Source organism: Mustelus asterias, chromosome 22, assembly GCF_964213995.1.
Source record: "Mustelus asterias chromosome 22, sMusAst1.hap1.1, whole genome shotgun sequence".
NCBI classification, from domain to species: Eukaryota; Metazoa; Chordata; class Chondrichthyes; order Carcharhiniformes; family Triakidae; genus Mustelus; species Mustelus asterias.
Genome location: NC_135822.1, coordinates 54,206,497 through 54,278,052, shown reverse-complemented (window position 1 = coordinate 54,278,052; position 71,556 = coordinate 54,206,497). Strand labels below are relative to the sequence as shown.

At 49.7% G+C, this 71,556-nt stretch overlaps 2 protein-coding genes across 3 annotated transcripts in view; both read left to right on the top strand.

Annotated features, from left to right (window-relative positions):
* Positions 1-9,934, top strand: part of snrnp27 (small nuclear ribonucleoprotein 27 (U4/U6.U5)) — a 55,164-nt gene extending 45,230 nt beyond the window's left edge. For both annotated transcript variants that reach the window (XR_013500562.1, XM_078239310.1), the window contains one exon: positions 9,688-9,934. Coding sequence is in view for 1 of the 2 variants with exons in the window: in XM_078239310.1 (XP_078095436.1) it covers positions 9,688-9,703 (16 nt within the window). In the remaining variant the exon portion in view is untranslated. The remainder of the gene's footprint in view (positions 1-9,687) is intronic.
* A 10,986-nt stretch (positions 9,935-20,920) lies between these two features.
* On the top strand, positions 20,921-63,825 carry mxd1 (MAX dimerization protein 1). The gene is made up of 6 exons (XM_078239220.1): positions 20,921-21,059; positions 22,310-22,403; positions 26,401-26,430; positions 45,464-45,578; positions 48,591-48,750; positions 57,288-63,825. The coding sequence occupies exons 1-6, from the start codon at positions 20,993-20,995 to the stop codon at positions 57,479-57,481; spliced, it is 660 nt and encodes a 219-aa protein (XP_078095346.1). The 5' UTR covers positions 20,921-20,992; the 3' UTR covers positions 57,482-63,825.
* Positions 63,826-71,556: the final 7,731 nt, after the last annotated feature.

Sequence of the window (71,556 nt, the reverse complement as noted above, 5' to 3'; positions counted from 1 at the left end):
GGGGGTGCAGAGGAGATTCACCAGGACGCTGCCTGGGATGGAACATTTAAGTTATGAAGAGAGGTTGTCGATAGGCTTGGGTTGTTTTCATTGGAGCAGAGAAGACTGAGGGGTGACCTGATCGAGGTGTACAAGATTATGAGGGGCATGGACAGGGTGGATAAGGAGCAGCTGTTCCCCTTCGGTGAAGCTTTACAGTTTGTTTATTGGTGTCACAAGTAGGCTTACATTAACACTGCAATGACGTTACTGTGAAAATCCCCCAGTCGCAGCAATCCGGAACATGTTCGGGTTACACTGAGGGAGAATTTAGCACCCAACCAGCACGTCTTTCGGACTGTGGGAGGAAACGCAGACACGGGGAGAATGTGCAGACTCCGCACAGACAGTGACCCAAGCCGGGAATCGAACCCGGGTCCCTGATGCTGTGAGGCTAACCACTGGGCCAACCAAGGGTCAGTCACGAGGGGACATAGCTTCCCATCTTACCAATAAAGAGATCTGGTCACCATGGGGGGAATGGGGCAAAATGTCAATGAGCATGCTTTTGCAGGCATCTCAACATAATTCGCGTGGTACTCTCCCAATCGTCCCACCTCACTTACCTGAACGACCTTGTTCGGGGCAGATGCAAACAGCCAGTAAAACACCTCAGCAGTGATGAGGGTGAGTGAGGAGCTCCGTGCTGTGGGAGAGAGGCATGGAAACGGCTGTGTTGAATTTCAGGGTGGGAGGGGGGGGTAGTGCCTCTCAATGGGGTCCAACCATCGGTCTTAACAGTGACAGCAGGCAGCAATGGTGGGTAGGGGGCGGGGCAGTGGGTTGATGGGGGTGGGAAGCAGCGCCATAGTGGCAGCGCTGCTTACAAAGAACAAAGAAAATTACAGCACAGGAACAGGCCCTTCGGCCCTCCAAGCCTGCGCCGACCATACTGCCCGACTGAACTAAAATCCGCTACCCTTCCAGGGACCATATCCCTCTATTCCCATCCTATTCATATACTTGTCAAGACGCCCCTTAAACATCACTACCGTATCCGCTTCCACTACCTCCCCCGGCAACGAGTTCCAGGCACCCACTACTCTCTGTAAACAATCTGCCTCGTACATCTCCTTTGAACCTTGTCACTCGCACCGTAAACCGATGCCCCCTAGTAATTGACTCTTCCATCCTGGGAAAAAGCTTCTGACTATCCACTCTGTCCATGCCTCTCATAATCCTGTAGACCCTCTTCCCCCGGAGCCTGGGTCTCAGAACTGGCTGGGGTTCTGTTGGGGAGGGGGTGGGGGAGGAGTTGGGGGGGAGGGAAGGAATGTGCTACTGTGGTGATGGGGCAGGTGCGGGGTGACAGGGAGACTCTGCAGATTGCGGGGGGCAATTAGGGGAGAGGGGAGGGACTGGGAGCCAATCATCGGCGACATTGGGGGGAGTGGGATACAGTCATCGGAGACATGGGGGGGAGGGGAGATTGAGAGGGAGAGTGGGCGAGGGTGGGGTGCTGGAGGGTCCATTGGGAGGTGGGGGGAGACTTGGGGAAGGTCTCCGATGTCCGTAGAGGGGAAGGGGAGGCTATGTCCGCAGCGGGGGGAAATGCTGGCAGGAGTGCTGCCATTTCAATGCCTTCTGCGCATATGCCCATATGGGGCCTCTGATCTAAGCTGTCAGCTTTCGTGCAATTTAAGCCCCGCCCCTCCCCTTACTGGCGAGAAACGGATTGAAGGTTTGCTTTTCTTGCACTAACTACATAAGATCGTAGATTTGGGCTCGCACAAAAATCAGATCCGAAATTCTCCCGTTTTCACACTCTTTCTGGACATGGAATTTTTATTGTAAGATCACCTCCGCCCCCCCCCCCCCCCCTCCATCTCTCCCCCTCTCCCCCCCCCCCCCCCCCCCCCCCCCCACCACCCTCTTATAAATCAGTGTTTCCTCTGGTAATCATTATTTGACCACAAAGGGCGGCACGGTAGCACAGTGGTTAGCACTGCTGCTTCACAGCTCCAGGGACCTGGGTTCGATTCCCGGCTTGGGTCACTGCGTGGAGTTTGCACATTCTCCTCGTGTCTGCGTGGGTTTGCTCCGGTTTCCTCCCCCAGTCCAAAGATGTTCGGGTTAGGTTGATTGGCCATGCTAAAAAATTGCCCTTAGTGTCCTGGGATGCGTAGGTTAGAGGGATTAGTGGGTAAATATCTAGGGATATGGGGGTAGGGCCTGGGTGGGATTGTGGTCGGTGCAGACTCGATGGACCGAATGGCCTCTTTCTGTGCTGTAGGGTTTCTAAGATTCTAAGGTTAGAGTACTGTGTGCAGTTCTGGTCGCCACACTATAGGAAGGATGTGATTGCACTGGAGAGGGTGTGGAGGAGATTCACCAGGATGTTGCCTGGGATGGAGCGTTCCAGCTACGAAGAGAGGCTGGTTAGGCTGGGGTTGTTTCCCTTAGAGCAGAGAAGGCTGAGGGGGGACCCAATCGAGGTGTACAAAATTATGAGGGACATAGGGTGGATAGGAAAAGACTTTTAGAACATAGAACATAGAACATTACAGCGCAGAACAGGCCCTTCGGCCCACGATGTTGCACCGACCAGTTAAAAAAAAAAAACTGTGACCCTCCAACCTAAACCAATTTCTTTTCGTCCATGAACCTATCTACGGATCTCTTAAACGCCCCCAAACTAGGCGCATTTACTACTGATGCTGGCAGGGCATTCCAATCCCTCACCACCCTCTGGGTAAAGAACCTACCCCTGACATCGGTTCTATAACTACCCCCCCTCAATTTAAAGCCATGCCCCCTCGTGCTGGATTTCTCCATCAGAGGAAAAAGGCTATCACTATCCACCCTATCTAAACCTCTAATCATCTTATATGTTTCAATAAGATCCCCTCTTAGCCGCCGCCTTTCCAGCGAAAACAATCCCAAATCCCTCAGCCTCTCCTCATAGGATCTCCCCTCCATACCAGGCAACATCCTGGTAAACCTCCTCTGCACCCTCTCCAAAGCCTCCACATCCTTCCTGTAATGTGGGGACCAGAACTGCACACAGTACTCCAAGTGCGGCCGCACCAGAGTTGTGTACAGTTGCAACATAACGCTACGACTCCTAAATTCAATCCCCCTACCAATAAACGCCAAGACACCATATGCCTTCTTAACAACCTTATCTACTTGATTCCCAACTTTCAGGGATCTATGCACACATACACCTAGATCCCTCTGCTCCTCCACACTATTCAAAGTCCTCCCGTTAGCCCTATACTCAACACATCTGTTATTCCTACCAAAGTGAATTACCTCACACTTCTCCGCATTAAACTCCATCCGCCACCTCTCGGCCCAACTTTGCAACCTGTCTAAGTCTTCCTGCAAACTACGACACCCTTCCTCACTGTCTACCACACCACCGACTTTGGTGTCATCAGCAAATTTGCTAATCCACCCAACTATACCCTCATCCAGATCATTAATAAATATTACAAACAGCAGTGGCCCCAAAACAGATCCCTGAGGTACACCACTTGTAACCGCACTCCATGATGAATATTTACTATCAACCACCACCCTCTGTTTCCTATCCGCTAGCCAATTCCTGATCCAATTTCCTAGATCACCCCCAATCCCATACATCTGCATTTTCTGCAGAAGCCTACCATGGTGAACCTTATCAAACGCCTTACTAAAATCCATATATACCACGTCCACTGCCTTGCCCCCATCCACCTCCTTGGTCACTTTCTCAAAAAACTCAATAAGGTTAGTAAGGCACGACCTACCTGCCACAAAACCATGCTGACTATCACCTATCAATTCATTACTCTCCAAATAACTATAAATCCTATCCCTTATAATTTTTTCCAACATCTTGCCGACAACAGAAGTGAGACTCACCGGTCTATAATTCCCGGGGAAGTCTCTGTTCCCCTTCTTAAACAATGGGACAACATTCGCTAACCTCCAATCTTCTGGTACTATACCAGAGGCCAACGACGACCTGAAGATCAGAGCCAGAGGCTCTGCAATCACTTCTCTTGCCTCCCAGAGAATCCTTGGATAAATCCCATCCGGACCAGGGGATTTATCTATTTTCAGACCCTCCAGAATATCCTGCACATCCTCCTTATCAACTGTAATACTGTCTATTCTACTCCCCTGCAACCCAGTGTCCTCCTCAGCTATATTCATGTCCCCTTGCGTGAACACCGAAGAGAAATATTGGTTCAATGCTTCACCAATCTCCTCCGGTTCCACACATAACTTCCCTCTGCCATCTATAACTGGCCCTAAACTTGCCCTAACCAACCTTCTGTTCTTGACATACCTATAGAACGCCTTAGGATTCTCTTTAACCCTATCCGCCAAAGTCTTCTCATGTCCCCTTTTAGCCCTTCTAAGCTCGCTCTTCAACTCCCTCTTAGCCAATCTAAAGCTTTCTAGTGCACTACCCGAGTGCTCACGTCTCATCCGAACATAAGCCTCCTTTTTCTTTTTAACCAACAAAGAAACTTTTTTGGTGCACCACGGTTCCCTAGCCCTACCAATTCCTCCTTGCCTGACAGGGACATACCTATCACAGACTCGCAGTAGCTGCTCCTTGAAAAAACTCCACATGTCGGACGTTCCCAGTCCCTGTAATCTCCTAGTCCAACCTATGTTTCCTAATTCTCTCCTAATAGCCTCATAATTACCCTTCCCCCAGCTAAAACCACTGGCCCGAGGTTCATGCCTATCCCTTTCCATCACTAAGGTGAACGTAACCGAATTGTGGTCACTATCACCAAAATGCACACCAACTTCCAAGTCTAGCACCTGGTCTGGCTCATTTCCCAGCACCAGATCCAATATAGCCTCACCTCTAGTTGGCCTGTCTACATACTGAGTCAAAAAACCTTCCTGCACGCTTTGAACAAAAACTGACCCCTCTAACGAGCTAGAGCTATAACAATTCCAGTCAATATTAGTCAAGTTAAAATCCCCCATAACAATTGCCCTATTACTTTCACTCCTAAGCAGGATTGACTCCGCAATCCTTTCCTCAACCTCTCTAGAACTTTTAGGAGGTCTATAAAAGACTCCCAACAGGGTGACCTCTCCTCTCCTATTTCTAATCTCCGCCCATACTACCTCAACAGATAAGTCCTCATCAAACCTCCTCTCTGACACTGTGATACAATCTCTGACCAATAATGCTACCCCTCCCCCTCTTCTACCTCCTTCCCTACTTCGACTAAAACATTTGAACCCCTTAGTAGAGGAGGCAATAACCAGGGGGCAGAGATTTAAGGTAAGGGGCAGGAGATTAAGAGGGGACTTGAGGAAAAACAGTTTCACCCAGACGGTAGTGGGAGTCTGGAACTCGCTGCCTGAAAGGGGGATAGAGGCGGGAAACCTCACAACATTTAAATGAGCACTTGGAACACTGTAGCACACAGGGCTCTTTTCCAAAGTAACCAAACAAAGTCATGGAATTCTCACCAGCTAATGCAAGCTATAACAAGGACCGTGGAAAGTCACAGGTCATGGTCTGTAATTAGCCAGAACCCAGAGCACCATTTACAGACAAAGATATAATTTCAAATTTGATCACAAGTAATTAACATATACCAATCAAGGTGTAGCGATTACCTCTAGCCACTCACAGTTATTGACTAGGATTACATCATGCATAAGATACAGATATGAAAACCAATCACAATTGCTGCACGCCTGCTTAATTATAATATCCAATCAGCGTGAGGTTTGATTACATTAGTAGGCTACTGTCCAAGCTATCTTTGACACCCCAGCTTGTATCGGAGTTGTGGACCGCAATCACCCTTCCCTTGGCCTGTCCCAGACTGAGCCCTTGACAGGCATTCCATAGCTCTCCTCCTCACATTATCTGAAGGCTGCATTCATCATTTATTCAGGCTTGCTCTTTGTGTCACGAGATTCCTGTCTAAAAACAGGAATTTCTGTAGTTAAGCTGGGTGCATGCTTTCTCTGCTTGAGCCCCTGTGTCAACCCTTTCACTGAGTGTTATTATTAAGGCTAGTATCCCCCTACCCCTCCCTGCGCGCCCCCCCCCCTCACTCAGTGTCCCCATTTTTGAACAATCCCAATGCCTCTCTGTTTCTTAGCTGCTGAGGGAAGGAATTAAGCAAATCATTTTTAAGAACTCCCGGCTTCTATTTTGGCAGTTTCGTAGTATTTCTGGGAAGTTCAATCTCCACATCGATGTCAGCCTCAGATGAGAGGTGGCTCCCCAGCTAGGGGGAATGTTCCACATTAGAAACATAGAAACTAGAATCTGAAGGAGGCCCTTCGAGCCTCCTCCACCATTCATTTTGATCATTGGCTGATCATCAAATTCAATATCCTGATCCCTCCTTTCCCCCCATATCCCTCGATCCCTTTAGCCCCAAGAGCTATATCGAATTAAAAGCAAATTACTGCGGATGCTGGAATCTGAAACCAAAAGAGAAAATGCTGGAAAATCTCAGCAGGTCTGGCAGCATCTGCAAGGAGAGAAAAGAGCTAACGTTTCGAGTCCAGATGACCTTTAGAAAGGAGCTACATATAATTCCTTCTTGAAATCACACAACGCGTGGGTGGCACGGTAGCACAGTGGTTAGCACTGCTGCTTCACAGCTCCAGGGACCTGGGTTCGATTCCTGGCTTGGGTCACTGTCTGTGTGGAGTTTGCACATTCTCCTCGTGTCTGCGTGGGTTTCCTCTGGGTGCTCCGGTTTCCTCCCACAGTCCAAAGATGTGCGGGTTAGGTTGATTGGCCATGCTAAAATTGCCCTTAGTGTCCTGGGATGCATAGGTTAGAGGGATCAGTGGGTAAATATATGGGGGTAGGGCCTGGGTGGGATTGTGGTCGGTGCAGACTCGATGGGCCGAATGGCCTCTTTCTGTGCTGTGGGGATTCTAAGATTCTAAGAACGTTTTGGCCTCAACGACTTTCTGTGGGAGTGAATTCCACACATTCACAACCCTCTGGGTGAAGAAATTTCTCCTCACCTCAGTCCTAAAAGGTTTACTCCATATCCTCAAACTATGACCCCTAGTTCCGGACTCCCCCCACCATCGGGAACATTCTTTCTGAATCTACCCTGTCTAACCCTGTTAGAATTTTATAAGTTTCTATGAGATCCCCTCTCACTCTTCTAAACTCCAGTGAATATAATCCTAACTGACGTGGTAGGGAGGGTTCCTCTGTTGTTCTTGATGGAGGGAGAGACTTGGACTGTGTACAGACGCCACCACAAGGCCCTTGGAGAGGTACCAGTGATGCTGTCTGAGACTGATTCTCCACATTATTGGGGTGGGCATGGTGGCACAGTGGTTAGCACTGCTGCCTCACAGCGCCAGGGACCCGGGTTCGATTCCCGGCCTGGGTCACTGTCCGTATGGAGTTTGCACATTCTCCCCGTGTCTGCGTGGGTTTCCTCCCACAGTTTGAAAAACCTGCTGGTTAGGTGTATTGACCCGAACAGGCGCCGGACTGTGGCGACTCGGGGAATTTCACAGGAACTTCATTGCAGTGTTAATGTAAGCCTTACTTGTGACTAATAAATAAACTTTAAAAACTTTATTTTAGCTAGGAGCACAAGAGTACTAACATCAGAGTCCATGAAGCAGCCAAAAAGCACCAGATCATAAAATGTTGGTTTTCAGGTGCAGCAGGTAATAAAGAAGGCAAATGGAATTTTGCCCTTCATTGCAAGAGGGATGGAGTTTAAAAACAGTGAGGTTATGTTGCAGCTGTATAAGGTGCTGGTGAGGCCACACCTGGAGTACTGTGTACAGTTTTGGTCTCCTTACTTGAGAAAGGATATACTGGCACTGGAGTGGGGTGCAGAGGAGATTCACTCAGTTGATTCTGGAGTTGAGAGGGTTGGCTTATGAGGGGAAACTGAGTAGACTGGGGCTTTTACTCATTGGAATTCAGAAGAATGAGGGAAGATCTTATAGAAACATATAAGATTATGAAGGGAGTAGATAAGATAGAAGCAGGGAAGTTGTTTCCACTGGCGGGTGAAACCAGAACTAGGGGGCATGGCCTTAAAAGTGGTGGGGTGTCTTAACAATACTGTTGGCGTGGAGGGACCAGGACAGGTTGTTGGTGATCTGGACACCTAAAAACCTGACGCTCTCGACCAAAATGTGGCCACCTGGAGATTCCTGAACTGGACAACATTGACCAAAGAGGAAGCAAAGAGGTGCTGGAAATCTGAAATAAATAGGAGGAAATGTTGGAAAATCTCCACAGGCCTGGCAGCGTCTGTGGAGAGAGAAACAGGAGTCAATGTTTCGAGTCCATAGACTCGCCCGTCCGAGCCTGCTCTGCCATTCACAGGTTTTATAGTAACCTCACCCGCTCTGCCTCACCCCCCTTTCACCCCCTTGATCATAGAGAATCTGTCCATCTCTGCCTTAAAGATATTCAAAGGCTCTGCTTCCACTGCCTGAGAGTTCCAGAGACTCAGCACGCTGTGAGAGATAATATTCCACCTCATCTTTATCAGAAATTCAGTAGGTTAAGGGGTGGATCTGATCACCGTTTTCAAGGTGTTTAGGGGAACGAACCTTCACCAAGATGGCGCCCGAAGTGAGGCGACTTCTTGCAAGCTGTGCCCAGCATATCGTCTAATTCTATATTTTACTCTCGTTCTGTGCTCCTAAAACTTTATTCTAACTCTCTTAAACTCTCTCACATTTATAGCTAAAGGAATAGAATATAAAGGTAAGGAAGTATTGTTGCAACTAAACAAGGCATTGGTGAGGCCATACCTGGAGTATTGTCCACAATTTTAATCATTGAACCCCTATAGTGCAGGTGGAGGCCATTCGGCCCATCGAGCCTGCACAGACAACAATCCCATCCAGGCCCTATCTCCATAACCCCACACATTTACCTAGCAAGCCCCCCTGACACTCAGGGGCAATTTAGCGTGGCCAATGCACCTAACCTGCACATCTTTGGACTGTGGGAGGAAACCGGAGCACCCGGAGGAAACCCACGCAGACACGGGGGAAGAACGTGCAAACTCCACACAGACAGTGACCCAAGCCGGGAATCGAACCTGGGTCCCTGGCGCTGTGAGGCAGCAGTGCTAACCATTGTGCCACCGTGCCGCCCATATTTTGGTCCCCTTAATTGAGGAGAGATGTAATGGCATTGGAGGCAGTTCAGAGGAGGTTCACTAGATTGGTTGCAGAGATGAGGGGTTTGTCGTATGAAGAGAGATTGAACAGTTTAGGCCGATACTCTCTGGAATTTAGAAGAATGAGGGGAGGTCAAATTGAGGTTTACAAGATGATAAAAGGTGTGGATAAAGTAGACGTGGAGCGGATGCTTCCTCTTGTGGGGCATTCTGGGAGGAGAGGTCATAGTCTTAGGATAAGGGGCAGCAAATTTAAAACAGAGTTGAGGAGAAACTACTTCTCCCAAAGGGTTGTGAATCTGTGGAATTCGCTACCCCAAAGTGCGGTGCATGCTGGGACAGTGAGTAAATTTAAGGAGTTAGACAGATTTTTAATTGGTAATGGGTTGTGGGGTTATGGGGAGAAGGCAGGAAAATGGGGATGAGGAGCATATCAGCCATGATCGAATGCCAGAGCGAACTCGATGGCCCAAATGGCCTAATTCTGCTCCTATATCTTATGAACTTATAAACAATGCTTTAATTCGATCTCTTGCAGATTTGACGATTCTTAGGACCTTGGAGCTTCCCTGCTGCCATCAGACTTTTGAATGGACCTACCTCGCGCTAAGTTGATCTTTCTCTACACCCGAGCTATGACTGTAACACTACATTCTGCACCCTCTCCTTTCCTTCTCCCCTATGTACTCTATGAATGGTACGTTTTGTCTGTACAGCGCGCAAGAAACAATACTTTTCACTGTATCCTGATACATGTGACAATAATAAATCAAATCAAATCAAAATATATTAAGTTGAACTTTCTCTACACCCTAGCTATGACTGTAACACTACATTCTGCACTCTCTCCTTTCCTTCTCTATGAACCGTATGCTTTGTCTGTATAGTGCGCAAGAAACAATACTTTTCACTGTATCCCAGTACATGTGACAATAATAAATAGGATAGTGATGGAAAAGGATGAGTGGTGTCCCAAGGGTAAGGTGTTGGATTGGGGGAAGGCTAACTTTAGTGGGACTGTTTATTGGGAGGCGCTGTTTGAGGATAAATCCACATCTGGCATATGGGAGTCTTTTAAGGAACAGTTGTTAGGGCTGCAGGACAGGCATGTGCCTGTAAAAAAGAAGGATAGGAAGGGTAGGATTCGAGAACCGTGGATAACCAGGGAAATTGAGGGATTGGTCAAAAAGAAAAGAGAGACGTACGTTAGGTCCAGGCAGCTAAAAACGGAGGGAGCTCTGGAGGAATACAAAGAAAGTAGGAAAGAACTCAAACGAGGAATTAGAAGGGCAAAAAGGGGTCACGAAATGTCCTTGGCAGACAGGATTAAGGAGAATCCCAAGGCATTTTATTCATACGTTTGGAACAAAAGGGTTGTCAGGGGAAAAAATCGGACCTCTCGGGGACAAAAGTGGGGAATTATGCTTAGAGCCCAAAGAAGTAGGGGGGATCCTAAATGAATACTTTGCGTCGGTATTCACAAAGGAGAGGGATGTGTTGACTGGGAGTGTCTCGGAGGGGAGTGTTGACCCGTTAGAGAAAATCTCCATTACAAGGGAGGAAGTGTTAGGTTTTTTAGGGAATATAAAGACTGACAAATCCCCAAGGCCTGACGGAATCTATCCAAGGCTGCTCAGGGAGACGAGAGATGAAATCGCTGGGCCTCTGACGCAAATCTTTGTCTCGTCACTGGACACAGGTGAAGTCCCAGAGGATTGGAGGATAGCTAATGTGGTCCCGTTATTTAAGAAGGGTAGGAAGGATAACCCGGGAAATTATAGGCCGGTGAGCTTGACGTCCATGGTAGGGAAGTTGTTGGAGAGGATTCTTAGAGATAGGATGTATGCGCATTTAGAAAGGAATAAACTCATTAACGATAATCAGCATGGTTTTGTGAGAGGGAGGTCATGCCTCACCAACCTGGTGGAGTTTTTTGAAGAAGTGACTAGAATGGTTGATGAGGGAAGGGCCGTGGATGTCGTCTATATGGACTTTAGTAAAGCGTTTGACAAAGTCCCTCATGGTAGGTTGGTGAAAAAGGTTGGATCTCATGGGATAAAGGGGGAGGTGGCTAGATGGGTGGAGAACTGGCTTGGTCACAGAAGACAGAGGGTGGTAGTGGAAGGGTCTTTTTCCGGCTGGATGCCTGTGACTAGTGGTGTTCCCCAGGGCTCTGTATTGGGACCTCAGCTGTTTGTGATTTATATAAACGATCTGGAAGAAGGTGTAACTAGGGTGATCAGTAAGTTTGCGGACGACACGAAAATGGCTGGACTTAGAGATAGTGAGGAGCATTGTCAGAGGCTACAGAAGGATATAGATAGGCTGGAAATTTGGGCAAAGAAATGGCAGATGAAGTTCAATCCAGATAAATGCGAAGTGATGCATTTTGATAGAACTAATGTAGGGGGGAGCTATACGATAAATGGCAGAACCATAAAGGGTGTAGATACGTAGAGGGACCTGGGTGTGCAAGTCCACAGATCCTTGAAGGTGACGTCACAGGTGGAGAAGGTAGTGAAGAAGGCATATGGCATGATTGCCTTTATAGGACGGGGCATAGAGTATAAAAGTTGGGGTCTGATGTTGCAGTTGTATAGAACGTTGGTTCGGCCGCATTTGGAATACTGCGTCCAGTTCTGGTCGCCACACTACCAGAAGGACGTGGAGGCTTTAGAGAGAGTGCAGAGGAGGTTTACCAGGATGTTGCCTGGTATGGAAGGGCTTAGTTATGAGGAGAGATTGGGTAAACTGGGGTTGTTCCCACTGGAAAGACGGAGGATGAGGGGTGACCTAATAGAGGTGTATAAAATTATGAAAGGCATAGATAGGGTGAACGGTGGGAAGATTTTTCCCAGGTCGGTGGTGACGTTCACGAGGGGTCATAGGTTCAAGGTGAAGGGGGGGAGGTTTAACACGGATATCAGAAGGACGTATTTTACACAGAGGGTGGTGGGGGCCTGGAATGCGCTGCCGGGCAAGGTGGTGGAGGCGAACACACTGGGAACGTTTAAGACTTATCTAGACAGCCATATGAACGGAGTGGGAATGGAGGGATACAAAAGAATGGTCTCGTTTGGACCAGGGAGCGGCACGGGCTTGGAGGGCCAAAGGGCCTGTTCCTGTGCTGTATTGTTCTTTGTTCTTTGTTAAATCATATCAAATCAAAAAATGGGGTAACATAGAAACTAGAAGCAGGAGGAGGCCATTCGGCCCTTCGAGCCTGCTCCACCATTCATTTTGACCATGGCTGATCATCAAATACAATATCCTGATCCCCCCTTCCCCCCATATCCCTCGATCCCTTTCGCCCCAAGAGCAAAATCTAATTTCTTCTTGAAACCACACAACGTTTTGGCCTCAACTACTTTCTGTGGGAGTGAATTCCACACATTCACCACCCTCTGGGTGAAGAAATTTCTCCTCACCTCAGTCCTAAAAGGTTTACCCCTTATCCTCAAACTATGACCCCTAGTTCTGGACTCCCCCACCATCGGGAACATTCTTTCTGAATCTATCCTGTCTAACCTTGTTAGAATTTTATAAGTTTCTATGAGATCCTCTCTCACTCTTCTAAACTCCAGTGAATATAATCCTAACCGACTTAGTCTCTCCTCATTTGACAGACCTGCCAACCCAGGAATCAGCCTGGTAAACCTTCGCTGTACTCCCTCTATAGCAAGGACATCCTTCCTCAGAAAGGATCCCAAAACTGCACACAATACTCCAGGTGTGGCCTTACCAACACCCTACGCAATTGCAGCAAAACATCCCTATTCCTATACTGACCCGACCAGAAACTCAACTGGACTCACCAAATAAACAGAGTGGCTACAAGAGCAGGTCAGAGGCTAGGAATCCTACAGCGAGTAACTCACCTCCTGACTCCCCCAAAGCCTGTCCACCATCTACAAGGCACAAGTCAGGAGTGTGATGGAATACTCTCCACTTGCCTGGATGGGTGCGGCTCCAACAACACTCAAGAAGCTCGACACCATCCAGGACAAAGCAGCCCCGCTTGGTTGGCACCCCATCCACAAACACTCACTCCCTCCACCACCGACGCTCAGTAGCAGCAGTGTGTACCATCTACACGGGTGGCACGGTAGCACAGTGGTTAGCACTGCTGCTTCACAGTTCCAGCGACCTGGGTTCGATTCCCGGCTTGGGTCACTGTCTGTGCAGCGTTTGCACATTCTACTCGCGTCTGCGTGGGTTTCTTCCCATAGTCCAAAGATGTGCGGGTTAGGTTGATTGGCTGTGATAAAATTGCCCCTTAATATCCTGAGATATGTAGGTTAGAGGGATTAGCGGGTAAATATGTAGGGATATGGGGGTAGGGCCTGGGTGGGATTGTGGTCGGTGCAGACTCGATGGGCTGAATGGCCTCTTTCTGCACTGTAGGGTTTCTATGATTCTATGATACAGGATGCACTGCAGCAACTCACCAAAGATCCTTTGACAGCACCTTCCAAACCAACGACCACTTCCATCTAGAAGGACAAGGGCAGCAGATACATGGGGAACACCCCCACCTGCAAGTTCCCCTCCGAGCCACTCACCATCCCGACTTGGAAATATATCGGCTGTTCCTTCACTGTCGCTGGGTCAAAATCCTGGAATTCCCTCCCTAACGGCATTGTGGGTCAACCCACAGCACGTGGACTGCAGCGATTCAAGATGGCGGCTCACCACCACCTTCTCAAGGGGCAACTAGGGATGGGCAATGAATGCAGTCCCACAAATGAATTTAAAAAACTCAAATCCTCTCGCTATGAAGGCCAACATACCATTTGCCTTCTTTACTGCCTGCTGTACCTGCGCGCTTACTTTCAGCGACTGATGCACGAGGACTCCAAGGTCTCGCTGAGTATCCACCTCTCTCAATTTACACCCATTCAAATAATAATCTGTCTTCCTATTATTGCTACTGAAGTGGATAACCTCACATTTAGCTCGGTAGCTTGGTAGAAGTTATTTCCAATGGTTGGGGAGTCTGGGACAAGGGGGCGATTCTCTCAAAAGTGCTGAATTGATGGGAAAACTGTTCTGAATCCCGGTTGTTCTGAAGGTCAACTTCTCACCTGAATCTCCGCACTCTGTGCACTGCAGAGCTCCCAGTCGTGAATCTCATTAAAAACCCAGGGGGTGTGGGGCCTATTCGCGTCGGAGTCTGACAGTTCTGGAACTCTGCGCATGCGCAGTGGCCCCACTGTGTCAGACTTCCCGTTTGCTGCCAGCCTGATCGCTGGCCAGCCTGGGACCCCCCCCCAGTGCTGCCCCTCCAGCCCCCCTCCCACTCCTCGTGGACTGATCGCGGCCCCCCACAGCAATTCCCGGGCCAGCCCTGACCCCACTGCCTGGAGTGCCCCAATGTTCAACCTACCCCCCCAAGCAGTGGCGATCCCCCCCACCCCTATCACCCCGGTAGACCCACCCCCCCCGGAGGCAGACCCCCCCTCCCCAGCAGACTACCCCCCCCTCCCTCCAAGCCCGCCCCAATCACTACCCTCCCCCTAGCTCAGACCGATCCTGTCTGCAGAGTGGCAGCGGGACCCCCCCCCACCCTCACCAATCGCACCTGGGCCCTGCCCACAATAGGCCCCATCCCCTTGGCACTGCCCGATGCCAAGTGGGCAGTGCCAAGCTGCCCTCAGGGCATGGGCATTTTGTCACAGGCTGGCACTGCCAGGGTGCCCATGCCCGGGGGCACCACCCCCTCTGCTGCCCGACCCCCTGGGGGGCTCCAATTGCCCTCCCTTCATTCCGGCAGGGTCTCCCGCTAGTTCCCCGAACGTGGGGAGCTAGCCTGAACCCTGCCGGAATGAAGTACTCCTGGCGGGATGGGAGATTCGAGCGGGACCTGAAAGTTCCCGATAATTAGCAAATCTACAAATTTAAAATAGATTTTAAAAAGATTTAAATCACGTACCTGCCTTCCCGCCGGTTTCCAGCGTGGTCTGACCGGCGACTGTCCTCCAGCTCTGGGAGATGTACACATGCGTTCCTGGGACATGCGTAAATCCCTGTTCAAGGCCGGAGACGCTCGTCTCCTGGCCAGACCCGGCAGAAACGTGGCGGGCGCGGATGGGAAAATCGCAGCCTGAAAGTTGGAGGCAAACTTTTGAGGAGTGGGATGGGACAACATTGCTATACACTGGGCCAGTGGGCCAATGAATGGCAGATGGAGTTTAATTTAGACAAATGCGAGGTGATGCATTTTGGTAGATTGAACCAGGGCAGGACTTACTCAGTTAATGGTAGGGTGTTGGGGAGAGTTACAAAACAAAGAGATCTCGGGGTACATGTTCATAGCTCCTTGAAAGTGGAGTCACAGGTGGACAGAGTGGTGAAGAAGGCATTCGGCATGCTTGGTTTCATCGGTCAGAACATTGAATACAGGAGTTTTATTGAAGTTGAACAAGACATTAGTAAGGCCACACTTGGAATACTGTGCACAGTTCTGGTCACCCTATTATAGAAAGGATATTATTAAACTAGAAAGAGGGCAGAAGAGATTTACTAGGATGCTACCGGGACTTGATGGATTGAGTTATAAGGAGAGGCTGGATAGACTGGGACTTTTTTCTCTGGAGCGTAGAAGGCTGAGGGGTGATCTTATAGAGGTCTATAAAATAATGAGGGGGCATAGATAAGGTAGATCGTCAACATCTTTCCCAAAGGTAGGGGAGTCTAAAACTAGAGGGCATAGCTTTAAGGTGAGAGGAGGGAGTTACGAAAAGGTCCAGAGGGGCAATTTCTTCACACAGAGGGTGGTGAGTGTCTGGAACAAGCTGCCAGAGGTAGTAGTAGAGGCAGATACAATATTGTCTTTTAAGCGTTTAGACAGTGACATGGATAAGATGGGAATAGAGGGATATGGGCCAAACATGGGCAGTTGGGACTAGCTTAGTGGTTAAAAACTGGGCGGCATGGACAAGTTGGGCCGAAGGGCCTGTTTCCATGTTGTAAACCTCTATGACTCTAAGGGTTGGTAGATGTTGGAGACACTCGTCCGCAAGTCCAACAGGTTTATTTGCCAGCACTAGCCACAAGCTTTCAGAGCGCTGCTGAGAGAGAGTTAAGCACAGGTTAAAGAGTCGTGGGGGTTACAGAAAGTGTGACATGAACCCACGTCACACTATCATGTCACACTATCTGTAACCCCCACGACTTGCCTGGGCTTGCAAAATCTCACTAGCTGTCCTATCTGGAGACAATACACATCTCTTTAACCTGTGCTTAACCCTCTCTCCACTCACATTGTCTGTACCTTTAAGACTTGATTACCTGTAAAGACTCGCATTCCAACCATTATCTTGTAAATTGAGTTTGTGTCTATACATATATAGACACGATCCCCACTCACCTGATGAAGGAGCAGCGCTCTGAAAGCTTGTGGCTTGTGCTGCCAAATAAACCTGTTGGACTTTAACCTGGTGTTGTGAGACTTCTTACTGTGCCCACCCCAGTCCAACGTCGGCATCTCCACATCATGAAAAAAATGGGTGCGTGGAATTAATTTGCAGATCAGCCATGATCTGATTGAATGGTGGGACAGGTTTGAGGGGCTGAATGGCCTCCTCCTGTGAAGTACATTCTGTATGAAAGGGTGGAAATAGAGGAGCCAGAGTAGGCCGTTCGGCCTGCTGTATCTGCTCTGCCATTCAATATGATCATGGTTGTTCCTCTCTCTCAAGGCCACACTCCGGCTTTCTCCCTTTGATACCCTTACAATCTCAAAATCTATCTATTACCTTCTTAAACATATTCGGTGACTTGGCCTCCACAGCTTTCTGTGGTAGAGAATTCCACACATTCACCACCCCCTGAGTGAAGACATTTCTCCTCACCTCAATCCAAAATGGCCTCCCCCTGTATCCTGGCACTGTAATCGCTTGTCCTAGAACCCCTAGTCAGTGGAAACAACATCCCTGCATCCAGTCACTCCAGCCCTGTCAGAATTTTATATCTTCCAATGAAATCCCCTCTCATTCTTCTAAATTCCAGTGAATTAAGGCCCTGTCGATCCAATCTCTCCTTGTATAACAGTCCCGCCATCCCAGGAATCAGTCTGTGGTGTTGTGGTATTTTCACTGGACTAGTAATCCAGAGACCCAGGCTAGTGCTCTGGGGACGAGAGTTCGAATCCCGGCATTGGCAGATGTTGAAATTTGAATTCAATAAAAAAAATCTGGAATTAAGAATCTACTGATGACCATTGTCGATTGTTGGAAAAACCCATCTGGTTCACTAATGGCCTTTAGGGAAGGAAATCTGCTGTCCTTACCTGGTCTGGCCTACATGTGACTCCAGAACCACGGCAATGTGGTTGACTCTTAACTGCCCCTCTGAAATGGCCCAGCAAGCCACTCAGTTCAAGAGCAATTATGGACGGATATCAAATGCTGGCGATGCCAACATCCCATGAAAGAATAAAACAATTCCCAATCTATCATAATTTATACGCTGCCATTCTGTTTCACAATCGTAGTGCATAGTAGGGTTTCTATGATTTCTATGATAACTTCACACCTAGAGTCATAGTGCACTGTAGGGTTTCTATGATTTCTATGATAACTTCACACCTAGAGTCATAGTGCACTGTAGGGTTTCTATGATTTCTATGATAACTTCACACCTAGAGTCATAGGGTGCACATCGGGCCCATGGAGTCTGCACTGACAATAACCACCACTAAAGTCTCGCTAATCCCATTTTCCTGCACTTGTCCCACATTCTCGAATGTTATGATAGTTTGAGTGATCATCCAAATATTTTTTAAAGGTTGTAAGGTTTCCAGCCACCACTATCTTCCCAGGGCAGCGCATTCCAGATTCCCACCACCCTCTGAGTGAAAAATCCCCTCTGAATCTCTTGTCCCTCACCCTAAAACTTTACCCCCTTGTGACTGACCGTCAACCAAGGGGAACAGCTGCTCCCTACTCACCCTGTCCATACCCCTCATAATCTTATACACCTCAATCATGTCCCTCCTCAGCCTTCTGTGCTCTAGAAAAAACAATCCAAGTCTATCCAGTCTCTCCTTATAGCTCAAATGCTCCATCCCAGGCAGCATCCTGGTGAATCTCCTCTGCACCCCCTGTAGTGCAATCACATCCTTGCTATAGTGAGGTGACCAGAACTGCACACAGTGCTCCAGCTGTGGCCTCACCAACGTTCTGTACAACTCCAACACTATCTCCTTGCATTGATCTGCATTATGCTAAATTCGCCACATATTAGCCCATTCACAAAATTTGTGTAAATCACCTTCACGGCACGTTGGCACAGTGGTTAGCACTGCTGCCTCACAGCGCCAGGGACCCGGGTTCGATTCCCATCTTGGGTCACTGTCTGTGCAGAGTCTGCACATATTTGTGTGGGTATCCTCCAGGTGCTCCGGTTTCCTCCCACAGTCCGAAAGACGTGCTGGTTAGGTGCTAAATTCTCCCTCAGTGTAACCCGAACAGGCGCTGGAGTGTGGTAACTAGGGGATTTTCACAGTAACTTCATTGCAGTGTTAATGTAACTCTAATTGTGGCTAATATGAAATGAATAGATATATAAATCCCACCAAGTTTCATGTCAGCAACATTTGAAATTTGGAAGTACATTCAGTAATAAAGGATGATTATTTGAAGAGGATATTGTGCTGGGTGACGGGGAGAAAGAGAGAGAACATGAGGAATGGGTTACATTGGACACACAGAAGTCTCAGAACTCCAGGTTAAAGTCCAACAGGTTTATTTGGTAGCAAAAGCCTGAAGCTTTCGGAGCGCTGCTCCTTCATCAGGTGAGTGGGATTTCAGTTCACAAACAGGACATATAAAGACACAAACTCAATTTACAAGATAATGGTTGGAATGCGAGTCTTTACAGGTAGGAGTAGTGGATGAGGTGGAGGGCTGTTGTAGGCTGCAAAGAGACATAGATAGGATGCAAAGCTGGGCTGAAAAATGGCAAATGGAGTTTAACCCTGATAAATGTGAGGTGATTCATTTTGGTAGGACTAATTTAAATGTGGATTACAGGGTCAAAGGTAGGGTTCTGAAGACTGTGGAGGAACAGAGAGATCTTGGGGTCCATATCCACAGATCTCTAAAGGTTGCCACTCAAGTGGATAGAGCTGTGAAGAAGGCATATAGTGTGTTAGCTTTTATTAACAGGGGGTTGGAGTTTAAGAGCCGTGGGGTTATGCTGCAACTGTACAGGACCTTGGTGAGACCGCATTTGGAATATTGCGTGCAGTTCTGGTCACCTCACTATAAGAAGGATGTGGAAGCGCTGGAAAGAGTGCAGAGGAGATTTACCAGGATGCTGCCTGGTTTGGAGTGTCGGTCTTATGAGGAAAGGTTGAGGGAGCTGGGGCTGTTCTCTCTGGAGCGGAGGAGATTGAGGGGAGACTTAATAGAGGTTTATAAAATGATGAAGGGGATAGATCGAGTGAACGTTCAAAGACTATTTCCTCGGGTGGATGGAGCTATTACAAGGGGGCATAACTATAGGGTTCATGGTGGGAGATATAGGAAGGATATCAGAGGTAGGTTCTTCACGCAGAGAGTGGTTGGGGTGTGGAATGGACTGCCTGCAGTGATAGTGGAGTCAGACACTTTAGGAACATTTAAGCGGTTATTGGATAGGCACATGGAGCACACCAGGATGGTAGGGAGTGGGATAGCTTGATCTTGGTTTCAGATGAAGGTCGGCACAACATCGTGGGCCGAAGGGCCTGTTCTGTGCTGTAATGTTCTATGTTCTATGTTCTAGGTAATCAAGTCTTAAAGGTACAGACAATGTGAGTGGAGAGAGGGTTAAGCACAGGTTAAAGAGATGTGTATTGTCTCCAGATAGGACAGCTAGTGAGATTTTGCAAGCCCAGGCAAGTCGTGGGAGTTACAGATAGTGTGACATGATATTGGACACAGCCAGCAGAGGGAGCAATGGGCTGAATGGCCTCCCTGAGGCAATGACATGTTCGGAATTCCCCCTTGCTCCCTCTGCGCATGCGTGGAGGCTCGGATGGTTGGCCGGCTGTCTATTGGCCGGGAGCTGCATTACCTCACCGCGGCCGACCCAATCAGCATGCGCCTGTGTGACGTAAGGGTGCTGCACACGGGGCCGACAGACAGGTGGGCTGCCCAATGGGGGTCGGGGGCTGGCCGAGAGGGGGCGGGGGCTGCGTCCAGATGGACCAATGGGATGGAGCTAGGGGCGGGACCAGCGGACTGTTTTCAAACAGTCGGGAGGGTCAGGTGACGGAGCTGGTGATGGACATCGGCGGGAACCAATGGGGATGGAGAGGGGGCGGGGGACGGGTGATTGGCAGCGGCACCGTCCAATCGAAAGGGTGAGTAGGCGGTCGCGGAGGGGCGGTAGGGCCAATGGGTGGGTGCGGAGGCGGGACCTGGTGATGGGCAGCGGCGCCTCCAATGGGGAGGGAGAGGGGGCGTGGACCGATGATGGGCAGCGACACCAGCCAATTGAAAGGGAGAGAGGGCGGGGGCGGGGTCCGGCTAGACCAATGGGAGGGCGGGGGCGGGAGCACCGTCCTGTTTTCAAACAGTCCGGCGGGTCAGCTGACGGGTGGTTGATGGGCAGCGGAATTAGCCAATGGGGAGGGAGAAAGGGCGGGATCGGGTCATGGGCAGTGACAGGAACCAATAGGAATGGAGGGAGGGCGGCCGCAGACGGGCGGGAGAGCCAATGGGAGGGCTCTGGGGGCGGGACTCCTGGGCAGGGCGGGCTGAGCGGCCGCGGCGGCAGTTAGTGTTGGTCAGGCCGGCGGAGCAAGAGAGCGGCTCCGGCTTCAGAGCGACTGTCAGCCCGCTTCCCCCCTCACCATGACCGGGGTACAACCCTTCGAGCTCCTCATCCAGGCCGCACAGTACCTAGAGCGGCGAGAGAGAGGTAAATATACCCGGGAGGGGGGCAGATACGGCCGGGAGAGGGGTAAATACGGCCGGGAGGGGGGCAGATACGGCCGGGAGGGGGGTAAATACGGCCGGGAGGGGGGCAGATATGCCTGGCAGGGGGGCAGATATGGCTGTGGGGGGTAAATACAGCCAGCAGGGGGGGAAAATACTCCTGGGAGCGGGTAAATATACCTTGAAGGGAGGCAAATGTGCCCTGGAGTGGGGCAGATATGCCTGGGAGGGGGCAAATATGCCTGGGAGGGGGATGGATATGGCTGAGAGAGGGTAAAATATGACCAGGAGGGGGTAAAATATGCCCGGGAGGTGGGGAGGTAAATATGCGCGGGAGGTGGGGAGGTAAATATGCGCGGGAGGTGGAGAGGTAAATATGCCCGGGGGGTGGGGAGGTAAATATGCCCGGGGGGTGGGGAGGTAAATATGCCTGGGAGGTGGGGGGGTAAATATGCCTGGGAGGTGGGGGGGTAAATATGCCTGGGAGGTGGGGGGGTAAATATGCCTGGGAGGTGGGGGGGTAAATATGCCCGGGAGGTGGGGGGGTAAATATGCCCGGGAGGTGGGGGGGTAAATATGCCCGGGAGGTGGGGGGGTAAATATGCCCGGGAGGTGGGGGGGTAAATATGCCCGGGAGGTGGGGAGGTAAATATGCCCGGGAGGTGGGGAGGTAAATATGCCGGGGAGGTAATTATGCCTGGAAGGTGGGGGGGTAAATATGCCTGGGAAGTGCGGGCGGGCGGGTGGGGGGGGGGGGTTAAATATGCCCAGAGGGTAAGTGGACTGAGTGAGGGGGTGAATGGACCTGGGGTACGAGTAAATCTACCCACATGGAGAGAGAATGGGTTAATATAATGCAAGGCAGAGGGGTCTAACCAAACCCGGGGTGGTAGGGGTTTGTGGCACAGGGATAAATAAGCATAAGTTAGAGAGTGGGGTAAATAAAGTTGGGAGAAAATAACCCAGCAGGGCTAGAGAAGGCTGGCTAGCGGTGGAGGGGAGGAGAATTGTGCTGGGATGGGATGGGGTTAAAGTTGGGGGGGGGGCGGGGGTTGAGTGGGCAGGGAGGAAGGGGTGAGGAGACGGGATGTGAGAATGGGCTAAACAAATCCTGTGTGTGTGTGTGTTGACCAACCCGAGGGGTAGGGTAAATAATCGCGAATGGTGTGGGTTGCTGGGGTCCCTCTGCTCACACTGACAGTCTCTCCCTCTCTCTGTGCCCCTGACACCCAGAAGCTGAGCATGGCTATGCATCCTTGCCTCCCCATCGGAGTGAGGAATCTTGCAGTAAAAGGAATAAGAAAATCAAGAAACGTGCTGGAAGCAGGTAAACATGGGGGGGAAGAGAGAGAGAGAGAGCAGGGAGCATCCATCATTCTCTCTCTCCACGCTTCTCTACAGCACCAAAGACAAATTAGCCTTTCCCGGCCACCCCTCGCTCTCTGAATCACAGAATCCCTACAGGGCAGAAGGAGGCCATCCGGCCCATCGAGTCTGCACCGACCACAATCCCACCCAGGCCCTATTCCCGTAACCCATCGCATCTATCCAGGGGCTAATGCCCCAGACGCTAGGGTCAATTTAGCATGGCCAATCAACCTAACACGCACATCTTTAGAGTGAGAGAGGAACCCGGAGGAAACCCACGCAGATACGGGGAGAACGTGCAGACTCCGCACAGACAGTGACCCAAGACCGGAATTGAACCCGGGTCCCTGGCGCTGTGAGGCAGCAGTGCTAACCACTGTTCCCCAATGCGTTTCTGAAATTGTCTTTAATTTGCCCTGTAGGGTCCCAGACTACCCTCACAGCTTAAAAAAAGACAACCCCCGGCGTTTTTCGGAATCCATTTTATGGTCTCCCCTTGCCCTCGGCGTCCCAGAGCACCTGTACTCTGAAGGCCACCTTTATCTCGCCTTCCTCAAGGATCCACCCCAACTTTTGTTTCTCGCAGGCACCTGGGGCTTTGCGTCGCTCCTCGTTCCGGAGGGGAGGGTGGTGGGATTCATTTGGCCCACGTGGGATCGGACTGATTTAACAACCCAACCTGTTGCCCCTGGAGTTAGCCCCGCATTGAGTCCGGCGTGTGACGGGATTGAGCCCAGAGTTGGGGGGTGAAATCCACAGTTTATTTCCCTCCCCGGGCTGGCGGGGGATTGGAGTGAGGGATTGGCCATTGCCCTGATATCAGCACTATGCCCTCAAAAGAGAAGTAAATACCAGAATTCCACAGTGGTTAGCACTGCTGCCTCACAGCGCCAGGGACCCGGGTTCGATTCCTGGCCTCGGGGTCATTGTCTGTGTGCAGTCTGCGCATTCTCCCCGTGTCTGCATGGGTTTCCTCCGGGTGCTCTGGTTTCCTCCCACAGCCCGAAAGACAAGCTGGTTAGGTGCTAAATTCTCCCTCAGTGTAACCCGAACAGGAGTGTGGCGACTAGGGGGATTCCACAGTAACTCCATTGCAGTGTTAACGTAAGCCTTATTTGCGTCAGGAATAAATACATTTAAACTCGAGGGTGGCGGGGGGGAGGCTGGCTTGTTTATGGATGATCCAAGCTGCTGTGTTTGATCTTTGCACCGCTCCTGTCGTTTCAGTTCAAATGTTCCAATTTCATTCTGCTCGCTAACTTTATCGTCCGATGGGGTGGGTGTGTTTGTTGTGGTTTAAGATCCGACGTGACTTCTCGTCTGAGGCCCTGAGCCCTTCCCAGATGTTTTAACATTCCTTGCACTTTGATCTGCTGGTCTTCGGTGGGGGTGGGGGGAGAGAGAGAGACGATGTGTTTAAAGTTTCCACCTGGCTTTGGAAGGGGGGGTTTTGACCATGAATAGACTCAATCTTAGCGCTGTTTGCATGTCTGCTGTGTGTTTCTGACGCCCCGAACACCATGTCAGTAATCTAACCGGTTTGGCATTTAAAGGTCTCTTTCACTTTCAGTCGCCAGTGTTTTAAAGAAAGAAATGCTCTTAGGAACTCAATTTACACTTGTCAAGCTCTGTTTGGAGGTTAGAAACAGTAGGCCATTTGGCCCTTTGAACCTGCACCTACTGGTTACGCACTTTTAGTATCCCACTCAGAATCTCAGAATACTACAGTGCAGAAGAGGCCCATCTAGTCTGCACTGACACATGACCTGTCCACCTAATCCCACTTGCCAGCACTGGGCCCGTAGCCCTGAATGTTATGATGTGCCAAGTGCGCATCAGGTACTTTTTAAAGGATGTGAGGCATCCCACCTCCACCACCCTCCCAGGCAGCGCATTCCAGACCCTCACCACCCTCTGGGTAGAAAGGTTTTTCCTCAAATCCCCCCTAAACCTCCCACCTCTCACTCTTAACTTGTGTCCCCTCGTGACTGACCCTTCAATTAAGCTGCTCCTTATCCACCCTGTCCATGCCCCTCATAATCTTGTACACCTCGATCAGGTCGCCCCTCAGTCTTCTCTGCTCCAATGAAAACAACCCAAGCCTCCCCAACCTCTCTTCATAACTTAAATGTTCCATCCCAGGCAGCATCCTGGTGAATCTCCTCTGCACCCCCTCCAGTGCAATCACATCCTTCCTATAATGTGGCGACCAGAACTGCACACAGTGCTCCAGCTGTGGCCTCACCAAAGTTCAAACAACTCCATCGTGACCTCCCTGCTTTTGTAACCTATACCCCGATTGATAAAGGCGAGTGTCCCATAGGCCTTTTTCACCACCCTATTAACCTGCCTTTCCACCGTCTGAGATCTGTGGACAAACTCGCCAAGATCCGGTTGTTCGGAACGTCCCAGTGTCAGACCCTTTGTCGTATACCTCCTTGTCAAGTTACTCCTCCTAAAGTGCGTCACCTCCTGCTTTCTGTTATTGTCTTGTTAATTTGGGATGTACGTTCGGGACAGGGTTGTGTTTGAGATAGGAAAGCAATTTTCCTCCCTCCTCGGTTTTACCCCCCACTCCAGGATGTTGCCTGGTTTGGAGGGCATTAGCTATGAGGAGAGGTTGGAGAAACTTGGTTTGTTCTCACTGGAGCGACGGAGATTGAGGGGAGACCTGATAGAAGTCTACAAGATTATGAGGGGCATGGACAGAGTGGATAGTCAGAAGCTTTTTCCCAGGGTGGAAGAGTCAATTACTAGGGGGCACAGGTTTAAAGTGCGAGGGGCAAGGTTTAAAGGAGATGTACGAGGCAAGTTTTTTATACAGAGGGTGATGGGTGCCTGGAACTCGCTGCCGGGGGAGGTAGTGGAAGCAGATACGATAGTGACTTTTAAGGGGCGACTTGACAAATACATGAATAGGATGGGAATAGAGGGATATGGTCCCTGGAAGGGTAGGGGGTTTTAGTTCGGACGGGCAGCATGGTCGGTGCAGGCTTGGAGGGCCGAAGGGCCTGTTCCTGTGCTGTAATTTTCTTTGTTCACCCAATCTCTGGGAGAAAGTGTGATTCTCCGCCACTCCCTCTCTGAGAACAGGTCAGTCCTTGACTTTGGAGCTCCACTTGTGCTCAGAGGGGCGCCATGAGAGAGACTGCTGTTTCCCTGAGCACGTGGAAGCACCAACCCATCCACCGGAAGGGCTGACGTTAGGGTCTTTGGAGGGTCTTTTTATTCATCAGTGTGACAAGTAGGCTTACATTAACACTGCAATGAAGTTACTGTGAAAATCCCCTAGTTGCCACACTCCGGCGCCTGTTCGGGTTACACTGAGGGAGAATTTAGCACCTAACCAGCACGTCTTTCGGACTATGGGAGGCACCCGGAGGAAACCCACGCAGACACGGGGAAAATGTTCAGACTCCGCACAGACAGTGACCCAAGGCTGGAATTGAATCTGGGCCCCTCGCGCTGTGAGGCAGCAGTGCTAACCACTGTGCCACCATATTGACTTAACATTGCCAGGAGGGTCAGTCACCAGGGGCTGCCCATCGAACCTGCACTGACCGCAATTCCACCCAGGCCCTATCCCCAGAACCCCATGCATTTACCCGAGCTAGTACCCCTGACACTAAGGGACAATTTAGCATGGCCAATCCACCTAACCTGCACATCTTTGGAGTGTGGGAGGAAACCGGAGCACCCGGAGGAAACCCATGGGGAGAACATGCAGACTCCACACAGACAGTGGCCCAAGCCGGGAATCGAACCCGGGTCCCTGACGCTGTGAGGCAGCAGTGCTAACCACTGTGCCACCACTTTGTCCCCCCCCTCTCTTGTCGCTATTCGGGCAAAGATGTCTGTGAAATGTTGCAATAGCAGTCTTGAGCATTCTGAAGTGTATCAAATCGCCTGTCGAATGGATTGTAATCCTTTTTTTAATTCTTTTCCCCCCATCCCAGGTCGACGCACAATGAAATGGAAAAAAACAGGTAGGCTGGACTGAAGGCTATTGGAGACGGGTCGGGAGTGTTAACATGTAACGGTGTGGTTAATTCAGTACTCGGTAATGCAAACGTTCGCACTGACCTTCTGGTCACCAGATTGGGATGAGCGCTCGGTGAATGTGTGGGTGATTAAGATGAACTCTTTTGTACTTCGAGGGCCGAGTTGTGCATCATTTCCAGCGGTTATGCTGTAAACTTCCAGACATAAAGGGAGGAAAAAGACATGGGGTGGCACAGTGGTTAGCACTGCTGCCTCACAGCGCCAGGGACTCGGGTTCGATTCCGGCCTCGGGTCACTGTCTGTGTGGAGTCTGCACGTTCTCCCTGTGTCTCTGTGGGTTTCCTCCGGGTGCTCCGGTTTCCTCCCACAGTCCAAAGACGTGCTGAATAGAACATAGAACGTTACAGCGCAGTACAGGCCCTTCAGCCCTCGATGTTGCGCCGACCAGTGAAACCAATCTAAAGCCCATCTAATCTACACTATTCCAATATCATCCATATGTTTATCCAATAACCATTTGAATGCTCTTAATGTTGACGAGTCCACCACTGCTGCAGGCAGGGCATTCCACGCCCTTACTACTCTCTGAGTAAAGAACCTACCTCTCGCATCTGTCCTATATCTCTCACCCCTCAATTTAAAGCCATGTCCCCTTGTGCTCGCCAACACCATCCGAGGAAAAAGGCTCTCACTATCCACCCTGTCTAATCCTCTGATCATCTTGTATGCCTCTATTAAGTCACCTCTTAACCTTCTTCTCTCTAACGAAAACAACCTCAAGCCCCTCAGTCTTTCCTCATACGATTTTCCCACCATACCAGGCAACATCCTGGTAAATCTCCTCTGCACCCTTTCCAACACTTCCCCATCTTTCCTATAATACGGCAACCAGAACAGTACGCAATACTCCAAATGCGGCCGCACCAGAGTTTTGTACGGTTGCAGCATGACTTCCTGGCTCCGAAACTCAATCCCTCTACCAATAAAAGCTAACACACCGTACGTACGCCTTCTTAACAACCCTATCAACCTGGGTGCCAACAGTCAGGGATCTATGCACATGGACACCCAGATCCCTCTGTTCATCCACACTACCAAGTATCTTACCATTAGCCCAGTACTCTGTATTCCTGTTACTCCTTCCAAAGTGAATCACCTCACACTTTTCTGCATTAAACTCCATTTGCCACCTCTCAGCCCAGCTCTGCAGTTTATCTATGTCCCTCTGTAACCTGCCACTTCCCTCTGCACTGTCTACAACTCCACCGACTTTAGTGTCATCTGCAAATTTACTAATCCATCCTTCCACGCCCTCATCCAGGTCATTAATAAAAATGACACACAGCAGTGGCCCCAAAACAGATCCTTGCGGTATACCACTAGTAACTGAACTCCAGGATGAATATTTCCCATCAACCACCACCCTTTGTTTTCTTACAGCTAGCCAATTCCTGATCCAAACCATTAAATCACCCTCAATCCCATGCGTCCGTATTTTCTGCAAAAGCTTACCATGGGGAACCTTATCAAATGCTTTGCTGAAATCCATATACACCACATCAACCGCTTTACCCTCATCCACCTCTTTGGTCGCCTTCTCAAAGAACTCAATAAGGTTTGTGAGGCACGACCTACCCTTCACAAAACCGTGCTGACTATCCCTAATCAAATTATTCCTTTCTAGGTGATTATAAATCCTATCTCTTATAATCCTTTCCAATACTTTGCCCACAACTGAAGTAAGGCTCACTGGTCTATAATTACCAGGGTTGTCTCTACTCCCCTTCTTGAACAAGGGGACAACATTTGCTATCCTCCAGTCTTCTGGCACTGTTCCTGTAGACAATGACGACACAAAGATCAAAGCCAAAGGCTCTGCCATCTCCTCTCTAGCCTCCCAGAGAATCCTAGGATAAATCCCATCCGGCCCAGGAGACTTATCTATTTTTGCCCTTTCCGGAATAGGTGGATTGGCCATGCTAAATTGCCCCTTAGTGTCAGGGGGACTAGCTAGGGAAAATGCATGGGGTTATGGGGATAAGGTCTGGGTGGGGTTGTGGTCAGTGCAAGCTCGATGGGCCGACTGGCCTCCTTCTGCACTGTAGGGATTCTATGAGAGGCACTATTGGAAGGTTGATCTGGCTTCTATTTCTACTTTTGGGGCGTCTCCAAAGCAGTTTGTTGCAAATTGAAGTGTCTCGATGCTAAATTCTCCATTAGTGTAGCCGAACCGGCGCCGGAGTTTGGTGGCTGTTGAAGCGTCTGGCGAAAGGTTGTGAGGCTGAAACCTTCAACGTGTTTCTCCCTCCACGGGAACTGGCTGAGCTGCCAAGTACTTCCAGGATTTTCTGACAGGCTGCCTCTCAGCGCTGAGGACGCAAGTTCAATTCCAGCCTCGGGTCACTGTGTGAGTTTGCACGGTCTTCCTGTGTCTGCGTGGGTTTCCTCCGGTTTCCTCCCACAGTCCAAAAGATGTGCGGGTTAGGTGGATTGGCCATGGTAAATCGCCCCTTAGCGTCAGGGGGATTAGCTGGGTAAATATGTTGGGTGGGATTGTTGTCGGTGCAGGTGCGATGGGCTGAATGGCCTCCTGTAGGAATTCTATGATCCTGTTTATTATAACAATTGGTGAATTGTAGGCAGCATTGTCGACTCAGATTTAACCCAACCTTTAAGTTTGACGCAGGAAGGAGCACTAGTTGGGTGAGATCTTACAATTTCTGCGTATTATACGCAATCTCCATCCAAGTCGCATTAAATCTTCTGCTCACCGTGTTCATGCTTCAGGGTGATTGGGCCATTGCTTTGGGACTCGGTGCCTGTGCTGCTGCGTCTCGGGAGCACGGGAGCTGAGAAACGCATGTGTAGACCTGCTACTGTCTTTAATAAACCTCGCTCGGATTAAGAGCATTGGCTGATATCACCCCCGATACCTTGTCCCACACTTGGCTGGAGCGGGGCATCTGGAGGCTGCACCTGAGATGTTTTCTCCCCCCCCCCCTCCCCATCGCTCGACTGGGATACGTGTCTGTGCGACAGTTTACTCAGTGTGGGATGGGGACTGGCACTTCATCAGGATTCATTCATGTCGCGTGAGTGGAGGTATCTCTGCTGTCAGCGGAGAGTGAGATTTGTGCGGGATATTTGATGTGCAACTCGCTTGCCGTTTGGCGCTGTGTGGGCGCTGCGCTTGGCGCTGTGTGGGCGCTGCGCTTGGCGCTGTGTGGGCGCTGCGCTTGGCGCTGTGTGGGCGCTGTGTATCACATCTGTTGCTGCATTTGTAAACAGCAATATCCTATATCTCATTTCCATATGAAGTTATAGAGTCATCGAGGTTTACAGCATGGAAACAGGCCCTTCAGCCCAACTTGTCCATGCCGCCCCTTTTTCTTTAACCCCTAAGCTAGTCCCAATTGCCCACGTTTGGCCCATATCCCTCTGTACCCATCTTACCCATGTAACTATCTAAATGCTTTTTAAAAGACAAAATTGTACCCGCCTCTACTACTACCTCTGGCAGCTTGTTCCAGATACTCACCACCCTCTGAGTGAAAAAATTGCCCTTCTGGACACTTTTGTATCTCTCACCTTAAACCTATGCCCTCTAGTTTTAGACTTCTCTACCTTTGGGAAAAGGTGTTGACTATCTAGCTGATCTGTGCCCCTCATTATTTTATAGACCTCTATAAGATCACCCCTCAGCCTCCTACGCTCCAGGGAAAAAAGTCCCAGTCTATCCAGCCTCTCCTTATAACTCAAACCATCAAGTCCCGGTAGCACCCCAGTAAATCTTTTCTGCACTCTTTCTAGTTTAATAAAATCCTTTCTATAATAGGGTGACCAGAACTGTGCACAGTTTTCCAAGTGTGGCCTTACCAATGTATTGTACAACTTCAACAAGACATCCCAACTCCTGTACTCAATGTTCTGACCGATGAAACCAAGCATGCCGAATGCCTTCTTCACCACTCTGTCCACCTGTGTCTCCACTTTCAAGGAGCTATGAACCTGTACCCCTAGATCACTTTGTTCCGTAACTCTCCCCAACGCCCTACCATTAACTGAGTAAGTCCTGCCCTGGTTCAATCTACCAAAATGCATCACCTTTTATACATGTTCCATCAGCTGAATATGTATAAAACATCCCTCGCAGTTGTGAAGCACGTTTGTGGTTAATGTCCTCTTTCCGGTGGCGTTAAACCATACAGAGACATTGCTGTGTTTATTCTTTCTCTCTTAAACTCCCTCCCCTCTCCACTGCCGACCCAGTATCCTGCTTTTCAAACGTATGATTGCTTGTATGAACTTAATAAGAAGCACAATTTTTCTCCACAATGGAAACCGTGGACAGAGCACTGGTACGGTTTGGGATTCGGGGGGGATTAATATTATACGGTTGGGACACTCGAAGCTCCGCATTTTCCAATCTGCCACGCTCCATCCCAAGCTGGTCAGATGGACTCACCGCGTCTGGCCTCACATTCCCACTGCTTGTGGTTTGTTGCCAAGCTCGGCACAGTCGAGAGCACCCAGGCAGGGTGATCGAGTGCTGGCCCTTCTTATAGACACGTGTGTGAAATCACTGAGGCAAGCGGGTGCTGCAAGCAGCCAGGCCTTCTGGACTGTTTTGCCCCTGCCTTCCTGTAGCCTCCATTCTCTGCCTTTCGCTCATTAGGGTCGGGATTCTACCTGGGCTGATAGCCTGGCCCATGTATTACAACCCGGGCTGGTGGGGTTGGGAATTCCTGTCACCAGAGAGAGATGCCGTCAGCGGCTTTGTTGTGTTGCAACATTTGAAAGGAAATGATTTGGAGCGAAGGGTTTGCTGGGGATGTGTACAGCTGCGGTGTCCTTAGCTCTGCAGATGGCTTCTGGTCCCTGATTCAAGGTTGCAAATGCTGTATCGGATCACGCTGCCTCGCACCGTTGCTGCTTCAACATGCGTCTCAAACTATCTTTTCCGCCTTTCCCCAATAGTGCTTCCCCTGCACAAGCACAGGTTTGATCCCTGCAAACCTTCCAAACCCATGACTGCCCCCATCTAGCAATGGGAACGCCATCACCTGCAAATTCCCCTCCAATCCACTCGCCATCCTGATATGGAATCCTACAGTGCAGAAGGAGGCCATTCAGCCCATTGAGGCTGTGCTGACCGCAATCCCACTCAGGCCCTATCCTCGTGGCGCCATGCATTTACCCTAGCTAGTCCCCCTCAGACTGAGGGGTAATTTAGCAATTAACCCGCACATCTTTGGACACGAAGTGGTAAATTTAGCATGGCACCCAAGGAAACCCACGTAGACACGGGGAGAACGTGCAGACCCCGCACAGACAGTGACCCAAGCCGGGAATCGGTCCCTGACGCTGAGGTAGCTAGCCACCATGCTGCCCTTTCTTGGAAATATGTCGCCCATAAGGTGCGGCAGAGTGGCACAGTGGTTAGCACTGCTGCCTCACAGCGCCAGGAACCCCGGTTCGATTCCGGGCTTGGGTCACTGTCTGTGTGGAGTTTACATGTCTGCGTGGGTTTCCTCCGCTAACTCCAGTTTCCTCCCACACTCCAAAGATGTGCGGGTTGGGTGGATTGGCCATGCTAAATTGCCCCTTAGTGTCCAAAGATGTGCAAGTTAGGTGGATTGGCCATGCTAAATTGCCCCTTAGTGTCAGGGGAACTAGCTAGGGTAAATGCATGGGGTTATGGGGATAGGGCCTGGGTGGGATTGTGGTCGGTGCAGACTCGATGGGCTGAAAGGCCTCCTTCTGCACTGTAGGATTCTATGATTCTAAACTCCAATGAGTACACACCCAACCTACTCAACCTCTCCTCATAAGAAAATCCCTCCCTACCCGGGATCAACCTGGTGAACCTTCTCTGGACTGCCTCCAATGCTGGGGATATCTTTCCTTCGATTAAGATGTATGTCGCTCAGCACATGGGTAGGTGGAGACACCATTTTAGGATGGGCGACCATGTTGGCAGTGAGTGCTGTGTGTGTGAACCCTATCACTGCCTTGGCCCAACACTGCTGTAAACCTCTATGACTCTTCAGCTGGGAAGTTGTGCACATTGTGCAATGCACATTGCAGCAGAATATGTATCCGGTGTCTTGTTCATTTGCTGCCTGGCTAAGTACTTCTCTCTCTGATCTTACTGTGTTCAGTCTTAATCTACCCGCAACATCTTCAGCCCTTTTCAGTTCCCGGTCAACTTTTCCACTGCTGAGGTTAAGGGGATATTGTTGCATAACTCCTCAGATTCTTATCGACGTACAAGTATCGTTCACACGAGCAGAGATGTCAATCAGGAGTGGGGCCCCTCGAACCCGCCCTGACTGACCTGATTGTAACCTCAATCCCACATTCCCGCCAACCCCCTGATAGCCTTTCGCCCCCTTTGTTCAACAAGAATCTATCCACCTCTGCATGGTGGCACAGTGGTTAGCACTGCTGCTTCACAGCGCCAGGGTCCCAGGTTCGATTCCTGGCTTGGGTCACTGTGTGGAGTCTGCACGTTCTCCCCGTATCTGCGTGGGTTTCCTCCGGGTGCTCTGGTTTCCTCCCACAGTCCGAAAGACGTGCTGGTTAGGTGCTAAATTCTCCCTCAGTGTCCCCGAACAGGCGCCGGAGTGTGGCGACTAGGGGATTTTCACAGTAACTTAGTTGCAGTGTTAATGTAAGCCGATTTGTGACACTAATAAATAAACTTTAACTTTTACTTTTAAAAATATTCAAACACTCTGCTTCCGCTGCCTGAGAGTTCCAGAGACTCTCCGCCCTCGGAGAGAGAACATCCTTCCTCATCTCTGTCTGAAATGGGCCACCCCCTATTTTTAAACAGTGACCCCCCCTAGTTCTAGATTCCCCCACAAGAGGAAGCATCCTCTCCGCATCCACCCTGTCAGGACCCCTCAGGATCCTGCATGCTTCAATCAAATCACCTCTTACTCTTCTAAACTCCAGGGATACGAGTCTAATCTCTCCAACCTTTCCTCCTAAAACAATTCCCCACCCCCATTCCCAGGTATTAGTCTGATGAGCCTTCCCTGAGCTGCTTCTAACACATTTAAATCTTTCCTTAAATAATGAGACCAATACTGTCTACAATACTCCAGATGTAGTCTCACAGATGCCCTGTACAACTGAAGCATCAACTCCCAACTCTTGTATTCAATCCCCCTCATAATTAATGATAACATTCAGTTCGCTTTCCTAATTACTTGCTATACTTGTATACCAGCCTTTTGTGATTCATGCACTGGGACAGCCAGATCCCTCCGCACCTCAGAGCTCTCGCATGCTTTCGAATTAGGTGGTTAAGAAGGCATCAGGGAATACTTGCAGTGGTTAGCCAAGACTTGGGGAGGTTATGATGGAGCTGTATAAAACACTGCTCAGGCCACAATACTGTGTGCAGTTCTGGTCGCCGCACTATAGGAAGGATGTGATTGCGCTGGAGAGGGTGCGGAGGAGATTCACCAGGATGCTGCCTGGGCTGGAGTGTTCCTGCTATGAAGAGAGGCTGTTTAGGTTGGGGTTGTTTTCCTTAGAGCAGAGAAGGCTGAGGGGGGACCTGATCGCGGTGTACAGAATGATGAGGGACATCGATAGGGTAGATAGGAAGCAACTTTTCCCCTTGGAGGTTTAAAGTTTATTAGTAGAGGGGTCAGTAACCAGGGAACGTAGAAGCAAAGTAAGGGGCAGGAGATTTAGAGGGGATGTAAGGAAAAGCTTTTCCTCCCAGAGGGTGGTGGGACTCGCTGCCTGGAAGGGGGTAGAGGCAGGAACCCTCACAACATTTAGATTTAGGGACGGCACAGTGGTTAGCATTGCTGCCTCACAGCGCCAGAGACCCGGGTTCGATTCCTGGCTTGGGTCACTGTCTGTGTGGAGTCTGCACGTTCTCCCTGTGTTGGTGTGGGTTTCCTCCCACACTCCAAAGATGTGCAGGTTAGGTGGATTGGCCATGCTAAATTGCATCTATTGTCGGGGGATTAGCTAAGTAAATTACATGGGGTTATGGGGATAGGGCCTGTGTGGGATTTTGGTCGGTGCAAACTCGATGGGCCGAACGGCCTCTTCCTGTGCTGTAAAACTATGGCTCTACAGAACAACATTCCCCGGAGCCCTGAGCAAAGGACTACTTTGTAAATCAGAGGAACAAAAGGAGGCCATGATCTCATTGTTATTTAGTTTGAGTTTAAAGCTTGGGTTGTTGTTTTTTTTTGGGCCTGGTCTCTGTGGGCCTACAGCAGCTGTGGAGAGTTGATCGAGCTCTCTGCTGACGTTGCCCTGCCTTGGCCGCAGGGCGAATCTGCCTCCGGTTCTTGGCACACTTGAGGGGCATTTCCGATTTGGTGAGGTGAATCTGCCAAGCAGCCTTCGAGTGCGCTCTCGAAAGCGTGGGAGCGCGCCAGTGTAGAATCGAGACTCGGGTTGTGTGCTGTCTCTCCAGTGCTGGAAGGAGGTAGCATGGCTCTCCCTCGCAGAGAGGTCCCGGTTGTGATGAAGCTGATTGTAACCCGTGAATAAAGGAGATAGTCTGACTCCAGTGAAGGAACATCACAGCCTTGGGGATAACTGTATGGGAGCTGATCTATTGGGAGCAATTCTGGGCCCCGTATCTAAGGAAGGATGCGTTGGCCTTGGAGAGGGTTCAGAGGAGGTTCACCAGAATGATCCCATGGATTAAAAGCTTGACGTATGAGAATTATAGCATTGCTACAGTGTCAGAAGGCCAATCGGCCCATCGAGCCTCCACCGACAACAATCCCACCCAGGCCCCTTTCCCCTTAACCCCACATATTTACCCTGCTAATCCCTCTGACACTTAAGGGCAATTTAGCATCACCAATCCACCTAACTTGCACATCTTTGGACACTAAGGGGCAATTTAGCATGGCCAATCCCCCTAACCTACACATCTTTTGGACTGTGGGATGAAACTGGAGCACCTGGGAGAAACCCACGCAGACACGGGGAGAACGTGCAAACTCCGCAGTGACCCAAAGCCGGGAATCGAACCCGGGTCCCTGGCGCTGTGAGGCAGCACTGCTAATCACTGTGCCACCGTGTCGCCCTCTTTGAGAAGCATTTGAGGACTCTGGGTCTGTACTCGATGGAGTTTAGAAGGATGAGGGGCGAATCTCATTGAAACTTACAGAATACTGCAAGGCTTGGATAGAGTGGACGTGGGGAAGATGTTTCCATTAGTCGGAGAGACTCGGATCCGAGGGGCACAGCCTCAGAGTAAAGGGACAATCCTTCAGAACCGAGATGAGGAGGAATTTCTTCAGCCAGAGGGTTTGGTGAATCTGTGGAATTCATTGCCACAGAGGAGGCCGGGTCATTGAGTGTCTTTAAGACAGAGATAGATAGAGTCTTGATTGGTAAGGGGGTCAAAGTTTAGGGGGGAAAGGTGGGAGAATGGGGATGAGAAACGTATCAACCTTGGTGTAGTAGACTCGATGGGCCAAATGGCCTAATTCCACTCCTATCTCTTATGGTCGGTAACTCAGTTCAGTTCCATTTTAGATACATCTGGAAGGTCTGGGATTCCTGAATTTAAATTAGACTTGAATTTGGCACACATCTCATTTATTACCCTTTTGTCAGCAAAGTGAAACCATCTTGCAGCCTGCTATATCAGACATGTTAGCGTGCTTCCTCCCAAAGGTCAGGCTGCAGGCTGTTCCAGAGAGAAGGCACCAAGGATGCAAAGCATATTCAAACACAACAGAGACATCAACTAGCTCGAGGGGCTGAATGGCCTCCTTCCACTGCTGTTTCTTCCGTTGACGTCTGCGCACTATTAGGCTCCAGATCTCCAGTGCTAATATTCTGGGGGCCCAAATCCCGCACGGCAGGTGGTGCATAAAAATCTACCGATGATCGGGTAACCATTGTTGGAAAAACCCCACCTGATCCCCTTTAGGGAAGGAAATCTGCTGTCCTTACCCTGGCCTGGCCGTCATGGGACTCCAGAGCCACAGCAATGCAGTTGACTCTCAACTGCTCCCTGAAATGGCCGAGCGAGACACTCGTTTCAAGGGGCGACTAGGGATGGGGCAATAAGTGCTAGGCCCAGCCAACGACACCCATGTCCCACGAATGAATATAAAAGCAAATTACTGCATCTTTCCTGCATCCATCTTCCCAATCTGTCCAGCACCACACCAGTCTGTGATCAGGAGCGCACTGCTCAGGGTTACATGTCCCTCTCGATTCGTCCGTTGCGGGCACGGCTTGCTGGCAGAAATGAGGTGGGTGCTGTTTCGGGTACAGGTGGGGCAAAGACTTCCCCACCCTTGACATCTCGACCGGCTACCCCCCTCCCCCGAGGCAACACAGTCCCGTGCTATGAGTTGAAACTGAATCTTCTGTCCGCGTGTGAACCTGTTTCTCAATAAACGAAAACCAGTTTGGGGAACTGTGTGGTTGAAGCATTCCGGCAACTCTTTATCTGTGGTAGCTTCGAGGGGTCATGGGGGCTGCGGAGAATGAACCTGGTAGCTTTTTCTGTTACCCATTTGGTTAGTTATAGTGCGAGTGGTACTTGGTCCATGGGGGGTGATCTCGAGGGGGTAAACAGTGATTCCTTGTATGTTGTTTCTTTCCTCTGTTGACTGAGGAATTATAAAAACGCAGCAAAATTTTACTCTCTTCCCGGACAGGTGTGTAAAAAGCATGCAGGCTCCTTGAATTTAGTATGGATGGTAAAATTGCTACAATTATGTTGTAACCTGTGCTTGCAGTACCTAGTTAGTGGCGCTATAAAGATCAGATTAGATTAACGTAGCGCCAGTTGTTTAGTTGAAGGGAGTTTCTGGGCCTTTAGCTAATTGGGGGGAATTCAGGATGGCAATGCTCTTTGTACCGCTGTTTGGCACTGACGCCTGGAATTACAAACCCAGTTTCCCCTTTGAAAGGAGTGGCAGAGCGATTAGTGATTCCCGGCTCGGGTCACTGTCTGTGTGGAATTTGCACGTTCTCCCCGTGTCTGCTTGGGTTTCCTCCGGGTGCTCCGGTTTCCTCCCACTGTCCAAAGACGTGCTGGTTAGGTGCTAAATTCTCTCTGTGTAACCCGGACAGGCGCCAGAGTGTGGCGACTAGGGGATTTTCACAGTAACTTCATTGCAGTGTTAATGTGAGCCTGCTTGTGACACGAATGAATAAAACTGCTCATAAAGACTTGGAGTGTTTTCGACTGAATTGAGATATTTTGCTTTCAGCGGTTTTATATTTGTAACCCAATGATGTTTCAGCACCTGTTTGGGTAAATATTTGTACTGACCCTCATTTAATTTGGGTAACCTTGTGGGAGCAGCACGGTGGCACAGTGGTTAGCACTGCTGCCTCACAACGCCAGGGACCCGGGTTCGATTCCCAGCCTCGGGTCACTGTCTGTGTGGAGTTTACACATTCTTCCCGAGTCTGCGTGGGTTTCCTCCGGGTGCTCCGGTTTCCTCCCACAGTCCGAAAGATGTGCGGGTTAGGTGAATTGGCTGTGCTAAATTACCCATTAGTGTCAGGAGGGTTAGGAGGGTAAATACGTGGGGTTATAGGACCTGGGTGGGATTGTGGCCTGTGCAGGCTCGATGGGCCGAATGGCCTCCTCCCGCACTGTAGGGATTCTGTAGCGGAGCTGGACGACCGGCGACATTTGCTTCACCGAGCCTGTCAGACCCGTGTCCAGTCTGTAGCCTCGGCTCGAGGGTGGGGGGAGGTGGGATGGGGGGTTGGCGAGTGTGTCAGCTGACGGGGCACACATTTGGTTTTGGAAGGAGCCTTGTTGGGACCCGAGCCGAGGCAGCGACAGGAATTGGAGGTGTAAGTTTCATTTCTGGTGTCGATCACAGATCACAGCCTGCAGAAATGGGGCAGGAGCTTTTAAAGAACGTTTCCCTGCGTGGGGACTTCCAAGCAGAGTCAGGCTGTGCTGCAATTTTTTGTTCCATTTGATTGGGCTGAACCTGTCTGTAATTACACTTGGCACAATGAGTGGTTTTCATAACCGGCTTTGATTAAGGCGAAGCTTCGATCTAACCCCACGCCTTGTGCTGTCCTCTGACCAGGTTTTAACCCTTCTGACGATCGCTAGATTTATCCCAACAGTGTTTCAACTTGGATCAGTCAAACACTCGCAATCTGTAGCTAGTGGTGTTCCACAGGGATCAGTGCTGGGACTCGTAGAAAGATAGGAGCAGGAGGAGGCCATTCGGCCCTTCGAGCCTGCTCCGCCATTCATCACAATCATGGCTGATCGTCCAACTCAATAGCCTGATCCTGCTTTCTCCCCATAACCTTTGATCCCATTCGCCCCAAGTGCTATATCCAGCTGCCTCTTGAATATACTCAATGTTTTGGCATCAACTACTTCCTGTGGTAATGAATTCCACAGGCTCACCACTCTTTGGGTGAAGAAATGTCTCCTCACCTCCGTCCTAAATGGTCTACCCCGAATCCTCAGACTGTGACCCCTGGTTCTGGACTCTCTCTCTCTCTTTCCCCCCCCCTCCCCCGACCATCGGGAACATCCTCCCTGCATCCACCCTGTCTGGTCCTGTTAGAATTTTATAAGTCTCTATGACATTCCCCCCTCCCCTCATTCGTCTGAACTCCAGTGAAAACAATCCTAACCCAGTCAATCTCTCCTCACACATCAGTCCCTCCATCCCCGGAATCAGCCTGGTAAACCTTCGCTGCACTCCCTCGAGAGCAAGAACATCCTTCCTCAGAAAAGGAGACCAAAACTGCACACAATACTCTAGGTGTGGCCTCACCAAGGCCCTGTATAATTGCAACAACACATCCCTGCTCCTGTACTCGAAACCTCTCGCAATGAAGGCCAACATTCATACATCAGTCCCACCATCCTCTGTTTGTAGTATATATAAGTGACCTGGAGGAAAATGTAGGTGGTCTGATCAGTAAGTTTGCAGACGACACAAAAATTGGCCGAGTTGCAGATAGTGATGAGGATCGTCAAAGGAAACAGCGGGATATATATAGATTACAGACTTGAACACAGAAATGACAGATGGAGTTTAATCCGCACAAATGTGAGGTGATGCATTTTGGAAGATCAAATTCGGGTGTGAATTGTACAGTAAATTTGATTTATTATTGTCACATGTATTGGTATACCCCGTGAGAAGGATTGTTTCTTGCGTGCTATACAGACAAAGCATACCGTTCATAGAGAAGGAAAGGAGAGAGTGCAGAATGTAGTGTTACAGTCATAGCTAACGTGTAGAGGAAGATCAACTTAATACGAGGTAGGTCCATTCAAAAGTCTGATGGCAGCAGGGAGGAAGCTGTTCGTGAGTCGGTTGGTATGTGACCTCAGACTTTAGTCTGGGGTGCGTGGGGTCCTTGATTATGCTGGCTGCTTTTCTGAGGCAGTGGGAAGAGTAGACAGAGTCAGTGAATGGGAGGCTGGTTGGCATGATCGACTGGGCTACGTTTATGACCTTTTGTAGTTTCTTGCGGTCTTGGGCAGAGCAGGAGCCATACCAAGCTGTGATACAACCAGAAAGAATGCTTTCTATGGTGCGTCGGTAAAAGTTGGTGAGAGTCATAGCTGGCATGCCAAATTTCCTTAGTCTTCTGAGAAAGAGGCGTTGGTGGGCTTTCTTAACTATAGCGTCGGCTTGGGGGGACCAGGACCAGGTGATCTGGACACCTAAAAACTTGAAGCTCTCGACCACTTCTGCTTCGTCCCGGTCAATGGAGACGGGCATGACCTCCACTATCCTTCCTGAAGTCGATGACAATCTCCTTCATTTTGTTGACATTGAGGGAGAGATTATTGTTGCCGCACCAGTTCACCAGATTCTCTATCTTATTCCTGTACTCTTGAAATGGCAGAACCCTTAGGAACATTGATGTACAGAGGGACCTGGGTGTGTAGGTCGATGGATCCCTATAAGTGGCAACACAGGTGGTCAAGGTGGCCGAGAAGGTATACAGCAGGCTTGCCTTCGTTGGCCGGGGCATCGGGTATAAAAGTTGGCAAGTTATGTTCCAGCTGTATAAAACTTTAGTTAGGCCGCATTTGGAATATTGCGTTCAGTTCTGGGCGCCAGACTTAACAGAAGGATGTGGAAGCTTTGGAGAGGGTGTAAAGAAGGTTCACCAGGATGTTGCCTGGCCTCGAGGGTGTTGGCTATGAGGAGAGGTTGAATAAACTGGGATTGTTTTCACTGGAAAGACAGAGGCTGAGGGGAAACCTGATAGAGGGTCTACAAAATGATGAGAGGCACAGACAGGGTGGATAGAGGCTTTTTCCCCAGAGTGGAAGTGTCAATTACAAGGGGGCACAGGTTCAAGGTGAGAGGGGAAAGTTTAAGGGAGATGTGCGGGGGAAGTTTTTCACACAGAGAGTGGTGGGTGCCTGGAACGTGCTGTCAGAGGAGGTGGTGGAAGCAGGCACATTAGCAACATGTAAGGTGTATCTTGATATAGTGCTCGTCTGAATACTTAAAGGTTGTAAGGTTTCCAGCCTCCACTACCTTCCCAGGCAGCGCATTCCAGATTCCCATCACCCTCTGAGTGAAAAATCCCCTCTGAATCTCCTGCCCCTCGCCCTAAAACTCTGCCCCCTCGTGACTGGCCCCTAAACCAAGGGGAACAACTGCTCCCTACTCGCCCTGTCTATACCCCTCATAATCTTATACACCTCAATCATGTCCCCCCTCAGCCTTCTCTGCTCTGGAGAAAACAGTTCAAGCCTGAACAGAAAATGCTGGAAAATCTCAGCAGGTCTGGCAGCATCTGTAAGGAGAGAAAAGAGCTGACGTTTCGAGTCCAGATGACCAATTCAAGCCTATCCAGCCTCTCCTTATAGCTCAAACTCTCCATCCCAGGCAACATCCCGGTGAACCTCCTCTGCACCCTCTGGCTGAAAGGGGTAGTAGAGGTGGGAACCATTAAGATGAGTAACTTGAAGCACCGTCGCGCACACAACCATTTGCTGGGAAATGGGATAAGAATAGATAGGTGCTCGATAGCTAGCACAACCAGCAATGGGCCGAAGGGCCTCTTTGTGTGTTGTAAAAACTCTACAACTCCATAAACCTGGCTGAGGAGGCCAGGTCATTGAGTGTCTTTAAGACAGAGATAGGTTCTTGATTAATAAGGGGATCAGTGGTTACGGGGGAAAGGCAGGAGAATGGGGATGAGGAAAATATCAGCCATGATTGAATGGCGGAGCAGACTCGATGGGCCGAGTGGCCTAATTCTGCTCCTATGTCTTATGAAACAGAGTAGCGCTGACCGGATGGGCGGAAGAATGCTGTTGACCACCGGCCTTGGTTAGGCTTCCGTCGGAAGATTGTGTTCAATTCTGGGCCTCAGCAAAACTGTTGCAGCCTTGGGGAAAGGCCTTGGAGAAATTTGAACGAATGATGCTGTGTCCTACATGAGCTTCAACTCTGTGGAGAGGCTTGGGGGGGGGAGTGAACTCTGAGCAGGGCAGATTAAACAGGGGCAAGAACCATCCCCAGTGTGAGGAGGCTGAATCAGATGACGGGTTTATTTTTCTCTCGATCGTACCCAGAGGTTCCTGAGGAACTGGTTTCTCAGCAGCCCAGAGAGCGGCGGTGTGCCTGGCGAATGGGTAGGTGCCTGATGCCAGGGCAGCTGGAACTGGCGCCTGGCTCGATCGCACTGGCATTGTCAGCTGGCATCGCATCACCTGCGGCCCATGCAGCCTGGGAGAGAGCAGGGTGGCAGTGCATGCAGTGCAGAAATGCATCAAAGAGCGTGCGGCGTTACCCTAGCATTGGGGACCATAAGACATAGGAGCAGAATTAGGCCACTCAGCCCATCGAGTCTGCTCCGCCATTCAATCATGGCGGATATATTCCTCATCCCCATTCTCCTGCCTTTCCCCCATAACCCCTGATCCCCTTATTGATCAAGAACCTATCTATCTCTGTCTTAAAGACACTCAATGACCAGGCCTCCACAGCCTTCTGCGGCAAAGAGTTCCACAGATTCACCACTCTCTGGCTGATGAAATTCCTCCTCATCTCTGTTTTAAAGGATCGTCTCTTTAGCCTGAGGTTGTGCCCTCTGGTTCTAGTTTTTCCTGCTAGAGGAAACATCTTCTCCACGTCCACCCTATCCAGGCCTCGCAGTATCCTGTAAGTTTCAATAAGATCCCTCCCTCAACTTTCTAAACTCCAATGAATACGGACCCAGAGTCCTCAACCGTCCCTCATATGACTCCACCCCAAGCACCGTACCCTGTGTGCATGCTGTAGGGATGTCTTACTGCAGTTGTACCGGGCCTTGGTGAGACTGGAGTATTGTATGCAGCTTTTGGTGTCTCTACCTAAGAGAGGGTATATTTGCCATAGAGGGAGTGCAGCGGAGGGTGACTAGGCTGATTCCGGGATTGGCGGGACTGTCCTCCGAGGAGAGATTGGTTCGACTGGGTCTGTATTCACTGGAGTTTAGAAGGATGAAAGGGGATTGAAACATATAAAATTCTAACAGAGCTGAATCGGCTCGGTGCAGGGAGGATGCTTTCCCTGGCCGGGGAATCTCGAAGCAGTGTCAGGATACTGTTGGGGGCGGGGAGACCATTTTGGACTGAGGTAAGGAGAAATGTCTTCATTTAATCTTGTGGAATTCTCTACCACAGAACAGTGTGGAAGCCAAGTCGCTGAATGTATTCAGGAAAGAGATGGGGAGTTTGTTAGATTTTAATAGCAGGTGTGGAGAGAAAGAGAGGATGTGGCTTTGAGGTAAAAGATTGGCCATGATCAAATTGAATGGTGGAGCAGGCTCGAAGGGCCGAATGGCCTCTTCCTGCTCCTAGTTTGTGTTTTAAATAGCTTCTTCAAGCCCTGCCCTACATTTGTCTCCAGAGCTACAGATGATCAGAAAAGCAGCTTGTACTCTGATTAGAGAGAGAGAGATTTGAAGGCAACAGTTTAAGTTCATTAGTGTCACGAGTAGGCTTACATTAACACTGCAATGAAGTTACTGTGAAAATCCTCTAGTCGCCACACTCCGGCGCCTGTTTGGGTTACACTGAGGGAGAATTTAGTACCTAACCAGCACGTCTTTCGGGCTGTGGGAGGTTCGGAAGCATACAAATTCTCGGCCGTTCCGAGTCCTTGGGCCTAACTCTGGCCGCCTTGCTGAAGAATGGTTAATGTGTGTGGCACATTTTAATGCATGCTCAACTCTAATCACGCTGCCTCTGTCATTTGGAGTCATACCTGGTACATAGGAAGGTGGTTGTGGAGGGTCAGTCATCTCAGCTCCAGGACATCTCTGCAGGAGTCCCTCAGGGTAGTGTCCGAGGCCCAACCACCTTCAGCTGCTTCATCAATGACCTTCCCTCCATCATAAGGTCAGAAGTGGGGATGTTCGCTGATGATTGCACAATGTTCAGCACCATTCACCGCTCCTCAGATACTGAAGCAGCCCATGTCCTAATGCAGCAAGACCTGGACAATATCCAGGCTTGTAACTTGTGACAAGTAACATTCACGCCTCATAAGTGCCAGACAATGACTATCTCCAACAAGAGAGGATCTAACCATCGCCTCTTGACATTACCATCACTGAATCCCCCTCTATCAACATCCTGGGGGTTCCCATTGACCAGAAACTGAGCTGGACCCAGCCATATAAACACTGTGACTACCAGAGCAGGTCAGAGGCTGGGAATCCTGCGGAGAGTAACTCGCCTCCTGACTCCCCCAAAGTCTGTCCACCATCTACAAGGCACAAGTCAGGAGTGTGATGGAATACTCTCCACTTGCCTGGATGGGTGCGGCTCCAACAACACTCAAGAAGCTCGACACCATCCAGGACAAAGCAGCCCCGCTTGATTGGCACCCCATCCACAAACACTCACTCCCTCCACCACCGATGCTCAGTAGCAGCAGTGTGGACCATCTACAAGATGCACTGCAGCAACTCATCCTTAGACAGCACCTTCCAAACCCACCACCTCTACCATCTAGAAGGACAAGGGCAGCAGATACATGGGAAACACCACCACCTGCAAGCTTCCCGGGGGGGAGGGTTGGCCTCCGAATTAAGGCATAAGTGAGGGGACATTTTTTTATCTGAGGATTTGATTTTTGATTTGATTTATTATTGTCACATGTATTGGGATACAGTGAAAAGTATTGTTTGATTTATTATTGTCACATGTATTGGGATACAGTGAAAAGTATTGTTTGATTTATTATTGTCACATGTACTGGGACACAGTGAAAAGTATTGTTTGATTTATTATTGTCACATGTACTGGGATACAGTGAAAAGTATTGTTTGATTTATTATTGTCACATGTACTGGGATACAGTGAAAAGTATTGTTTCTTGTGCGCTATACAGACAAAGCATGCTGTTCATAGAGAAGGAAAGGAGGGGGTGCAGAATGTAGTGTTACAGTCATAGCTAGGGTGTAGAGAAAGATCAACTTAATGCGAGGTAGGTCCATTCAAAAGTCTGTTGGCAGCAGGGAAGAAGCTGTTCTTGAGTTGGTTGGTACGTGACCTCAGACTTTTGTCTCTTTTTATTGTGTGTCTGTGGAGGTCTCTTGCCCCTCGTAACCGGTGGAGGCACTGAAAATAAATAGTTTGAAGGGTCTCTCTCTCTCGCTCTCTCTCTTTCCCTCCCTCTCCCTCTATCTCTGTCTCTGTCTCTCTGTCCCTCTCTCCGGCACTCCTCCAGCACTCCCATAGCAGCGTCACACAGGTACCACTGGGACGAGTACAGCACAATGGTGTTTGCAGCCTCAGACATTCGGAGCTAAAATGTCTGCTGTTGGGTGAAATAATCGAATTCCTTCTGCGCCGGTTTGCGATGGTCCAGAATGAAAAGCGTCTTAGCCGTGGCATTGCGATTGGGTGGGAGTGGTGGAATTAACTGAGGTGCTTGGCATCTCCGTGTTGAACGCCCGTGTGTCGATGGCCTGTCGCCCTCTGGGCTCCTGGCATTCCGAGCGCCGGCGACACAAGACGAGTGAAATGTTTTCTCTTTAACCCAGGCGGGCCCACCTGCGACTGTGCTTGGAGAGGTTGAAAGAGCTGGTGCCACTGGGAGCTGAGAACGCCAGGCACACCACCCTCAGCCTGCTCCTGAAGGCCAAAATGCACATCAAGGTATGTCCCCTGGGAGGGATGGAGGGAGGGGTGGCTCACGCCTCAGCCCTGCGATGGGGTCACTGACGCAGTTCCCCCCACACCCCATACTCAGGCAGTTTTAATGTGGTCAAGTATCCCATGATGCCTCTTGGCATGGGATCTTTGACAGCAAGGGACATGTCAGATAGCCCAAAGCTTGGTCAAATGGTAGACCTTGACTGAAAGGAGGGAGGGAGAGGGGGAGACGAGGGAGGGGAGATGGAGAGGCACCAGCTCTTTCAGAGAGAGAGAGAGAGAGAGCCTGTCGTCTGACTTGCTTTTCCCCATGTGTATCCTCGCTCTCCCATACAGGGAATAGTTTCAAAGTTTTCAGATAACACAAAACTTGGAAGCCTTGTAAACTGTGATGAGGACAGTGTAGAACTTCACATGGGCATAGGCACGTGGGCAGCAAGGTGGCCCAGTGGTTAGCGCTGCTGCCTCACAGTGCCAGGGAGCCAGGTTCAATTCCTGGCTTGGGTCACTGTCTGTGTGGAGTCTGCACATTCTCCCAGTGTCTGCGTGGGTTTCCACCGGGTGCTCCAGTTTCCTCCCACAGTCCGAAAGACGTGCTAGTGAGGTAGATTAGCCATGCTAAATTGCCCCTTAATGTCAGGGGGACTAGCTTGGGTAAATGAAGGGGTGATGGGGAAAGGGTCTGGGTGGGATTGTGATCAGTGCAGACTAGATGGGCCGAATGGTGGCCTCTGATTCTATGTGGAGAAGTGTGAGGGAGTGCAGTTTGGTCGGAGGAACATAGACATTACAAAATAACAGTAAAATTCTTAATGGGCTGCAGGAGCAGAGGGATCTGGGGATATCTGTGCATAGATCATTGACTGTGGCAGGACAGATGGAGAGAGCAGTTAATAAAGCATATAGTATCGTGGGCTTTATTAATAGAGGCACAGAGTGCACGAGTGAGGAAGTTATGCTGACCTTGTACAAGACACTAGTTAGACCTTAGCTGGGACATTGATTTGATTTATTATTGTCATGTGTATTAGCATACAGTGGAAAGTATTGTTTCTTGCGCGCTACACAGACAAATATCACCGTTCATTGAGAAGGAAAGGAGAGGTTGCAGAATGTAGTGTTACAGTCATAGCTAGGGTGCAGAGAAAGATCAACTCAGTGCGAGGTAGGTCCATTCAAAAGTCTGACAGCAGCAGGGAAGAAACTGTTGTTGAGTCGGTTGGTACGTGACCTCAGACTTTTGTATCTTTTTCCCAACGGAAGAAGGTGGAAGAGAGCATGTCCGGTGTGTACAGTCCTGGGAGCCACACTACAGGAAGGATGTGAACGCATTGGGGAGAGCGCAGAAGAGGTTTACAAGAATGGTTCCAGGGATGAGAAACTTCAGTGGTGAGGACAGATTGGAGCGATTGGGACTGTTACCCTTGGAGAGAAGAAGGCTGAGAGGAGATTCGATAGAGATGCTCAAAATCATGAGAGGGCTGGACAGAGTAGAGAGGGAGAAACTGTTCCCCCTCGGAACAGGATCGGGAACGAGAGGGACACAGATTTAAAGTGATTTACAAAAGAAGCAAATATGATCACGAAGTGAATGTTTTTTTTATTCATTCATGGGACACGGGCGTCGCTGGCTGGGCCAGCATTCATTGCCCATCCCTAGTTGCCCGAGGGCAGTTGAGAGTCAACCACATTGCTGTGGCTCTGGAGTCGCATGTAGGCCAGACCGGGTAACGACGGCAGATTTCCTTCCCTAAAGGGAACCAGATGGGTTTTTCCGACAATCGAAAATGGTTTCATGGTCATCAGTAGATTCTTAATTCCAGATTTTGGTTTATTGAATTCAAATTCCACCATCTGCCGTGGCGGGATTCGAACCCAGGTCCCCAGAACATTAGCTGAGTTTCTGGGTTAATAGTCGAGCAATGATGCCACTAGGCCAATGCCTAGGTATGGAATGCGTTGCCTGGAAGTGTGGTGGAGGCAAGTTCAATCGAGGCCTTCGAGAGAGAATTAGATGATTATTTGAGTAGAAACGATGCATAGGGGTAGGGGGAGGAAGGCAGGGGAACAGCACTAAATGACTCAGTTGGAGAAACAGTATTGACACGATGGGCCAAATGGCCTCCTGCACCCTAAGAATCTTGCGACACTGGGAGCCCCTAGCTAGTCATGTTGGAGAAAGGCACGGTGGCACAGTGGTTAGCTCTGCTGCCTCACAGCGCCAGGGACCGGGGTTCGATTCCCGGCTTGGGTCACCATCTGTGTGGAGTTTACACATTCTCCCCATGTCTGCGTGGGTTTCCTCCGAGTGCTCCGGTTTCCTCCCACACTCCAAAGATGTGCAGGTTAGGTTGATTGGCCATGCTAACTTGACCCTAGTGTCAGGGGGATTAGCAGGGTAAATGCGTGGGGTTACGGGAATAGGGCCTGGGGTGGGATTGTGGTCAGTGCAGACTCAATGGGCCGAATGGCCTCCTTCTGCACTAAAGTTAAAGTGTACTAATTAGTCACAAGCAGGCTTACATTAGCACTGCAATGAAGTTACTATGAAATTCCCTAGTCGCCACACTCCGGCGCCTGTTTGGGTTAAACTGAGGGAGAATTTAGCACCTAACCAGCACGTCTTTCAGACTGTGGGAGGAAACCGGAGCACCCGGAGGAAACCCACGCAGACACGGGGAGAACGTGCAGACTCCACACACAGTGACCCAGGCTGGGAATCGAACCTGGGTCCCTGGTGCTGTGAGGCAGCTGTGCTAACCACTGTGCCACCGTGCCCGCTCTGTAGGGAATCTCTGAAGTGGTATGAGGGCGGGGGGAGAATGCTTGACCCGAGTTGTTGGCTTGGGATCAACTCTGCCAATCTGTGTCCCTTGGGAGACATTCTCACGATAGGTTGCCCCCCCCCTCCCCAACCCTCGCTGCCAGTGTCGAAACCCACCCTCCTGGACGGTGTCAAGTCCAGTGCGTTCCCGTGTGAGCGCGCAATGGTTAAAAGCTTTCCTCCTCCTCCAGACCCTAGAGGAAGTGGACAAACGGGCCCTCCACCAGATCGACCAGTTACAGCGGGAGCAGCGGCACTTAAAGCGGCAGCTGGAGCTGCTGAACGTGGAGAGGACGCGGACGGACAGCGTGGGGTCGACCGTATCGTCAGAGCGCTCCGACTCTGACCAAGGTAAGACGCTGAGCCGGCGTGATCATTGCCGTGTCAAGCACCACACGCGACACTGCCTTAGGAATGCCTGCAATTCTTCATTGCGTGATTGTGAAATTGCCCTGGGCACGTAGGATCTATTTTTAGAATTGGCGATTCATCTGCATACTCCACCTGTTCAGTCACCTAGCAACAGGGAGGGTTGTGTCTTCCACCCTGTGTTTTGATGAGGTGAGTGAGACTTGGGCGGCTGTTTCTATTCCTCTTACAAGTCCTGTAAAAATGACTCACTCCCCCTCTCACTCGAAATCAGATGCTCACATCCCAATGAAAAGCAGACACAAGAAGGCATTTTGCACAATCATACAGTGCAGAAGAGGCCCTTCGGCCCATCGAGTCTGCACCGACACATGAGAAACACCCGAACTTCCACCTAATCCCATCCACCAGCACTGGGCCCGGAGCCCTGAATGTTGTGATGTGCCAAGTGCTCATCCAGGTACTTTTTAAAGGATGTGAGGCATCCCACCTCCACCACCCTCCCAGGCAGCGCATTCCAGACCCTCACCACCCTCTGGGTAAAAAAGTTTTTCCTCACATCCCCCCTAAACCTCCCACCCCTCACCTTGAACCTCTATCCCCTCATTACTGACCCTTCAACTAAGGGGAACAGCTGCTCCTTATCCACTCTGTCCTTATCCCTCATAATCTTGTTCACCTCGATCAGGTCACCCCTCAGTCTTCTCTGCTCCAATGAAAACAACCCAAGCCTACCCAACCTCTCTTCATAACTTAAATGCTCCATCCCAGGCAGCATCCTGGTGAATCTCCTCTGCACCCCCTCCAGTGCAATCACATCCTTCCTATAATGTGGCGACCAGAACTGCACCCAGTGCTCCAGCTGTGGCCTCACCAAAGTTCTATACAACTCCAACATGAATTCCCTGCTTTTGAAATCGAAACCCCCGATTGATAAAGGCGAGTGTCCCATGTGTGTTTTTCACCACCCTACTAACCTGCCCTTCCGCCTTCAGAGATCTGTGGACAAACACACCAAGGTCCCTTTGTTCCACAGAACTTCCCAGTGTCAGACCTTTCATCGTATACTTCCTTGTCAAATTACTCCTTCCAAAATGCATCACCTCACACTTTTCAGGGTTAAATTCCATCTGCCACTTATCTGCCCGTTTGACTATTCCATCTATATCTCCTTGTAGCCCAAGACACTCCGCCTCTGTGTTAACCACCCAGCCAATCTTTGTGTCATCCACTTACTAATCCTGCCTCCCACATAGTCATCTATGCCATTTATATCATAGAGAAGAAATCATAGAAACCCTACAGTGCAGAAGGAGGCCATTCGGCCCATCAAGTCTGCACCGACCACAATCCCACCCAGGCCCTATCCCCACATATTTACCTACGCATCTCAGGACTCTAAGGGGCAATTTTTAACCTGGCCAATCAACCTAACCCGCACATCTTTGGACTGTGGGAGGAAACCGGAGCACCCGGAGGAAACCCACGCAGACACGAGGAGAATGTGCAAACTCCACACAGACAGTGACCTAAGCCAGGAATCGAACCCAGGTCCCTGGAGCTGTGAAGCAGCAGTGCTAACCACTGTGCTACCGTGCCGCTATATAAATGACAAATAATAGGGGACCCAACACAGATCCCTGTGGTACGCCACTGGACACTGGCTTCCAGTCAGTAAAACAGCCTTCTGTCATCACCCACTGTCTCCTACAACTGAGCCAATTTTGAATCCACTTTATCAAATTACCCTGTATCCCATGTGAATTTACCTTCTTTATAAGTCTCCCACGTGGGAATTTGTCACAGGCTTTGCTGAAATCCATATAAATAAACTACATCGACTGCACTACCCTCGTCTACACGCCTGGTCACCTGCTCAAAAAATTCAATCAAATTTTGTTAGGCATGACCTCCCTCTGACGCAACATAAGAACATAAGAAATAGGAGCAGGAGTAGGCCATCTGGCCCTTCGAGCCTGCCCCGCCATTCAACAAGATCATGGCTGATCTGAAGCAAATCAGTTCCACTTACCCGCCCGCTCCCCATATCCCCTAATTCCCTTATCGATCAGAAAACTATCTACCCGTGATTTAAACATATTCAACGAGGAAGCCTCCACCACTTCAATGGGCAGAGAATTCCAGAGATTCACTACCCTCTGAGAGAAGAAGTTCCCCCTCAACTCTGTTCTGAACCGGCCCCCACTTATTTTGAGGCTGTGCCCTCTAGTTCTGGTTTCCCTTCTAAGTGGAAAGAATCTCTCCACCTCTACCCTATCCAGCCCCTTCATTATCTTATATGTCTCTATAAGATCACCCCTCATCCTTCTAAACTCCAACGAGTACAGACCCAATCTGTTTAATCTCTCCTCATAAGCTACACCCCTCATCTCCGGTATCAACCTGGTGAACCTTCTCTGCACTCCCTCCAAGGCCAATATATCCTTTCGCAAATAAGGGGACCAAAACTGCACACAGTACTCCAGTTGCGGCCTCACCAGTGCCTTGTACAGTTGCAGCAAGACCTCCCTGCTTTTGTATTCTATCCCCCTCGCAATAAAGGCCAACATTCCATTCGCCTTCTTGATCACCTGCTGCACCTGCAGACTGAGTTTTTGCGATTCGTGCACAAGGACCCCCAGGTCCCTCTGCACAGTCGCACGATGTAATTTTTCTCCATTTAAATAATATTCCAATTTACTATTATTTCTTTCAAAGTGGATAACCTCATTTGCTAACGTTATATTCCATCTGCCAGATCCTCGCCCACTCGCTCAGCCTATCCAAATCTCTCTGCAGACTTTCCGCGTCCTCCACGCAATTCGCTTTCCCACTCACCTTCGTGTCATCAGCAAACTTGAATACCCTACATTCAGTCCCCTCCTCCAGATCATCTATGTAAATGGTAAACAATTGAGGCCCCAGCACCGATCCCTGCTGCACGCCACTGGTCACCAACTGCCAACCAGAAAAGCACCCATTTATCCCAACTCTCTGCTTCCTGTTAGATAGCCAATCCCCAATCCACGCCAACACCTTACCCCTAACTCCGTGTACCCCAATCTTCTGCAGCAACCTTTTGTGAGGCACCTTATCGAACGCCTTCTGGAAATCTAAAAACACCACATCCACCGGTTCCCCTCTGTCAACCGCACTAGTGACATCTTCATAAAAGTCCAGTAGATTCGTCAAACACGACTTTCCCTTCATGAATCCATGCTGCGTCTGCTTGATCAAACGATTCTTATTCAGGTGCTCTGTTATTTCCTCTTTAATAATGGACTCTAGCATCTTCCCAACTACGGACGTTAAGCTAACCGGCCTGTAGCTACCCGCCTTTTGTCTACTTCCTTTTTTAAACAGCGGCGTAACAGTAGCTGTTTTCCAGTCAGCCGGCACTACCCCAGAGTCCAGCGAATTTTGATAAATTACTACTAACGCATCCGCTATTACCTCAGCCATTTCTTTCAGTACCCTGGGATGCATTCCTTCCGGGCCCGGGGACTTGTCTACCTTCAGTCCTATTAGTCTACCAAGCACCACCTCCTTAGTAACAGTAATTGTATTAAGGACCTCCCCTCCCACCAACTCTCGATCTCTAATATTCGGCAAACTATTTGTGTCTTCCACCGTGAAGACCGACACAAAGAACTTATTTAAAGTCTCAGCCATTTCCTCGTTTTCCACTATTAAATCCCCCCTCTCATCTTCCAAGAGTCCAACATTCACTCTAGCCACTCTATTCCTTTTTATATACTTGTAAACACTTTTACTATCATTTTTTATATTTTGAGCTAGTTTAGTTTCATAATCTATCTTTCCTTTCTTAATCGCTTTCTTAGTCGTTCTTTGTTTTTCTTTAAAGCTTTCCCAATCCACTAATTCTCCACTATTTTTGGCCACTCTGTACGCATCTGATTTTATTTTAATACTCTCCTTTATTTCCTTCGTTATCCACGTCCGGTTATCCTTTTTCTTACAGTCCTTCTTTATCACCGGAATATATTTTTGCTGAGTACTTAAAAAAATCTCCTTAAAAATCCTCCACTGTTCCTCAGCTGTCCTACCTACCAGTCTGCTCGCCCAGTCTAATTAGCCAATTCCACCCTCATCCTATCGTACTCCCCTCTGTTCAAGCAGAGGACACTGGTTTGGGACCCTACTTTCTCACCCTCCATCTGTATCAGAAATTCCACCATATTATGATCACTCATCCCAAGAGGATCCTTCACAAGAAGATCCTTAATCCTACCTGTCTCATTGCACAGAACCAGATCCAAGATAGCTCGCTCTCTCGTAGGTTCTGTAACATACTGTTCAATGAAACAATCCCGACAGCATTCCAAGAACTCTTCCTCAAGCCCTCCACGTCCAATTTGAGTCGACCAATCAATATGTAGGTTAAAATCCCCCATGCTTATTGCCGTTCCACTTTTGCACGCATCCATTATTTGCTTGTTTATAGCCCTCCCCACCTCTAAGTTATTATTTGGGGGCCTATAGACCACGCCTACCAGTGTCTTTCTCCCCCTACTATTCCTTATCTCCACCCACAACGATTCCACGTTTTGCTCCTTAGAGCCTATGTCGTCTCTCACTACCGTCCTGATATTATCCTTTATTAACAAAGCTACCCCACCTTTTTCTACCTGTCTATCCTTCCTAAATGCCTGATAACCCTGTATATTCAGTTCCCAGTCCCGGTCACCCTGCAACCACGTTTCTGTGATGGACACTAGATCATATTCATTTGTATGGATTTGTGCCATCAACTCATTTACTTTGTTTCGAATGCTTCGTGCATTCAGGCAAAGTGTCTTTATGCCAGCCTTTATCTGGACCCGGTTTGTTGAAGCGCTACTAACATCTCCCAAGCCCTCTCCTCCTTTAGCTAGTTGTTTATTCACTATACTCCTGGCATTAGAGTAGGCACCTCTCAATCCCATGGTCTGACCTCTCCCCTTCTCTGTTCCCAGTCCACCTGCCCTCTTGCACTGCCTATAACCCTTCTCTGTTTGCGAGCTACCTTCCTCACTCTCAGTCACGTCGCTTTGATCCCCTCCCCCCAACCTATCTAGTTTAAACTCTCCCCAGTAGCCTTAGCCAACCTTCCTGCCAGGATATTGGTCCCCCTGGGATTCAAGTGCCACCCGTTTTTAGTATACAGGTCACACCTGCCCCTAAAGAGGTCCCAATGTTCCAGGAACCTGAATCCCTGCCCCCTGCACCATTCCCTCAGCCACACATTCATCCTCCACCTCACTCCATTCCTTTCCTCACCTTTCCGTGGCACAGGCAGCAATCCCGAGATTACTACCTTTGCTTTCCTCCTTCTCAGCTGTCTCCCTAATTCCCTATACTCTTTTTTCATGTTCCCTTCCTTCCCCCTTCTTATGCGGACGATCCCTGATCAAGCCTTGCCTCTCCAAGTGGAGATAGATGCTCCCCTTCAGAGGTTTCTCTAATAGTTTCTTTACCACTGAGCCACTGGTCTGTAGTTCTCTGGTTTATCCCTACTGCCCTTCTTAAATAGCAGAACTACCTTCACTATTCTCCAGATCTCTGGCACCTCCCCCGTGACCAGTGTTGTTACAATTGATGTGATTGCACTGGAGAGGGTGCAGAGGAGATTCACAAGGATGTTGCCTGGGCTGGAGTGTTCCAGCTATGAAGAGAGGCTGGTTAGGACATAAGATCATGGCATTTGCTACCAAATAAACCTGTTAGACTTTAATCTGGTGTTATTAAAACTCTTATTAGGACATAAGAACCAGGAGTAGGCCATCTGGCCCCTCGAGCCTGTTCTGCCATTCAATAAGATCATGGCTGATCTTTTCATGGACTCAGCTCCACTTACCCGCCCGCTCACCAAAAACCCTTAATTCCTTTACTGTTCAAAAATCTACCTATTCTTGCCTTAAAAACATTCAATGAGGTAGCCTCAACTGCTTCACTGGGAAGGGAATTCCACAGATTCACAACCCTTTGTGTGAAGAAGTTCCTCCTCAACTCAGTCCTAAATCTGCTCCCCCTTATTTTGAGGCCATGTCCCTTAGTTCTAGTTTCACCCGCCAGTGGAAACAACTTCCCTGCTTCTATCTTATCTATTCCTTTCATAATCTTATACGTTTCTATAAGATCCCCCCCTCATTCTTCTGAATTCCAATGAGTCCCAGTCTACTCAGTCTCTCCTCATGGCCTCACAATGGATAGTGACTTTTAAGGGGCGTCTTAACAAATACATGAATAGGATGGGAATAGAGGGATAAAGTCCCCAGAAGGGTAGGGGGTTTTAGTTCAGTCGGGCAGCATGGTCGGTGCAGGCTTGGAGGGCCGAAGGGCCTGTTCCTGTGCTGTAATTTTCTTTGTTCTTTATAAGCCAACCCCCTCGACTCCAGAATCAATCTAGTGAATCTCCTCTGCACCCCCTCCAGTGCCAGTATATCCTTTCTCAAGTAAGGAGACCAAAACTGTACACAGTACTCCAGGTGTGGCCTCACCAGCACCCTATACAGCTGCAACATAACCTCACTGTTTTTAAACTCCATCCCTGTAGCAATGAAGGACAAAATTCCATTTGCCTTCTTAGTTACCTGCTGCACCTGCAAACCAACTCCTTGAGATTCTTGCACAAGGACACCCAGGTCCCTCTGCACAGCAGCATGCTGCAATTTTTTACCATCTAAATAATAGTCCATTTTGCTGTTATTCTTACCAAAATAGATGGCCTCACATTTACCAACATTGTACTCCATCTGCCAGACCCTCGCCCACTCACTTAGACTATCTATATCCCTTTGTAGACTTTCAGCATCCTCTGCACACTTTGCTCTGCCACTCATCTCTGTGTCATCTGTGAATTTTGACACACTGCACTTCGTCCCCAACTCCAAATCATCTATGTAAATCGTAAACAATTGCGGTCCCAACACTGATCCCTGAGGCACATCACTAGTCCCTGATCGCCAACCAGAAAAACACCCATTTCCCCCCACTCTTTGCTTTCTGTTAGTTAACCAATTCCCTATCCATGCTAATACATTACCCGTAACACCGTGCACCTTTATCTTATGTAGCAGTCTTTGGTGCGGCACCTTGTCAAAAGCCTTCTGGAAATCCAGATACACCACATCCACAGGTTCCCGATCGTCCAACATGCATGTAATGTTCTCAAAGAATTCCACCAAATTAGTCAAACATGACCTGCCCTTCATGAACCCATGCAGCGTCTTACCAATGGGACAATTTATATCCAGATGTCTCACTATTTCTTCCTTGATAGATTCAAGCATTTTCCCTACTACAGAAGTTAAGCTAACCGGCCTATAGTTACCTGCCTTTTGTCTGCCTCCTTTTTTAAACAGTGGTGTCACATTTGCTGTTTTCCAATCTGCGGGAACCACCCCAGAGTCCAGCGAATTTTGGTAAAGTACCACTAATGCATTTGCTAGTTCTCCTGCCATCTCTTCCATCAGGGCCAGGAGACTTGTCTACCTTTAGCCCCATTAGCTTGCCTAACACTACCTCTTTAATAATAGTTTCTCGGTCCTCACCTGCCATAGCCTTCCTGTCATCAATTTTTGGCACGTTATTTGTGTCTTCCACTGTGAAGACCGACACAAAATACCTGCTAGGCTGGCATTGTTTTCCTCAGAGCAGACAAGGCTGAGGGGAGACCTGATTGAGGTGTACAAAACTGAGGGATATAGATAGGGTAGATGGGAAGAAACTTTCCCCTCGGTAAAAGTTTATTTAGTGTCGCAAGTAGGCTTACATTAACACTGCAATGAAGTTACTGTGAAAATCCCCTAGTGAGGTCACTAACCAGGGGGCAGAGATTTAAGGTAAGAGGCAGGAGATTTAGAGGGGATTTGAGGAAATGGGAATCTGGGACTCACTGTCTGAAAGGGGGGTATTGAATCATAGAATCCCTACAGTGTAGAAGGAGGCCATTCGGCCCATTGAGTCTGCACCAACCACAATCCCATCCAGGACCTATCCCCATAACCCCATGCACTTACCCTAGCTAGTCCCCCTGACACTAAGGGGCAATTTAGCGTGGCCAATCCACCTAACCTGCACATGGCATGTGGGAGGAAGCCGGAACACCCGAAGGAAACCCATGTAGATACGGGGAGATTGTGCAAACTCCACATAGACAGTCACCCAAGCCGGGAATCAAAGCCAGGTCCCTGTGAGGCAGCAGTGCTAACCGCTGTGCCACCTAGAGGGTAGTGGTGGGAACCCTGGCAACTTTTAGATGAGCGCTTGCAACACGGTAGCACACAAAGCTACCAAGTGCTGGGAAATGGGATTAGAATAGATCGGTGCTTGAATAGGCTGGCACAGACATGATGGGCCGAAGGGCCACTTTATTTGCTGCAAAACTGATTCCAAATCGAAATTTGGGGAATGAAAGGGAGTGAAAAGTAAAATGGCTGCTTACGCAGGGGGGGGTGGCGGGTTCGCAAATGTGGGCCGTAAAGTTGATCCTTTTCTCTCTGTGCGTTTTGCTGCAGAGGACATCGATGTGGATGTGGAAAGCACCGAGTACCTGTCGGGAGACCTGGACTGGAGCAATAGCAGCGTGAGCGACTCTGACGAGCAGATCAGTGTGCGCAGTAACTGCAGCGATGAGGGCTACTTCAGCACTGACCGAGTCCAGAGGATGAAATCGCTCCCGGGTCCCCTGAAGGGTCAGGCCAGTCGATAAAGAAGCACTCCCCGCCCCAACTTCCCTGCCCCCGGCGGGACCTTCTATCACACAACGCATTGCCACGTCACTGTCGAACTTAAGTGTTCAGTAGCACAACGTGTCTCTCTCTCTCTCTCCCCCCAGTCACCGCGCATTATTACCTCCTGGTACTTTGCAGTTGCACTGATAAAATGAGATGCACTAAGTATGGAAGAATTGGACGTGGGATGGAGGGGAGAGAAAGCGGGCTTCTCTCTCTCTCTCTCTGAAGGGACGTTTTGTCATTCCTGCAAGTCTCGCTTTCCCTTGTTTGTCATACACGTTCTCTTATTTCCCTCCTCTTCCTCCCCCACTTCCCAATTATGTTTGGAGGCACTTATAAAGCTCGTACGGCGTCGCGACTGAGAGCAGCTAAAACAAGCACTTCACACACAGGATGCTGCATCTCACCACACTTGGGCCTGTCTCACCCAGCGTAGCAATTTAGTCTGCCGCGCACCCTGCATTGCACACACTCCCTGGGTCAAACTTGTCCCTAACGGCAAGAGACGTTACCTCATGTTTGCAGCAAATTCAGCAAAAAAAAACCATTGATTTTTTTTGTACAAAAGTGGATTAATGAATGTGGGTTTATTTATAATTGGTACTGTCCGCTCGGAATCAATAACGGGTGAATATCGAGTCCCGTTTTATCGGAACGGCTGCGCGAGCCATTCCCCTATTTTCCCCCCCTCCCTCCTTTTCCGATTTCCCCCCTCCAGGGGAAACGACGGAATCGTTCTCGGACGCCAGTTGAGGGTCAGCAAAGCCCGCGTGAAAAGCTGCCTTGAAATGTTGAGCTGTCAGGTTAGAGAGGAGTTGGGGGGGGCAATGGGGAAGGGGAGGGGGGAATGGAAGCTGCACTTGTTGACGATGGCTGGCTTGAATTCTGAGGCGCGTGCGTGCCCGTGAATTCTCCGGCCCCCATCTGCGCCCTCAAACCCGCCGCCACGGGTTTAAAAATGTCGGAACCGTAAAACTCTGGGAGCGTAGCTTTCCCATTTTAATTTGAAGTCGCGCCTCGGACTCCGAAGTTTGTTTTTCGGATGTTTTGTGCCTTCTGTGTTTGATGTGTGGAGCCATATCTCCGCCCCCCCCCAACCACTTCTTCCAAGGGCCCAGGTTTAACACCTTCCCTAAAGCGGGGGGGGGCTCTCCGCTGGGCACGGCAACTTGACCGCGTCTGGTGGGGTGACAACTCAGTTGGCGTGATGCCCCCCCCCCCCCACAGGATCCGCCCCAGTCCAGCGTCGCTTTGCACTTTGTCCAGGCCCAGTCTGGAAGGCCCCTCCCCCGCCACCCTCCAGGAAGCGGGCGCAGGCTACTTTGGCGAGCTGCCTCTTTACGTTAAGCACTCTGCAGCCCAAACTCCCATTTCTATGCGTCCCAAGATTGTAGTGAAGGGAGCCCGTGCTTTCCATTTGTCCATTAATTAGTTTATTTGGTGTCAAACCCTTCACTGTCTCTTTATCTCTTTAACTGTGGAAAGGCATTCTGGCTCCTGTTTCTGTTGGGCAGCAGTGGTTTTGTAATTTTTAAAAATAAAATTCAATCCTTGGCCCACTGTCCTCCAAGAGCAAAGCCGGCAGCCATTTTGGGAGGGCTGAGGATGATACAAAAGGCCCTTTCTATTGCTCATGGTGGCACAGTGGTCAGCACTGCCGCCTCACAGCACCAGGCACGGGTTCAATTCCCGGCTTGGGTCACTGTCTGTGTGGAGTTTGCATGTTCTTCCCATGTCTGCGTGGGTTTCCTCCGGGTGCTCCGGTTTCCTCCCACAGTCCAACGATATGTAGGTTAGGTGGATTGGCCACGCTAAATTGCCCCTTAGTGTCCCAGGATGTGTAGGTTGGGAGGATTAGCGGGATAAATACTTGGGGTTACGGGGGATAGGTCTGGGTGGGATTGCCCCTTAGTGTCAGGGGGATTATGTGGGGTTACGGGGATAGGACCTGGGTAGGATTGTTGTCGGTGCAGACTCGATGGACCGAATGGCCTCCTTCTGCACTGTTTGGATTCAATGATCTTTGCACTGCCTCAGTGAGAGCCAAGATCTGTCCACTGTAATCCCCAAGCAGTTTCCGACTGGCACAGGGTGAGCTCTGAGTTTGAAAGGGGAAAAGTGGGCATAAAGGATTCATCTGATCCGTAGAGCGCTGGGTCCTGTCTTGGAAACATCGAGGCTAGGAATTTGTCCTGGTGACAGCGCATTCGTACCCATGTTTGTGTTAACAATTCAGTTCCACACAAACGCCTTTTGAAGGGGGGAGTCTCGGTTGACTATCTGTGAGGACAAGGAGTGTGAAGGCTCCTCCCTACAGCCTGTATCGGGGCCTTTTCTCTATGGGGGGGCCCTCGACACGTAGGCCAGAACTCTGTTCTTCAGTGGGCGGCACAGTGGTTAGCACTGCTGCCTCACAGCGCCAGGGACCTGGTTAACCTCGCCTACCCTCGGGTGCCAGCACTGAATCCAGCACCGAACCCAGCCACTCCCCTATCCCGCTGTCCCTGAAGAGACAAGCTGCTCACATTATCCTATCCCTCCACATTCGTGCTGATGTTGTGCCCTCCAGCTATCCCCCCCCACCGCCCCTCAAACTGGCACCATAACTATAGCATTAATCATTTACTGCCACGGGGGTTGGTGGGGGAAATCACACGGGCAAAGCTGTGCCCACAAGAATCAGTCCGAGGAAGCACAGGACTAGTGGGGAATTTCCTGTCGGGTGTGTATGGCATTGCGGATCACGTCAGCATCTATTCCTCTCCACCTCCCCCTTCTGATAAGATTTGTTGACAGATTGTGGCTGAACAAAGGCTGCCAAACGGATGCTGAGCATTCTGCACACTTTACCAGCAGCGTCTCTGCAGAGCGGAGACGGGACGGAAAGCTTTCCTCTTTATTTCCCGGCGGTCATTCACTCTCCAGAGATTTTTTTTACCTCATCCCCTCATCCACAACCCCTCTCGAGATGAAGTTTGGTTTTGAATCGTGCCACCCACCCTCCAATTGCACTAATCCGACTCGCACTGATGATGGGCACGGAAGGAACCTACAGCTCGGGAGCCACAGAATTTGTTCTCCTTTTGCACTGTACTATTGCCGGTTTTAATGCGGTGAAAATTAAACCAATGCTCGAAACACAAGCCACATTTGATGCGGTGTTATCACTGGTACAGATAAACTGCCACAACAACAACAGAAAGTACTTTGCAAGTCTCCCCCACCCCTCGCCCTCACTCTTTGATCTGCGTTCCCCCAGGCTGATAAAAGTGAAAGATGTGGTCGCACTTTCAGCTAGTTGGCTAGGCGCTAAAAATGCTTGCTGTGAGTAAACCCCCCCTCATTCCCTTCAGTCAAAACCCAGTTGAGAGACATTGGTACACTGTGGCTGCAAATTATTCAATAATTTCCTGGTCAAGATATCAATTTTTCAACACGTCAAAAATCTTCAATCCCCTCCCCGCACCATCCAAGGTGTGAATTTTTCAATATTTTTCTCTGCCAGAGAATTGCATTGCCCACATTAGGGTCAGCACAGTGGTCAGCACTGCAGCCCCACAGCTCCAGAGACCCGGGTTCGATTCCCGGCTTGGGTCGCTGTGTGCGTGGGGACTACACATTCTCCCCGTGTCTGCATGGGTTTCCTCCCACACTCCAAAGATGTGCAGGTTAGGTGGATTGGCCATGCTAAATTGTGCCTTTAGTGTCCCGGGAAGCGTAGGTCAGAGGGATTAGTGGGGTAAATATGTGGGGTTATGGGGATAGGGCCTGGGTGGGATTATGGTTGGTGCAGACTCGATGGGCCGAATGGTCTCCTTCTGCACTGTAGTGATTCTATGATAAATGGGACTGTGGAAGATTAGAGCAGTTTTGTTTGGTACACAGTATGAGCAATAATTAAACCGCCTCCAGATTTCTTGCAGAGTGACATTTCTGAATAGTTTGGCCCCTGAAATATCTACCTTTTGTCTGTCATCGTGCGAAACGAGGCTGTCTCCTTGTTGGAAGAAGGCTGCCTTTTCTGTGTCCAAACTTCCACACTTTTGGAAGTGCGGTGCGCACACACACACATGCCCGCTGTACAGAAATATTTGACAGATGGACTCCATTTGGTGATGGCGCGATTAGTCATAGAGTCATAGAAGTTTACAGCATGGAACAGGCCCTTCAGCCCAACTTGTCCATGCCGCCCTTTTTTAAACCCCTAAGCTAGTGCCAATTGCCTGCGTTTGGCCCATATCCCTCTGTACCCATCTTACCCATGTAATTATCAAAATGATTTTTAAAAGACAAAATTGTACCCGCCTCTACTACTACCTCTGGCAGCTCGTTCCAGACACTCACCACCCTCTGTGTGAAAAAATTGTCCCTCTGGACACTTTTGTATCTCTCACCTTAAACCTATGCCCTCTAGTTTTAGACTCCCCTACCTTTGGGAAAAGATATTGACTATCTGGCTGATCTGTGCCCCTCATTATTTTATAGACCTCTATAAGATCACCCCTCAGCCTTCTACGCTCCAGAGAAAAAAGTCCCAGTCTATCCAGCCTCTCCTTATAACTCAAACCATCAAGTCCCGATTGTGGCTTCTTCCCGCTCTTGCATTTACATCCTTGAATTTCTACACACTATAGCTGGCAAGTGGAGAGTGAGCATGTTTTCCATGGTCTATCCTAAACTATCGGCTCATTTGGAACGGATTGGAGTTGGGTTGAGTTCCAACCAGCAGTTTACTTGCACAGCAGGAAAAGGGGGTGACAAAATTCTTCCCACGACGCCTGCCATGTCCTTTTTTGGCACGGATTGCACTTAATGTGGGCTTGAGAATGCCCAGAGCTCTTGTATATTCCCGGGACACACTCTTGCACAAAGGGACTCGAGCTCGGCTGAGGCAGGGATGAGGGGAGACGGGCAAAATTCTGCTCCTGTTTTGTCAGGCAAGCGTGCACACTTATTGGTTTTTGCATTCCTGAACCGTATCCATATTTCCACGAAAGCTGACTCTAAGCTGTAAGCGGTAGTTGTTGGGATTGTGCCAGGCCTCATGGCCACTTTAGCCCTTTCATCAGCTTCCCAAAGCCAAGGCGTGAGTCTCCAGCAAGCTTGCTGTTAACTTTATGCTCTGTCAGATACAGGGGGGATCACGATGAAGGATGCAGCGGTGACGGGCTGACTGCGGGGATTAATTTTCAACAGGAAAATATTTTGAGCCGCCCTCATTTTAAGATTGAAATGCTCGTTTCCCCCAGCTCCGCTCCCGGGGAGGGCAAGCTAGCCACAAGGGAGCCACCCTTGTGGGCAGCACAGTGGGTTAGCACTGCTGCCTCACAGCGCCAAGGACCCAGGTTCGATCCCAGCCTCAGGTCACTGTCTGTGCGGAGTCTGCACATTTTCCCTGTGTCTGTGTGGGTTTCCTCCGGCTGCTCCAGTTTCCTCCCACAGTCCAAAGGTGTGCAGGTTAAAGCTTATTTATTAGTCGCAAGTAAGGCTTACATTAACACTGCAATGAAGTTACTGTGAAAATGCCCTAGTCGCCACACTCCTGTTCGGGGTACACTGAGGGAGAATTTAGCACCTAACCAGCACATCTTTCGGGCTGTGGGAGGAAGCCGGAGGAGGTTGGGTGGATTGGCCGTGCTAAGTTGACTCCAGTGTGTGGGGGATTAGCAGGGTAAATGTGTGCTGTTAATGGGGATAGGGCTTGGCTGGGATTGTGGTCAGTACAGACTCGATGGCCAGAATGGCCTCCTCCTGTACTGTGGGGATTCTATGAACCCTCCCATCCCTCGGTCTTCTGGTCCCTCTCCCCGTGTTGGGGGGAGGGTCTGCGGGTTTGTGAGTCCATGTACATCTCTCATTAACCAAGCTGGCCATTGTGTGGAGCGGATTGCTACGCCCCATTTGAACCCAATCAAAAAGGCTTCTCTGTCTCTTCCCCTGCCCTTGTTTAGCTTCAGCCAGGCAGCAGCACTTTCTCTCATTCTTTCCACCATTCCTTCCCCGCTCCATACTGGACTTCCCGGGCTCCATACTGGACCAGTTTTGGTGGGAACCACCTTCAGACCCGACCCTGCTCAGGAGATCGAGAGGGGCGGGTATAATCCTTTTTAGTTCTTTTTCCCATTCAGATTATTGTAAATACCTTGTCTTTCCCCTCCACCCCTCAACTACCCCCTCTGTGTCCGGATCATAGAGAGGGGCTTCTTATTCCAGGTACACCTGTTTTTAGGCTACCGTATGTGTTAGATGTGTTGCTGTGTGTATGTATACTTAATGTACTGTTCAACTTGTTGTATAAGATTTAAAAAATACAATTTATTTCATTACTTCACTGTCCCTGTTGTGATGTGTAAAGGTTGGCGTGATCTTTTTTAGCAGTCCCTGATGCTCCCTTTGATGTAGTCGTAGTCCAGGGAAGTGATGGCCTAGTGGGTGTTCGGACTAGTGGAGCTCAGGGCGGCACGGTAGCACAGTGGTTAGCACTGCTGCTTCACAGCTCCAGGGACCTAGCTTCGATTCCCGGCTTGGGTCACTGTCTGTGTGGAGTTTGCACATTCTCCTCGTGTCTGCGTGGGTTTCCTCCGGGTGCTCCGGTTTCCTCCCACAGTCCAAAGATGTGCGGGTTAGGTTGATTGGCCAGGTTAAAAATTGCCCCTTAGAGTCCTGAGATGCGTAGGTTAGAGGGATTAGCGGGTAAATATGTGGGGATAGGGCCTGGGTGGGATTGTGGTCGGTGCAGACTCAATGGGCTGAATGGCCTCTTTCTGCACTGTAGGGCTTCTATGATTTCTATAGTATTATCGCTCGCCTATTAATCCAGAAACTCAGCTAATGTTCTGGGGACCCGGGTTCGAATCCCGCCACGGCAGATGATGGAATTTGAATTCAATAAAAAATATCTGGAATTAAGAATCTACTGATGACCGTGGAACCATTGTCGGAAAAACCCATCTGGTTCCCTTTAGGGAAGGAAATCTGCTGTCCTTTCCCGGTCTGGCCTACATGTGACTCCAGAGCCACAGCAATGTGGTTGACTCTCAACTGCCCTCGGGCAACTAGGGATGGGCAATAAATGCTGGCCCAGCCAGCGACGCCCATGTCCCACAAATAATGAAAAACAAACCTTATCAAACTGGCCTTGAAATGGCCTCTCAGAGCGTTAAGATCGTGATAACCGATGTTTATTTTAAATTAATTTGTTGGTCGTCACTGGCTAGGCCCAGCATCGATTGCCCATTCCCGAGTTAACTTCAGAAGGTGGTGGGTGAGCCGCCATCTTGAACCCACTGCAGTCCCTGAGGTGTAGGTACACCCACAGTGCTGTTCGGGAGGGAGTTCCAGGATTTTGACCCAGCGACTGAAGGAACAGCCAATATATTTCCAAGTCAGTTCGGTGAGTGGCTTGGAAGGGAACTTGCAAGTGATGGTGCCTCCAGGTATCTGATGCCCTTGTCCTAGACGGAAATGGTCGTGGGTTTGGAAGGTGCTGTCTAAGGATGAGTTGCTGCAGTGCATCTTGTAGATGGTACACACTGCTGCTACCGAGCGTCGGTGGTGGAGGGAGTGAGTGTTTGTGGATGGGGTGCCAATCAAGCGGGGCTGCTTTATCCTGGATGGTGTCGAGCTTCTTGAGTGTTGTTGGGAGCCGCACCCATCCAGGCAAGTGGGGAGTATTCCATCACACTCCTGACTTGTAGATGGTGTACAGGCTTTGGGGGCGTCAGGAGGTGAGTTACTCTCCGCAGGATTCCCAGCCTCTGACCTGCTCTGGTAGCCACAGTATTGATATGGCTGGGTCCAGGTCAGTTTCTGGTCAATGGTAACCCCCAGGATGTTGATGGGGGGGCGGGGGGATTCAGCAATGGTAATGCCATTGAATTTCAAGGGGTGATGGTTAGATCCTCTCTCATTGACGATGGTCATTGCCTGGCATTTGTGTGGTGTGAATGTTACTTCCCAATTGTCGGCCCAAGCCTGGATATTGTCCAGGTTTTGTTGCATTTGGACATGGACTGATTCAGTATCTGAGGAGCGGTGAATGGTGCTGAACATTGTGCAATCATCACCGAACATCCCAACTTCTGACCTTCTGATGGAGGGAAGGTCATTGATGGAGCAGCTGAAGATGGTTAGATGTGATCTTCAGTCGCAACTAGCATCCCTCTGGGTAGGTAAAACAGATCTGGATGAGAGAGAGGTGTATTTCAACGCCTCTGTAAAAGATCCCTATTGTTTGAAACCATTCTGTGCAAAAGCTTTAAAGGCAAAACACTGCGGACACTGGAATCTGAAACAAAAACAGAAAATGCTGGAAAACCTCAGCCGGTCTCCCTCAGTGTAACCCGAACAGGCGCCGGAGTGTGGTGACTAGGGGATTTTCACAGTAACTTCATTGCAGTGTTAATGTAAGCCTACGTGTGACAGTAATAAATTAATAATGAACAGCCCCAGCAGAAGGGCTGACAAGGACATGGAAAGTGGTGGTGTGGGGCAAATAGTGAACCTTAATTTACGGGGTGATATAGACGGGTTGGTCAGATGGGCAGAGCAGTGGCATATGGAGTTTAAGTCTGAAACGTGTGAGGTGATGCATTTTGGGAGGACCAACAAGACAAGGGAATACACAGTGAACGGTAGGACACCAGGAGGTACAGAGGACAAGAGGGACCTTGGGGTGCCTGTCCAAAGATCCCTGAAGACAGCAGGACGGGTAGATAAGTTGGTGAAGAAGGCAGAGGGGGAAACAACCTCTCAGCATCTACCTTCTGAACTCCAAGAAGCACAGACCCAAGCTGGTTAATCTTTCCTCATAGGACAGGCCCTCCATACCTGGGATTGTCAAGGTACACGGATCCTTGGTGACATTTGTTTCCAATAAACGCTGGCCAGCCAGCGACGCCCATGTCCCATTAAGTGAATTTTAAAAAAACAGTTGCTCTTGTACCCTGCAGACCATAAAGTGGGGGAGGCCATTCGCCCCGTTGAGTCTGCTATGATATTTGATGAGATCATGTCTGATCTGATGTGATAATTCTCAATTCCACTTCCAGCGGCACGGTAGTTAGTGCTGCTGCCTCACTGCGCTAGGGACCCGGGTTCGATTCCCGGCTCGGGTCACTGTCTGTGTGGAGTCTGCACATTCTCCCCGTGTCTGCGTGGGTTTCCTCCGGGTGCTCCGGTTTCCTCCCACAGCCCAAAGATGTGCAGGTTAGGTGGATTGGCCATGCTAAATTGCCCCTTAGTGTCTAAAGATGTGCAGGTTAGCTGGATTGGCCATGCTAAATTGCCCCTTAGTGTCCAAAGAGGTGCAGGTTAGGTGGATTGGCCATGCTAAATTGTCCCTTACTGTCCAAAGATGTGCGGGTTAGGTGCATTGGCCATGCTAAATTGACCCTTACTATCCAAAGATGTGCAGGTTAGCTGGATTGGCCATGCTAAATTGCCCCTTACTATCCAAAGATGTCTAGGTTAGGTGGATTGGCCATGCTAAATTGCCCCTCACTATCCAAAGATGTGCAGGTTAGCTGGATTGGCCATGCTAAATTGGCCCTTAGCATCCAAAGATGTGCAGGTTGGGTGAATTGGCCATGCTAAATTGCCCCTTGGTGTCAGGGGGAATAGCTAGGGTAACTGCATCGGGTTATGGGGATAGGGCATGGGTGGGATTGTGGTTGGTGTAGACTCGATGGGCCGAACGGTCTCCTTCTGCACTGTGGGGATTCTATGAATTATCAAACTCCTGCCAACTACCAAGCCTGATGTGCGAGGGGGGTGGGAAGCGATGCGGAAATAGCTGTCAAGAACGAGACCACAGTGTGTTACAGCGTGAGAAACTCAGGAGCGAGCAAATACACATGTGGTTGTGGTCGGTTCTTGTGGGTTCAAAATATCCGGATTGACACTTGATCATTCCTCCAGAAATATGCGATTCCTGATGTGTCTCTCTCTCTTGATAAAATTCCTCCGGGACTGTTGGAGCTACGATTATTTACAAATACATTCTAGGACGCTATTTACCACTGAGTTGAGAATGTACCATTTTGGCAATTGCATAACCAGCACCCGTAACAGGAATGCGGGGGGCTCACTCTTTCACACTCCCACTCACCCAAATCTCCTTTCCACCAAACCTTGGAAGCGACGCAGCAGGTGATGATAAAGGCAGATGGGATTTTGGCATTCCTTGCTAAGGGAATCAAAGCTGGGCTGGGTGGGTGAGCTGTGAGGAGGATACAGAGATCCTTCAGTGTGATTTGGACAAGCTGAGTGAGCGGGCAGATGAATGGCGGATGCAGGATGAATGTGAGGCTATCCACTTTGGCAGCAGTAACGGGAAGGCAGATTAATGTCTGAATGGCCATAAATTCGGAGAGGGGAGTGCAGTGGGACCTGGGTGTCCTCGTAAACCAGCCGCTGAAAGTAAGCATGCAGGTGCAGCAGGCGGTAAAGAAGGCAAATGGTATGTTGGCCTTCATAGCGAGAGGATTGGAGGAGCAGGGATGCTTTGCTGCAATTATACAGGGCCTTGGTGTCCCGCAAGGATCTGTTTTAGGGCCACTGCTGTTTGTCATTTTTATAAATGACCTGGATGAGGGCGTGGAAGGATGGGTTAGTAAATTTGCGGATGACACTAAAGTCGGTGGAGTTGTAGACAGTGCGAAGGGAAGTGGCAGGTTACAGAGGGACATGGATAAGCTGCAGAGCTGGGCTGAGAGGTGGCAAATGGAGTTTAATGCGGAAAAGCGTGAGGTGATTCACTTTGGAAGGAGTAACAGGAATACAGAGTACTGGGCTAATGGTACGATACTTGGTAGTGTGGATAAACAGAGGGATCTGGGTGTCCATGCGCATAGATCCCTGAAAGTTGGCACCCAGGTTGACAGGGTTGTTAAGGCATATGGTGTGTTAGCTTTTATTGGTAGAGGGATTGAGTTTCGGAGCCATGAGGTCATGCTGCAACTGTACAAAACTCTGGTGCGGCCGCACTTGGAGTATTGCGTACAGTTCTGGTCACCGCATTATAGGAAAGATCTTAGAATCCCTACAGCACAGAAAGAGGCCATTCGGCCCATCGAGTCTGCACCGATCACAATCCCACCAGGCCCTACCCCCATATCCCTACATATTTACCCACTAATCCCTCTAACCTACGCACCCCAGGACACTAAGAGCAATTTTAGCTTGGCCAATCAACCTAACTCGCACATCCTTGGACTGTGGGAGGAAACCGGAGCACCCGGAGGAAATCCACGCGGACATGAGGAGAATGTGCAAACTCCACACAGACGGTGACCCAAGCCGGGAATCGAACCCAGGTCTCTGGAGCTGTGAAGCAGCAGTGCTAACCACTGTGCCACCGTGCCGCCCGATGTGGAAGCGTTGGAAAGGGTGCAGAGGAGATTTACCAGGATGTTGCCTGGTATGATGGGAAGATCATATGAGGAAAGGCTGAGGGACTTGAGGTTGTTTTAGTTAGAGAGAAGAAGGTTAAGAGGTGACTTAATAGAGGCATACAAGATGATCAGAGGATTAGATAGGGTGGATAGTGAGAGCCTTTTTCCTCGGATGGTGATGGCTCGCATGAGGGGACATAGCTTTAAATTGAGGGGTGAGAGATTTAGGACAGATGCTAGAGGTAGGTTCTTTACTCAGAGAGTAGTAAGGGCGTGGAATGCCCTGCCTGCAGCAGTAGTGGACTCGTCAACATTAAGAGCATTCAAATGGTTATTGGATAAACATATGGATGATATTGGAATAGTGTAGATTAGAGGGGCTTTAGATTGGTTTCACTGGTCGGCGCAACATTGAGGGCCGAAGGGCCTGTGCTGCGCTGTAATGTTCTATGATGAGGCCACAGCTGGAGTATTGTGAGCAGTTTTGGTCTCCTTATCTGAGGAAGGATGTTCTTGCTCTGGAGGGAGTTCAGTGAAGGTTTACCAGGCTGATTCCTGGGTGGGTGGGACTGACATATGAGGAGAGATTGAGTCAGTTAGGATTATATTTGCTGGAGTTCAGAAGAATGAGGGGGGAATCTCAGAGAAACCTTTAAAATTCTAACAGGGTTAGACAGGGTAGATGGAAGAAGAATGTTCCCGATGGTGGGGGGAGTCCAGAACTAGGGGATCATAGTATGAGGATAAGGGGTAAACCTTTTAGGACTGAGGTGAGGAGAAATTTCTTCACCCAGAGGGTGGTGAATGTGTGGAATTCACTCCCACAGAAAGTAGTTGAGGCCAAAACATTGAATGTTTTCAAGAAGAAATTAGATATAGTTCTTGGGGCGAAAGGGATCGAGGGCGGAAGGGGGGGATCAGGATATTGAATTTGATGATCAGCCATGATCATAATGAATGGTGGAGCAGGTTCGAAGGGCTGAATGGCCCCCTCCTGCTTCTAGTTGCTATGAATTGAGTATAAAAATAGGGAGGTGCTGTTGCAACTGTGTAGGGCGTGGGTGAGACCACATCTGGAGTACTGCACACAGTTTTGGTCCCCTTACTTGAGGAAGGGTGTGAGTGCATTGGAGACGGTTCAGAGAAGGTTGACTAGATTGATTCCAGGGAGTATCTTATGAAGAGAGATCGATCAGTTTAGGCCGATACTCGGAGTTTGGAAGAAAGATGGGGAATCTCATTGAGGTATACAAGATGCTGAAGGGGATTGTCAGGGTAGATGTAGAGAGGATGTTTCTCCTGTTGGCCATTCTAGAACGAGAGGACATAGTTTGAGGCTAAGTGGTGGGCAGATTTAACATTGAAATGTGGAGGAATTACTTCACTCAAAAGGGTGGTGAAACTGTGGAACTCTCTCCCCCAGAGTGCAGTGGACGCCGGAAAACTAAATTTGAGGATATATTTGAGAATATAGATAGGTTTGTAATTAGTAGCGGGATGAAGGGTAATGGGGAGTGGGCAGGAGGGTGGAGTTGGGGCCCAGATGAGATTAGCCATGATTCTATTGAATGGTGTAACAGGCTCGAGAGGCTGAATGGCGTCCTCCTGCTCCGAGTTCTGATAGAATCCTTTCTAGTTCACGGCATTTGCAAACTCTGACCAACTGTCCAGCTTGCGGCACAGGGATACGGAATTTCCAGTTTGCGTTTGGCAGCGGAATCGAAATCTTGCAGAGTGCACTTTATTGTGTTGTAAAACGGATGAGCAAAGTCGATAAGACAGCAGTTTAAACAAGGGAGGTTCCTAAGTTCATAGATCGCAACAGTAAAACGTGGACGTGTTATGAAAATCGCCAGAGTGTATCATGGCTGCCAGAGTCGCCTGCACCAGGATTCCTCCAGTGCGGTCAACGCCAGCCCTGACCCTATTTGTGTAACTGCGCAGTCGCTGTTTCTTACAGTGCGCTTACCGCACTGGCAACCGGCTTTCCGGCCCAGCTTGCAGGTTGAGCTAAAGAGAATGGTTGCTTGCTCGGGACAGAACGTGCGAACCACCAATTTCTCAGGAGCCCAGCTATTTCCTGTATGTCCCAATCTTTCGGAGGAAGACATGTTTGTGGTAAGCTTCCGTAACTCGCTCTGTCCAACCTCATGCTGAGTCACAAATTCACCCTTGCTGCCACAAACATTATCGAGAATAGTCCCACATTATTTGCACGTCAGATGTTTTCAAGAACCCACGACACTTAGTGTGACAAGTATTTCCGAGTATTTAGTTAATTAATATTTCTTATTTTAACCCTGAAACGTGTGAGGTGACTCATTTCGGGAGAACTAACAAGGCAAGGACAGTAGGAAGTGCAGAGAACCAGAGGGATCTTGGGGTGCAAGTCCAAAGATCCCTATAACCCTACATATTTACCCTGCTAATCCCCCTGACACTAAGGGGCAATTTAGCATAGCCAATCCACCTAACCTACACATCTTTGGATACTAAGGGGCAATTCAGCATGATTGATTGGCAGAGCGGACTCGAGAAGTCGAACAGTCTAAATCTGCTCCGATATTACAGTTACAGTCACTGTTCAAGGAACAGCTACTGCGTGTCCTTGATAAGTATGTACCTGTCAGGCAGGGAGGAAGTGGTCGAGCGAGGGA

What these genes read in the sequence shown, in the direction of transcription:
- mxd1 (XM_078239220.1), top strand. Translation starts at nt 20,993, where the DNA reads ATGACCGGGGTACAACCCTTCGAGCTCCTCATCCAGGCCGCACAGTAC. An exon ending in CCTAGAGCGGCGAGAGAGAG is followed by an intron (nt 21,060 to 22,309) that starts GTAAATATACCC and finishes CCTGACACCCAG; the next exon opens with AAGCTGAGCATGGCTATGCA. An exon ending in AATGAAATGGAAAAAAACAG is followed by an intron (nt 26,431 to 45,463) that starts GTAGGCTGGACT and finishes TCTTTAACCCAG; the next exon opens with GCGGGCCCACCTGCGACTGT.